General features: G+C 32.2%; 6 protein-coding genes, 1 long non-coding RNA gene and 1 other non-coding gene across 17 annotated transcripts; 5 read left to right on the top strand and 3 right to left on the bottom strand.

Moving 5' to 3' along the window:
* Positions 1-24344: 24344 nt before the first annotated feature.
* On the bottom strand, positions 24345-25816 carry LOC131648159 (uncharacterized). Its single transcript, XR_009298055.1, has 3 exons — positions 25574-25816; positions 25041-25098; positions 24345-24427 (listed from the first exon to the last, which is right to left on the bottom strand). It is a non-coding gene; the product is annotated as an uncharacterized LOC131648159 (long non-coding RNA).
* Positions 25817-26514: 698 nt separating this feature from the next.
* On the bottom strand, positions 26515-29894 carry LOC131648158 (basic leucine zipper 34-like). Its single transcript, XM_058917943.1, has 5 exons — positions 28733-29894; positions 28535-28625; positions 28257-28383; positions 27269-27429; positions 26515-26754 (listed from the first exon to the last, which is right to left on the bottom strand). The coding sequence occupies exons 1-5, from the start codon at positions 29389-29391 to the stop codon at positions 26686-26688; spliced, it is 1107 nt and encodes a 368-aa protein (XP_058773926.1). The 5' UTR covers positions 29392-29894; the 3' UTR covers positions 26515-26685.
* Positions 29895-30314: 420 nt separating this feature from the next.
* Positions 30315-35333, bottom strand: LOC131653785 (pentatricopeptide repeat-containing protein At1g06270-like). 6 transcript variants are annotated; one of them, XM_058924066.1, is made up of 3 exons: positions 33807-35333; positions 31891-33245; positions 30320-31765 (listed from the first exon to the last, which is right to left on the bottom strand). In XM_058924066.1, exon 1 carries the CDS (start codon positions 35041-35043, stop codon positions 33967-33969), a length of 1077 nt encoding a protein of 358 aa, XP_058780049.1. In that variant the 5' UTR covers positions 35044-35333; the 3' UTR covers positions 30320-31765; positions 31891-33245; positions 33807-33966. The 6 variants fall into 6 exon arrangements, with proteins under 6 accessions (XP_058780053.1, XP_058780047.1, XP_058780049.1 ...); XM_058924067.1 differs by having other exon boundaries at positions 30320-32070; positions 32198-33245; XM_058924065.1 differs by having other exon boundaries at positions 30327-32070; positions 32913-33245.
* Positions 31684-33223, top strand: LOC131653786 (zingipain-1-like). The gene is made up of 2 exons (XM_058924071.1): positions 31684-32125; positions 32631-33223. The coding sequence occupies exons 1-2, from the start codon at positions 31684-31686 to the stop codon at positions 33221-33223; spliced, it is 1035 nt and encodes a 344-aa protein (XP_058780054.1).
* Positions 35334-38796: 3463 nt separating the features above from the next.
* Positions 38797-40402, top strand: LOC131648157 (rac-like GTP-binding protein RAC2). Its single transcript, XM_058917942.1, has 7 exons — positions 38797-39110; positions 39195-39282; positions 39412-39521; positions 39623-39686; positions 39771-39835; positions 40033-40098; positions 40188-40402. Exons 1-7 carry the CDS (start codon positions 39012-39014, stop codon positions 40284-40286), a joined length of 591 nt encoding a protein of 196 aa, XP_058773925.1. The 5' UTR covers positions 38797-39011; the 3' UTR covers positions 40287-40402.
* A 226-nt stretch (positions 40403-40628) lies between these two features.
* On the top strand, positions 40629-40701 carry TRNAR-CCU (transfer RNA arginine (anticodon CCU)). The gene has a single exon. It is a non-coding gene; the product is annotated as a tRNA-Arg (tRNA).
* Positions 40702-46561: 5860 nt separating this feature from the next.
* LOC131653783 (ras-related protein Rab11B-like) lies at positions 46562-48860 on the top strand. Its single transcript, XM_058924063.1, has 2 exons — positions 46562-46958; positions 48246-48860. The coding sequence occupies exons 1-2, from the start codon at positions 46744-46746 to the stop codon at positions 48676-48678; spliced, it is 648 nt and encodes a 215-aa protein (XP_058780046.1). The 5' UTR covers positions 46562-46743; the 3' UTR covers positions 48679-48860.
* Positions 48861-52630: 3770 nt separating this feature from the next.
* Positions 52631-56831, top strand: LOC131653782 (cell division cycle protein 48 homolog). 5 transcript variants are annotated; one of them, XR_009299137.1, is made up of 7 exons: positions 52631-53057; positions 53156-53322; positions 53418-53443; positions 53687-53758; positions 53849-54130; positions 54277-55126; positions 55641-56403. XR_009299137.1 is itself a non-coding variant. In XM_058924061.1 (7 exons), the coding sequence occupies exons 5-7, from the start codon at positions 54014-54016 to the stop codon at positions 55728-55730; spliced, it is 567 nt and encodes a 188-aa protein (XP_058780044.1). In that variant the 5' UTR covers positions 52633-53057; positions 53156-53322; positions 53418-53443; positions 53687-53758; positions 53849-54013; the 3' UTR covers positions 55731-56831. The 5 variants fall into 5 exon arrangements, 2 of the variants coding, with proteins under 2 accessions (XP_058780044.1, XP_058780045.1); XM_058924061.1 differs by having other exon boundaries at positions 52633-53057; positions 54277-54636; positions 55641-56831; XM_058924062.1 differs by lacking the exon at positions 55641-56403 and having other exon boundaries at positions 52634-53057; positions 54277-54636; positions 54846-55632.
* Positions 56832-72089: the final 15258 nt, after the last annotated feature.

Raw genomic sequence — 72089 nt, 5'->3', positions numbered from 1 at the left:
TTGACAATCGTGGCTTTGTTAGGCCACAATTTAGGTAGCTTGATTAAGGCCGCAGTTTGTATTTGCCATGATTACAGAACTGTGGCCATATGATAAAGCCACAGTTTCAATTCAACATTTAACATACAGTTTTGGTTCAAGATATAGCCACGGTTTGGTTATGACCACAGATTTAAAACTGTGGCTATATTTTGTATGTTTTAAACCATTAATCTTGCCACGGTTTATTACTGTTCCATTATATAAAAACGCCATTATAGAACTAATTTTTTAGACATTAATGATTAAAATCTAATTACAAGCAAATTAACATTTACGTCAAAAACAAAATATTCATTAAGAAATGACGTTATGTACCCACTAATAAGTTCGATAAAATATAGATAATTAAGTTTTGATGTCTTCCCAAATTCAAAACCATGGGATTCAAAACAAGAGCTAAATTAAACACTTAAAAACAACAAAAATCCATTGACAAAACTAACTATATCTTTCCTCTTACAATTTGCACCACCAAACAAACTCTACCTAGAAACTGGACATTTGAAAATAAAAAAAAGTACACATGAGCTGAATCTTTCCTCTTTCCTCTCCAAGAATTTGATGTAGCTTTAAGTGGAGCTGGCTAATGACTGAAGTAAAGCTACTGCATCTCCAGCATCCTTTGTTGTTACCAATGTTGGACCTACAGGACACAGTCCAAGTAAGTCCCGTGAAGATATTGATTACTTAAGCATCTAGTTTAAAATAAATCATGAGGAAGAATACAAATGCTCGTATGAAATAAGACTAAGCTATAGTATTCAATAGATAAAACATAAAAATTAGCAATTAAGGATGGTACTCTAGAAACAAACTTCACTTGGTGAGTTCAAAGACATGAAAATTATTTAGAACGCTATACAAACCCAATTTGGGAAACCTCTCCCGCACCAAATCTTCAAAAACAAGTTGATCCGACCAACTGAAATAATGGAACACGCTAACACAGATAAAACCTCACACTCAATAAACACTGACTCACCAAATTACAACATCAGCAGACACGCAACAGAACAAGAAAATGCAGAAGAAGGAGATGAGCACGAAGAACAGTAACGAAGGGGAGGAATCGAGTTAAAGAGCAAAGTGTATACCTGGGTTTGGGTTTGATTTGGGGATTAGGGTTTTTCCTGTTTGCATCTTGTTTGATTTTGCTAGAGAACGACGCAATTGAGAGGATTTCGTTGTTATTGTTCACGGCGTGTGGGTGTGTGGGTTCGTCTAAGTTCTAAGAGCTCCTGTCATGGCGGAAAACAATCGAGAGTGGAGAGAACAAAGTATTATGTTGCTATGTTTCGTGTTCATCGCGAGCAGAAGAGTGAGGAGAGAACAATCACTGTTGTTGTTAACAGCGTGTGGGTGTATGGGTTTGAAACAAAGAGGCGGAGAGAATTGGTTTTAGGGTTTCCATAGATACAATATAATAAGCAAAGGATTTATTATATTTATGTTTTCAATTGTTTTTCCTTTTTTAATTTAATAAAATTAGAAAAGAAAATAATTGACAAGAGGGAAACTAAAAAAAAAAGGGAAGTTCTGGCGGGATTTTTTTTTTTGGTTTGGGCCACAGTTTGAAGTGAAAATTATGAGGCCGCAGTTTTTATTTGCGGCTTAAAATATCTACAGTTTGTTAACCGTGGAAAATGAAGAAAAGGCCACAGTTTCATACTCCGGATTCAATATTTTATGACATATTTCTACGCTTTGAAAACCCTGGCCAAATCATATATGTGGCCACAGTTTCTGAGCCGTGCAAAATTTTAGTGTGGCCTTAGGCCAAAAATGTAGTAGTGTCCTAACTTTGTTTTAAATTGGATTGAAATAATTTTAACGATTAACCATTTTTTGTTGTTGATGTGGTTATTGAAAACTGAATCAAATTATTATGTGGTTCGATTCATCATAGTTCATGAACCATGAACACTCCTAATTGAAATATAATGTTTTATCAAAGTTTATGTTTTAACAAGACATTTGTTTAAAGATTAAATGCACTTTTAATTCTATTATTTTGAGTTTTTTAACATTTTAATTCTCATTTAAAAAATAAGGTTTTTTTTCTCCTTTTTAATATTTTTTGGGTTTTTTCCTTGAGAATTATGTAGTTAGCATGTCCATTTATGACGCTAATGATTATGTGGAGACATTTAAAAAAAAAATGTCATTTAGAAAATATTTTATATTATTGTTAACTATATTTAATATATTTAAATTTAGTAGTGGAAATTAAAAAGTCAGAGGAATTGATTAAACCTATCGATTTAATTCAATTGAATCCATGCATTCATTATCGTGCTACAAACATCCTTCACCATCGGGGAATCCTTCATCGCTTTGACGCCTTATTCACCATTAAATTTTACCATTTAACTTACTCTCCATCATCACGTTTTGTGTTCTTGAGTTTTTCCTCTATCAACAACCTTCATGCCATCATTGAAGTTCTTCTATAATGGACAACCCACGAGCATCATGGAAAATCAACGAAGAAATTACATTTTGTCTCATGTATATATTTTGTTGTCTCCATGATAAATACCCACCTTTACGCATTTTTTAATGTAGTTAATGGTCCCATTATGGTCCCAAATGGTATCTGATTTGCATATTTTATATGTTATCTAGGTCATCTAAGAGTCAAACTATTAGGTTAAGAATTCATCATAGGGTAACCTTGTAGGCACCCCTGTTAAATGGTATATTGAGCTGGAAGTTTCAGAAATAAGTTAGAAGTGGGATGTTGACTACATGTCTTATTAGGTTAAGAATTCATCAGTGTGTGTGTGTGTGTGTGTGTGTGTGTGTGTGTGTGTGTGTGTGTGTGTTTAGAGGAATGCAAGGATGGTTATGCAAAAAGTTGTAGACCACTTATAGGGTTTGATGTATTTTTTTTAAAGGAGATTATGATGGATAGTTGATCGCATTTGTATGAAGGGGTGGAAATAATAAAAAAAAAATTACAATTGCTTATGTTGTTGTAAAGGTTGAGACAAAGGACTCTTGGGAAGGGTTCATAAACCTCCCACTTGATGACTCAAAAGGCAAAATTCAAAGGACATAATTCAAAGGTACATTTTTAATGTCTTATTTTTTAAGCATACACATTTGTTTCATATTTTTCTATAATTTGATTTTTGGTATTATATTATAAGGCCTAGTCCCAGCAGTTTAAAGTGTTTGTAATAATGTGGAGCAACACCTTTGTCTGAAGTATATGTATGAGAGTTGGAAAAATAAATACCCTAGGATAGAATTGAAATAAAGTTTGTGGAGTGCAACAAGGACTACTGTAGATGTTTGTGATTGGCTGCATTTTATGGTAAAATATAGGTCTGTGTTTAGATGTCTTGACTGATGTCATGACATGCTTGTGTAGTGTACTGCAGGATTTGTGTGCTTAGCTAATACAGAGTTTTACTGGATGTCATGCTGAATGTTGTGACATCTGTATCTAGACAGAATGGGCTGTTATGTTTTCTGTTATGTTTCCTTATTTATCTCAGGCTATATGTTAGGAAATTATCTATTCAGTGTTGATTGTATAACAATAAGAGACCACGCCTATGGCCTATATTGTAGCACCCTGAAACTGTGGAAATTAGGTTAACTTGGTTAAACCTAATTTATATACTTTAGGCCTAAGGCCCAGGATCTGCATATAAGAAGATTGCTAATCCTACTTGCAGAGGCAGAGATTTTGAAGTGAAGAATTTTGTATTTTGTGAACTGATTTTTTACGTGTGTTTGTGTCTTAGTGTTTTCTTGTAATCCAAGCAATAGTCACTCTGATAACTGTATTGGAATAAGGTGTTTAAGTTGTAATTGGTTGTGTCACTCTAAGCTTTTAAGCACGAGTGTTGTGTCTCTTGATTGAAGCTTTTAAGCAAGATCAAGATTTTTTGAAGTGTGTCTTCAAGTTGAATTTATTTGTGTTTGCTTGTTTGTTATCACTGTTGTGATTGAGGGGGAGTGAGTAGGAACTCAGGTATATCACTAGATTGAAATTACATTGGGTAGGTCTTAAGTGAGGAGGGTAAACTGGTAGTTTACCTCTGAATTAACACTGCTTAAAGTGGATTTCCTCCCTGGCTTAGTAGCCCCCAGAGTAGGTGTTGTTGTACACCGAACTGGGTAAACAATTCCCTGTGTTCTTTACTGTTTGTATATACTTACTGCTAAAAAGTAAGTATCTGTTCAGTAGTGGATGTCATAACATCCGATACGAAATCGATTATCTGTTACTAGAATTTTCAACTACAATTATTCCAGTAGGGGAAAGGATAATGTGAAGGATAATTTTTTTTAATAAAGCTACTTAAAAAGAAGTGAATGAGGTTCACACAATATTGGAGCAGATCACACTTTAAGACCTATTCAAAATGTGACCTACATATAACCAATATATGTGAATCATTTAATGGGGAAATATTAGAATATAGGGACAAACCAATAATCAGCTCGTTAGAACTATTAAACATTATCTGACTAAAAGTATTATTAATTATAAGGAAATCATGAATAAGTATGCTTGACATATTTTCCCTAGATTCAATTAATACTTGAAAAAAACAAGAAATTTGCAGAACATTGGACTCCTACTTTAAGGAAGAGTACATTGTCGCAGGTAGTTGTTGCTCTCAAATGATGTGGATGACATAGCAACTCAGTGATTACAGTGTTAATCTTGGAGTTATCCCGATAAGATGCAACAACACTAGCGTCATACAATATTACAAAATATACATTTCATACCATCCTCTTAATGAGGCCATTTATTCCGCCGAAGTAATAAATAATCTTTAGGAGCCTTTGTGTTTTTTTAATTATTATAACACTTTTCACCAAGGTCCATACCAACAACCGTGGTGATAGTTTAAGGAACGACACACTACGAATCCCAACACCAATAATTTTTCATTTTTTTCATTACAAAAAGGGTGTGTCCCCTTAATTTTTATATTTATATTAAAATGAAAATAATTTTTACTAAGATTTACAGTAGCAACTGCTGTGAAATGTGTCTCATTAACACCCTAAAAATGTGTTAGTTATAGACATTTCATCATGGTTGGTACTATCAACCTTGGTGAAAAGTATTACCTATATATCAACGAAACTTTTCTCATTTATATACCAAAAAGACATAGCTCATAATATAAAAAACTCAAACATCTCTCTCACCCCCTTGTTCTAATTTTCATTAACGTTTGCACACCATTTATTTACAAAACTCCAACATATCTTATCCTACTCATATGGATCAAGGAAATGTCTCACGAAACATGCAAGACGGAAACACGAAACCTATTTCTTTAACTTCCTCTTCACATTTGATGTACGTGAGATCTTTCCACCATTCATGTTATGAGATATGTTGTTGTTATTCAAAATATTTGTTCTTTATGGGTTTTTGTTTTTCTTATTGTTGAGACGGTAAACCCTTATAGGTTGTATGTTTTTTATTTTTCTTTAGTTATTTTGTTTTTGTTTAGGTTATATGTTGGTGTTCAGGGCCGGTGGAGGAGCTGTGCAAACAGTCCTATTGCACAGGGCCTCATTATGTATAGGGCCTCATAATTGTAGTATTTTTTATTAAAGTATGTTATAATATAACTACAGTATTTATAACAGATTTATTATGGTATTGATGACATTTAAAATATTTACTACCCTTATATAATTCTTTACCTGTTTGGAACCATATACTAAAAATAGAGAATAAATATATACTAATAACTGTCTAAAGCTATTTCTTTCCCTTTTTCAATTTAATAATATGAATTGGATTAATGGCATAAATAGGTGTTTTAATGGCATAAATTGATCTAATCTCTTTATGATAAGAATATATCGTATGGTTTATTTTAATATAAATAAAATGGTAAGACTATAGGTAACATAAATTCTTTTTATTTTATTGTTTTATTTATTAATTTTTAATTATTACTTCATCATATATGTGGGTTGTTTTTTGAAAAGTGTATGATTAAAATATTTTCAACCAATTATTCTTTTGTAGGGTTAAAATGCTTTACTTTTTTTTTTTTATGATTTAGTTTGATTTAGTAATTAGTTTAAATTATTATAAAATATGTTGAACAAATCAATTAAATAAGAATCAAAATGAAAAGCACTATTAAATCTAACATTCTATAATAAATTACAAGAAAATCTTGACAAGTTTTAAGGGTTAGAACTTTAATGTGTAAGATATGTTTAAGCATACGATAATATTGAGCTAGAAAATAAATATATTACAAAAAAATTTATTTTTATTAAGGGCTCAATTATAATATTAGAACAGGGCCTCCAAATTGATTGAGACGGCCCTGTTGGTGTTTGTGTTATTTTTATTTTTGTTGAGGTGTGTTTATGTTTTGGTTGAGGTATGTTGTTGTTTTGTTAAGGTAAGTTGCTGTTTTTTGTTGATAAATGTTGTTGTTTGTGTTATTGTAGATATTTTTGTTGAGGTATGTTGAAGTTTTTGTTAAGGTACGTTAATATTTTTTGTTAAGGTAAGTTCTTGTTTTTGTTTATACATGTTTGTGTTATTTTTGATGTATTTGTTGAGGTTTTCTATTGCTAATGTTATTCCTTGTACATTGCAAATTTCATTTTGTTCAGCCAGCATATTATAGCAGATGAGTTTATTATATCGTATATGGTTTGAGTGTTTTGCCAACCTCTCATTGAATATATAACATTTTGAATTGTATTAGAAAATAATAATATGCAAAATTAAGTTATATTAGGAAATAATTTACATTAATCAATGTTTTTAGAGCTTTATGCAACCCATTATCCGTATCTCACTCTTTAACGGTTAGAATTTTGTTCAATACTTCTAGTTCTTCGACAATACTTTCTTTTCTACTATTTATGTCTGCAAAGTTAATACTTTGTAAAATGAACTATTAGAGATGAAAGTGTTGGTTGAATAATTAGAAGCATTAAAACAAATTATAACAGTTAAAGAGCGAGATATGGATAATGAATTGCATAAATCTCAAAATATATTGATTAGTGTAAATTATCCTTCTAATATAATTTAATTTGTCATATTATTATTTTCTAAATCATATTGAAAGGTTATATGTTTAGTGAGCAGTTGGTGAAATAATTATTCCACATAAGTTATAATAAACTCAAGTGTATATATCACCACAGATGGAAGTTATAATAGTGGTGAAATGTAGTGATTTTCCATTTGAAAATGAGAAAATAATGTCCCTAGATATTGAACCAATGAACAATCCATTTTTCATCATGTTTGGATTTTACAACTGTGGTTTTATGTTGTGTGATATACAATTTTTACTATGGATACTTGCTCATGGTGGAACTTAGAACACTTACTATCACACCCTCGTTTACCTCAGGCCTCTAATAATGGTAAAGTTCTTCTCCCAACTGAAGTAAAGAGTATTTTCTTAGCAGTGATAAACCTCACCAAAAATCGATATTTCACTCTCGGGATAAACACATTGAGGTTAGGAACCACTTTATTAGGCATCATGTTGAAAAAAGGGAATACATATTTGAGTTTGTTACCTCATATAATCTACTCGCAAATATTTTTACAAAATAACTTCCTAAAGAAAGCTTCTTTTCCATAAGAACTGAACTAGGAATCTTAAATAAATCATGCATGGATTAGTATTCTTATAAGCCTCTTCTTATCTTTCTTCTTCTTCTTCCATTTCCTTAAACGATGTTTTATGATTTATATGTTATATTTGTTTCCCGCTTTTTTTATTATGACAAATGGGGAGAAATATACTCACAGGAGAATAAGTGTATACTCTCTACTCATGTGAGGGGATTTTAACCACTCCAAACTTTATTATAAATCTACCATTTCTTCTCCCACTTCCCTGAGAGATGTGCATACATCATCAAAAAAGGAGAGAATATGGATATATGTGCTTGTAGGTATGAAGTTGACGATCCTATTGACAACCTTCTTAGTATTTTGATGAGGGTAACACTAATGATTATTAAATTTGGTGGTGATATATTTCCAACTCTTTGATGATGGTGATTAACTTAAATACCTATCAAGCCTTTTAAATTTGGAGACTCAAGGTTATATTGAAGTTCTTATATGATCGGTGTATATGACAAAGAAACTTGAAAGTCTCACAGTTATGAAAGAGAGAAAGTGTGAAAGCTCGTATGGTTGTATCTGTCTGACTAACCAGAGTCTTGTGAAAATAGGAACGTAACTTCTAAAATACTAATTCAACTAACACACACATATTTAAAACATTTCTTAAGCCTCTTCTTACTTAACAAAACATCTAAAAATGTTTTTAAGCCTTAGCTAATTGATTAGGAGACTATCATCTTTATCAAAAGAATTTTTTGAACTACATAAATCACATGGCTAATCGATTACATAATCAGTTATGAAAGTCTTTTAATGATTGGTAACAGTCTCTTATCCAAAATTTCCATATTGGCCATAAATAATTGATTATTTGAAGTGCCTAATTAAATAGGCGGGTTAATTGGCTCATGGATTGTTTCCTTTTTGAATCATTTTTTTACTTATATAAAGGAGGCTCCTCCACACTTCATTTCACAATTGAAGTCGTGATTTGTCTAATTCTTCTATATTTTTATCTCTTCTCTCTCTCTCTCTCTCTAAAAAAATAACCAGAGTTGTCTTAGTGTCTTGTGAGTGGAAAATGCTTGTGAGGAAAGAATTGTACTAGTGTTGTGCCATTGTTTTATTTTCAAGAGTGTGATACTCTTGAAGAATTGATTTTTGTTATTAAGATAAAGCATTTGAAATCATTCTGTAAAATCTCTACTCAGTTTGCGAGTTCAGCCCGTGAAAAAGCTTAATTCTAGTTCGGGATAAACCAATGTAAAATGTATTTATTTTCTTGTATCAAAGGTTTGTGGGCATAATCTATAAAATCTCAATATTATAGTCAAATATCAAGAAGATCTCTTAGAGACAAGAGTATGCCAATATTCGGCCGAACCTGGATAACTTTCTAGTGCGATCTCTCTAATCATTATCTTTTAATTTTTGTTATTTACTTTACTGCTTTATTTTTCGCTACATATTATTATGATCTTAAAAATACTAAAATAATTTACTAAGTATTAAAACATATAAATTAATTGCGATTTTTTAATACCACATTTCACCATCCCACCCTCTCTTGTGCTTGAAGTCACTTGTATAAAAAATTTGTTGTGAGGAAAACACATAAATAGAGAGTAAGAGTCCTAAACCGAAAGAATTCTTTGATGTGTCACGACTTTTAGTTCTAAAATAACAATACACAATGGAGGAGCACACAATAACCGTAAACATTTCCCAAGGATCAAAATTGAATAAGGGGGTTTGATATTGATTAGTACTTTGTACCATATGCGTCCATCAGTGTTGTTTTTTACTCTTCTAGTGAAGCAAAAAAATTCTCGTCGCAAAATGTTTTCGATGATAAATAAGGTAGTTTTTTCTCCTGTTTCTTCTAAAGTTGTATTAGAAATGGTGCGGAAATGTCTCCCAACATTGAATGGTTCGTTATATTTTTTTGATGGGTCGTTTGGTTGTCTATCATTGATATTTTTTAATATTGTTTTGTGAACATTTTTGTGAATCAGAAATTGTTTAGATGATGTTTTGAGAGATAGACAAAACTTTAAAAAAATTCTTTCGAATCATTTTGTAGATTTTTACAAAGTTTTGAAAAGTTCATTCATAGGATTTTGAATAGTTTGCTGGATTGTGGACGGATTTGATTTGTTATTATCATGAAAATGGTGAATATGAATCTCATGGGTTTGATGTTAGTTGTTGGTAATGACATTATGGATAGACATAAGCTTGTTGCATGGTTATGTTATTGTTGTAACGGTGAAGTGATGAGTAGAATGGGGTGAAGGAGGTAGGTGTTAGAGTGTGTTGGGTATTTGTTGTTGGTTGAATATTATGGTATGTGTTGTATTTTGTTGTGGTTGGATCTAGGAAGTGGTGAATTGAGAAAGTCATCATAATGATCCATCATAACGATCCAAGAGATGTGATATTTTGTGTGTTTGTTGTTGATAATTGTTATAACTTTGATATTCATAAACATATGAATTATAAGAAATTGAATATGAAATATATGGATTTGGTGCATGTGGTGTGTATTCATGGTTAAAAGATAAACTTGGTAACGGAGTTGTAATTGGGGTGTAGGTGAAGTGAAATGGACGAGTGTAGGAGGGATAACATAAAAATGAAGGTGTAACAATAGTATTTGAATAATAAAGATAATTCATGAAATATTTTGAGTACAAGGATGAAAGAACCAATTAATAAACTCTAAAATCACTAAACTATGAAAAACTGATAAATTATAACATTATGAAGAAGATAAAAACTACCTGAGAAAATTAAGTATTCTTTCATTAATTTCTTTGATGAAATACAAAAGAGGACAATGCACTTGTTATATACTATTATAAATAAATACTAGCCATACATGTGGCATAATCTCAAATGTCCTATGAAGATTCTAATCACATTGTAATTTAGAAAATAAAATCTAAAGTATAATTGTCAAGATGGCCGAGTTGGTCTAAGGCGCCAGTTTCAGGTACTGCTCCGAAAGGGCATGGGTGGGTTCAAATCCCATTCTTGACATGGTAGTCCTTACATTACAGTCTATGGAGTTGTGTTCATTTATCTTACTCTTAACATGGCAGAATTTTTTATGCTCCTCATGGTAGTCCTTACATTACAGTCTATGGAGTTGTGTTCAGAGACTATCAAGATAAATGTTTAGGTTCTTATACTTCCAATATTGGTATTTTCTTTGTTTTTCATGTTGGGTTGACGAGAACTATTTTAGCCATTAAAATTTCTTTTGATAATAGTTGACATCATCTATGGTTAGAAACTGATTCATATATACCTTTGCATTCACATATATATTCTATAGTCATTTTTCTTTTTCTATAAATTCAAAAAACTTTGAAAAAAAATTCAGACATCTTGACCCTACACATAAAAGAATCAAACACTACAACATTCCCTTTGTCATACAATAGGCTAATACATCTCAAATGGTAGGATTGTGAGTTATACCAATAGTACCATAACATATAAGTCTACCTTTATTATCATCATAAGAGACATAACCTTTTTTTTAATACTTGTCATTTTTAGGAATCCATTTCATATTAGTCTCGTGATTTTTCTTTATGAAGGAAGAAGAAGTGTGAGTCCACTTTATATTAGTTTCATTATTTTATTTTTTTATGAAGCATGAAGAGTAAATATGACCATATTTACCAAAATAAGTGAATTTAGGCATGTTATGATTATAGGTCCTATTCAAGTGACAAAAAAGTTTAAATGACTTCGCATTATTTTCAAGTTGATAGTTTAATTCAGCTTTATTATAAATACCTCTTTGATTTTCCAAAATAATATTTAATATATCTCTCCCTTTGGTAAATTTATCAAGTGTGTCATTAAAATCTTCAATTTTATTTTATAAAACTTTTCAAGGTGCACACCTAATAGATCTATTTGTATCAGAAGAAATAGAAAGAGAGTCTTGAATTAAAATAGATTGTTTGTCTCTAAAACAAGTTATTTCCTTAGTTTTTCATTTTCATTTTCAAGAGAGACATTTGTTCTTCTATAAGTGGAAAGAGTTCTTTTTAACTTACCTAAATCATTATTGAATTATTTAGGCAAAATATCCTTTTTGATCCCTTATGTTAACTTCGGGGTTTATTTTGGTCCCTTAACTTCAAAAAGTGTCATATTGGTCCCTTAACTCTTCAAAATATGTCATTTTAGTCCTTTTTGTCACATTAGCGATGGAAAAACTCAAAAATCGATCACTAAATCAGTCGCTAATATGACAAAAAAGACTAAAATGACACCTTTTGAAGAGTTAAGGGACCAATATGACATTTTTTGAAGTTAAGAGACCAAAGTGAACCCCGAGGTAAACAAAAGGGACCAAAAAGGGTATTTTGCCAATTATTTATAAATGATGAAGAGCTCATTATAAGTAAATTCATAAGTTTCCTCATTTCTTTCATTGTTAGTCATTGGAAACATGTTAACTTCTTATATTTCATATTCATCTGACGTGTCTGTGTTGTTATCATCTCATACAATGTAAGATATTTTTTGTTCTTTATGGTATTTTGTATCTTTTAGATTTTCTTTGATTCTACATATACTTTCCTTTATGTGACCCTTTTCATCTTCTAAATCCATGTCTTTGATATCTCTAGCTTTTAGTACAATTCCTTTCTTTATATTATTGCTTTATTTGCTTTCATCAACATGATTTAGTTCAATTTTGTGTTTATGTAATTTATCAAACATATTAGCAGACATCCTTAGATTTAGAAATTACAATGACTTTAGGTTTTCAACTGAGGTTCAAGTATCTAAGGAATTTATGGGTCAAATCCTAATTTAGAAAAAAAAAACAAAGTTCTTAAGTGATTTATTGTATGAATGAAATGTTTTTGCATATCTTGCATTTTTTTTATCTTCAGGTTTCATTCTAAACAATTCTTACTCATGGGTCAATGTGTTTATACCAACCCTTTTTACCTTGGTAATACCCTCATGGGTAACTTGAAGGGTGCTGCACAAACATTTAGAATATCTTGCATTTTTTTATCTTCAGGTTTCATTCTAAACAATTCTTACTCATGGGTCAATGTGTTTATACCAACCCTTTTTACCTTGGTAATACCCTCATGGGTAACTTGAAGGGTGCTGCACAAACATTTAGAAATATTATAATGTGAAACACATAAGAACATATCTATGCCAACATGGTATAAATGATAGTTTTAGCTCTTAAATTATACTACACTTTTACTTTGTCTTCTTTGGTTCATAGATTTCTAGGTTTGTCCACCACTACATTATTAACTTGATGATAGAGGACAAATGGACCATTTTTAACAATGTCCCAAATATTACAATTCATTCATTCAATAAGAAAAATATATTCTCTTTCTAGTAAGCGTATCATTCATCATTGAATGATGGGGTGTTTGTTTAATGAATCATTTGAATTTGCCCTACCTCTTGAGACTATTAGTCTTTAAAGAAGAGTTAGGTTTTGATTCCACTTGTTATCCAAGTCATTCTATACACAAGCTTTTATCCTAGGTCCAACTTGCAAAATTTATACTCCTTCCGTTTCTTTTTAAGTGTCGTTTTAGAGAAATTTTTTTGTTTCTATTTAAGTGTCGTTTTAGAGAAATTTTTTTGTAGTTTAAAATGGTCCATTAAACTATATATATATATATATATATATATATATATATATATATATATATATATATATATATATATATATATATATATATATATATATATATATATATATATATATATATATATATATATATATATATAACGACACTTAAATAGAAACACATATATAGGGACCATTTTAAAATATACATATATACATATATATATATATATATATACATACACGTTTTGTTTAAACTAAGTATGTGTTTGAAGGTGTTTGAGAGATAGAGGGATAATTTCCATCCTCTCTGTGTAACTTTCAGTATACTTTTTGTACATTCAGCAATTAAATATAGACACCATACATCGTGATGGAGATTGGGATTAAGCTCAAATCCTAAGAGGAAATTTTTTATGAGGTCTACAAAGTATAATGTGTGGTCTCAACATAGGAGGGAGGAAAAGGAGAAGGAAACTCGAACGTCTATTTTATTCACTTTATTTTTAGAAGAATGTCGTGCAAGAGATATGTATGAGGAATTCAAAGTCTTGAGAGACATAGACGAAGTGGTGAGCCTATTTAAAAGAGGTGTAAGGGGAATGAGGTACGATTTTCCAAGGATTTTTGACGTCGAGAATGAGAGGTTACTAGCAACTAAGCTTGACAACCTCTTCATTGGAAAGAGAAAGATCTTTGTTAACGTCTCAAGGTTCCATAGAAAACAGAGGTATCTCACCCCAGAACGTTTCGAGAATGAATAGTTTAGTGAACGATGGGCTAGGACAAGTATAGAAGGGTTCAAAGGTCATTGGAACAAATAATTGGTTCATAAGGTTAAAACCAAGGGATCGGAAGATTGGGGTGGGGCTGTAGGATCAATATCTTATGCAAACTTGCTCAAGATAAATAACGATTGGTTTCCCAAACGAGTTTTAAATCTGTTGTTTGCTCGTAGTGAGTTTAATGTCTAAGAGGAAGAAATGTAAAATTTGTATAAGCAATTTATTAGCATTGTAGAAAGTTTGGGGTGTCTTACAATATTCAAGATTTTTCAAAATTGAAGGTTATTTTCGATTTAAGTTACTCCATTGGGTGCAAACCTTTGTTAGCTTGGGGAAAGAGAAGAAGGTGAGCTAGAGGTGTTTGTGGAGGATGGTAGGAACTCGTTAATCTTGTGGTTCAAAGAGATCTGATCATGGGAAGCTTATATCATAAATTTAGAGAGGTTTATTTTGGTTTGGGGATATGTTGTTCCATGTCATGCATGAAATCCTGATTTTTTTCAATTATTAATGGAATCTTTAGGCGTTTACATTTTTTTAGATGACAATACCAGCTTGCAATCTAAGATGGACATTTTTTGCATTATGGTTAGAATAATCAATAATTCGGTCCTTAATAAAGCTTTCAACATTCTGATTAATGGAGAAGTATTTAGAATCAAAGTGGTTGAAGATTCTCAATGTCCACTTAGGGTTTGCATGCCCACTTCTTCTGAGGATTCTTCGTCAAGATTAGAAGCAGATTCTGATGAAAAATATGGTGATTGGTTCAAAGAAGACATAGGTCAATATGGAGATTTTGATGGAGTTGTTGGTCTCTTTAAGATGAACATATCGAATGATGGTGAATGTGATGGATTTAGTGAATGATGTTGGTCTCACTATTAATTACTCCCTCTGTCTCATAAAAATTGTCTTATTTGAGCAATAAGTTATTCTTAAGAAAATGGTTAGAAGTGTTGGTTTTAATGATAAACTTAATATCTTTTACTGGAATATCCCTATTAAATGTAATTAATAGAGTAGTTGAATAAAGTGAAAATCTAATAAATAGGGGTATAATAGTGGGAAAAAATAATAAATGATGTATTGATATTGTAAATGGACAATTATTTTGAAACAGAGAAAAGTTACAAATGAGACACTTTTTATGAGACGGATGGAGTAGAGATTTAGTAGTCTATGATGAGGAGGCTAGAAACGTAAGTAGCAGCAAATATCAATTGGTGAAGGATGCTAGGGTAACTCAGTCTTTTGAGAAGAAGTCAAATCATAGTGTGTTGCGTGTGGAAAACTAAGTCTCGAAGAAAATTGGGGCGCTGAAAAAGACGACTTTCTTAAAGTAATTATTAATAAACCAAAACGTATGGAAAAATTATTTTTGGACTTGGACATGCTTTTCTAATTCAGAAGATTTTCACAGCGTGGCTACTATTAACGAAAATTCAGATGTGGGCCTATCTTGTGAGGTTGGTCCCTAGTTTGATTTTAATGGGCTTGCTTTTGCCCATAGAAAAATTATAGCCCAACCCATTTGTGTGAATGAAGTTAGAGGTCAAGCCAAAGGACATTCAAATATCCCCAAATCAAATTTTTCAACCAAACCTTCACTCTTTTATGAGTTGCAGATGGCCAGAAGTTAGTAGATTTGTTGAACATCCTACATAATAGTCAACCTAGTCAAGATTTTGTAGATGAGTTTGTGAGGTGGCAAAGTGCATGGAGCTTCTCTGTTAAATCCAATTTCAACAGGATGAGGAGCTTAGTAATTATTTGGTTGAAAACTTCTTCAAAATAAATTATCAATTATAGGCGAGTTAGCTAGAAGGGGGATTATAAATGGTATTCATAATGAGGTTTATCCAATGTGCTTTGGATTAGATGAATCCATTATCCATATGTTCTTGAGGTGTCCTTTAGTAGCTAGTGTTTCGAAGGAGGTCTTTGCCTAACTTGATATTCAAAGAATTATGGAGGAGAATTCAACTATGCATATCCCCAAGTGCTTTCGGATTTCTTTGAAAGGTAATGTTAAGTATAAATTGCAATTGTTAATTTTGATGTATGCTGCTGATTTATTTGAATTAATAGAAATGTGGTTTTTTAAAGTGGCCGAAAAGGATTGTCATGTTAGCCAAAATATTAGCTTGGAATTATTCCTTTCTAAACTCAAGGGGACTACGGTCCTTAGTTGGTCACATTTGGAAGCTAGGCCTTTTGTGGACTCTTTACTCTACTTGACTTGTCTCTCTTGTTTGCGAGGGTTGAGTACCTTTTGCACTATTTTTAATTTCTTGAAATAAATGAAGTAGGAGAAAGAAAAAAAAGATTCACTCATAATCTCCACCATTTATTTTAAAATCCAATGGTTCGGATTCATTCTCACATTCTCATATAAATATGTCATTCTCATATGATATGCCCTATATATATAAATCAGGATCAAATGACATTAAGATTTCAAACTTAATAACATGACATCTCTGATAACTCTTTACCATATATCCGTATAACAAAATCCACCGTTGGATCAAAAGTTATTATCAAATTGAGCATCATGTCTCTAAAATTTACAATTTTTATAGTTTTTATGTATTGAATATTTCATTTGATTATCTTATATTTCAATATAATAATTTTAAAGATTCTTTCTCATTTTCAAATTACAAACCTTCTAAAACTACTTCCAATCATTTAATTAATCAACAATATACACACTCCACTAAAAACAAACACTACAACGAGGAAGGGCTTTTAAAGCGCTTTTTTGGCCTTTAACAGCGCTTTAAAGCGCTGCCAAAGCCAGCGCTGGCATAGGCTACGAAAGCGCTTTTAAAAGCGCTCTGGTAGGCCCCCCTATAAGAGCGCTTTTCTGGAAAAAGCGCTCTTGTAGGCCCCCCTTTAAGAGCGCTTTTCAGTAAAAAGCGCTCTGGTAGGCCCCCCTTTAAGTGCGCTTTTTTCAGAAAAGCGCTGTGATAGCCCCCCCTGTGAGAGTAAAAAATAAAAAAAAAACGCAACATACTAAAGCGCTTTTGTAAAAGCGCTCTTATAGGGTGGGCTTTAAGAGCGCTTTTTCCAGAAAAAGCGCTCTGATAGCCCCCCCTATAAGAGCGCTTTTACAAAAGCGCTTTAGTATGTTGCTTTTCTTTTTTTTTTTTTTGCTTTTTTATTAATCTTTGGCAGCGCTTTTAAAAAGAAGCGCTTTAGTATGTGGGCCTTTAAGAGCGCTTTTTAGAAAGCGCTTTAGTAGCTAAATGAGGTATTTTAATGTGCAGCCTGTAATTTAATCCTCCCAGTCGACCTGTAATATTTTCGACCTGTAATATGTTTTCAGCCTGTAATATTTTCGACCTGTAATTTATTTTCGACGATATTATTTCAGCCATCAGTAAGACAATATATATATATACTAATATAATACCATTATAATATCCAAAATTATATATATACATCATTACAACATCAATAATATTATAGTACTTCAATTCGACACAAATCCTACATGAAAAAGCGCTTAATATAAAAATGACACAAATCCTCTTTTATTTCTTCCAACTTAAGTTTCGGGTATCCAGCGGCACGGAATTCGTCAAGGTACTACAAAACAAAAACAAAATATGAATGATACATTTAGTTAAATGTAATAAATTATATGAAATTATCTTAAGTTATAAATTCATACCGTGAGCGGAATCTCTAATTGATTTGCCTGAAGGATTTCTTTCATAAACCTCAATACAAAGTATCCGCAATCGTAACTGTTTTTCTGTTGCGGACACTACATAGAAAAACAAATAAGATTCTAAAGTTGTGCATTGTTTTATCAAGTAGCATAAATATATTATAAGCAACATTGTGAAAAATAATGTACCTGCACTTGGATCCAAGTAATGTTGCTAGATTTAGTTCGGGATACCTGTGCGTCCCGTTGACTTCGGAACACTTGTATTGATCTAATTAACAAATATATAAAAGCATATGTTTAGATCAATCCCACAAATAAGTAAATATATATATAAATATACACTAATATATATTTAGAACGATCCCACTTACAAATCAACGATGTCCTTCATGGCCGGATAATTGGTCCATTCACCATTTACCGAATTCAGATAATACACGACTTCCCTTATAGGGTTGATAGCAAGCAGCAACCAGTGTGCTCTATAAATAAAAACAATAGGTTATATGAAAATTTTGCTATACACAAAAGAAACAGAGATTAGATGAACAAAGAATGAGAATCTAACCCTACTGGTCGGGTATTATACGCCCAAAGATGCAGACATTCTGTATTGCCGGTGGACATGAATCTATCGACTAATCGCTGTCTAACTGATTCCCGTTCCGAAGCAATTGCCATTCCGCTGCAGTGGGCGGAAGACACGAAACGGAATCTGTTAGACAACGGAGTCCCGCGCAACACTCTGTCATACAACAACCTTAAATAAAAACATAATAAACATTAGATTATTTTCATTGAAATGTGTAAATAAATTATATTGTGGGACTAATTAAATAATATATCGGATGAGGGAATATTACCGGATGTATGAGTGCATGTTATTGACGCCTAGTTGATCATGCTTAAAAATCTCCTCCAAGTCATCAAGTGTAATAAGTGACTTGAATTCAATACCGAAGACACCCTCATCCATAACGATTTCACGTAAAGCACCATCCTTCAAATCGGACATATCAACCATTGTTGCGAGCGTCGACCGGTACCGAGGCACAAAAGCACCGCCTTTTTTTCCCGCTGGCTTCGGAGGACCAGTGGGTGGTACGGTACGAACTTGCTGCGTCACTTGTTGTGACTCTCGAGCGGATGCCTAAAAATCATATAAGTTAGGTAAAATATAAAATCATGCAGATTTAGATTCGGATTAATTATTAACACTTTAAATGTACCTCTTTTAGTGATGCAACGGACTCCTCCTCCTGTAAAATCCCTTTACCCTTAACTGTGGGTTTTATAGGAGCAGTCTAAAATTAAAATGTAAAAAATAATTAATAAACGGTTTAGAATTGACATTCGAAAACTAAATGATTCATAATCGTTTTCAATATACCTCATCACTAATGGTAATGAGCTCCGAGGGCCATGCAACAAATGATCCTATTGCATCTCCTAGGACTCTTGTAAAAAGAGGTTGGAGTCACACCATGACCCTTACCCCTCACCCGACCGGGATACTCAGGAGCATCTAGTGCTCTACTAAGTACGCTCCCCTCACCGGTGGATGCCGATTGCGACAAGGTCTCCTGTAATTCATTTACATTAAAAAATCATTTATATATTAAAAAACATTTGATTTAATTAAAGACACAGTATTATACTTACACATTCAGTAAAAACTCTCTGAACTTCGGGATCGACAGCATGATCCTTGCCCACACGAGCTTCCCTCCACAACACATGTTCAGGAAGTGAGGTTTCCTCACTTTTAGTCTCCTCTAACTATGCATTGACACAAATGATAAAATCGTCAAATAAAACACATTTAGACAATTAATTAAAACGCATTTCTATTTACTTACAATTTTATCCTCCAAGCGTGCATATCCCAAACGCCCTTTTTTGTATGGATATGCGGGTTTGGATGCTCTCGCACTATTCTTGGCACTCCTTTTCCGAAAATCTTCATCTCTTTGCTCTACAAACTTAGCCCAATCTTCTTCACCAATGAAGATCTCATACTTTTTTGGCCGTCCCGGTGCCTCTTCAAGAAAGTTTCCATCTTTATCCTTAAGATAAGTGTTTGTCAAAAAAGCTTTCCACCCTCTATATCTTTTGCCGGCCAAACCAAGTATGTAGCGTCTACGATCATCTGGTATCTCAAAAGTCCTCTGCAAAAAAACATACTCATAGTGTGTTAGTATAAGTAATTTAAACAATTTATCGTCAAGATAATAACAACAATTAACCATATATGATATATACCTGAAGCTCGTCCCAAATCGCTTTTTTTTTTCGCATCCAAGTCTTCGCTTTTCAGATTCCATTTAGCTACGGAGACCGGAATATGCATACGAACAAGTGTACCAATATAACTTGTCAACTTTGCAGAATTAGGACCAATTGCTTGTTTATCAGAATTCCATTCCAATCGGTATACTAATCCTTGGTCTCTATGTCGAACGATTCCCTTCATGATAGTGATGCCTCGTGCAACTTCTTTTGCTTCAGTATCAGGTGGAGCATTTGTATCCGTGGCATCTCTTTCTTGAGCATCTCTTTCTTGTGAGTTTTCAGGTGGAGCATCTCTATCCGGAGCCATTTAACCTGTATCAAACAAACTAAAGCACATTAGTACACTATTAATAAGCTAACAATCTATACAAGTAAAATGGAAGTCAAACCATGCATGTACAAGTAAATCGGAAACGAAATCGGTACAAATCAAAATAAGCGTCAAAAAATAAAGTTGTCGGAATTGAACGAAATTTACATGGCTATGGTAAAACGTCCCCACGGACTCAAAAATAAAGTCGGTTTTCCGAAATTCAGACCCTAAGCCCGACTTTTGATTACGGGCAGAAGCAAAACCGATAAAAAAACAGTCCCGAAATGAACATATAAGTGCATGAGCAGCTCCGGAATCGTCAAAATAGTATAGTTACATGTAAAGAAGTCGACAAACGGATACATGGTTCAAAAGTTATGTACAAAACGAGAATATGCACCAAAATTGAATAAGTACTATACTATTGATTAAAAAAATCGGTACAAATTGAATAAAACAAATTAGTCGGAATATGTATACTATTACCTTTATCACTAACGTCTCTTTCTTTTCTTGGTAGGATTGTGTTCTACGCGTCTCTTAACAACGCGGACGGTTGGATTGATCCAAATACCCTCATTATGATCATTTCTAGTACAAGATTCATTCTCATTTTGATCGTTTCTTGTACAAGATTCAATGCCAACACCAATATCACCTTGATCTTCAATGTTTTCATCTACTATTTTGTTAGATAAAAGCACTATAGACCATTTCGTACTTGTCGGATCATTGACATAGAACACTTGTTTAGCTTGAGAGGCTAAAATGAAAGGCTCATCTTTGTACCCTACCCTATTGAGATCCACTTGCAAAAATCCTGACTTATCCATTCGTATGCCACTATTATTTTCAACCCACTTGCAACCAAATACAGGAATCTGAAACTTCGCGTAATCAAACACCAAAATGCGCTCGATAACCCCAAAATATGACAAATTTGCAAATTTCGGATTTAAGTCATTCGCACTTGATATGTGCATTGCTTCAGCTACCAAGGTAACACCACTATTTTGCATAGTACTTTTATCATCCTGTTCTTTGGTATAAAATGTGTATCCATTAATAGCGTATGCGCTATAAGAAAGCACAATTACAGTTGGACCATAGGCTAAACATCTCAACCTTTCTGTTACTGAAGCAGGATCTGAACGATACTTTGAATAAATATGATCCCTAAACCACGGTATGAAACTTCGATTGTGCTCTCGTACTATCCAGTTCTCATTTCTATTTGGATTTAAATCTCGGAGAACAACCTTGTGCATTTCAACATACGGCTCAACCTCAATCTTATTGTGCAGAACATACAAGTGCGCTTGATCCCGTTCGACCATTGATACTGTCACAACTTTATTTCCAATTAGCCTTTTTCCTTCTTTTTTTTCGACAATATGAGATTTGGGGAGTCCAATTGATTGAACATTTGACAAATATTCAGTACAAAACTCAACCGCTTCTTCAACAACGTATCGTTCGGCAATACAACCCTCCGGTCGACTTCTGTTTTTCACGTACCCTTTTAATATTTTCATATAACGTTCAGCAGGGTACATCCATCTCATATAAGCTGGTCCGCACAATTGTGTCTCTTTCACAAGATGAACGACTAGATGAACCATTATGTCAAAAAACGAGGGAGGAAAATACATTTCAAGATCACATAAAGTAACAACTATCTCTTTTTGCAACGTTGGTAAGATCGCGGGATCGACCACCTTACTGCAAATTGACCTGAAGAAGAAACACAGCTTAGTTATTGCGCTTCTTACTTTTTCTGGCAGAATAGAACGTATACCTATTGGTAAAAAATGTTCCATTATAACATGACAATCATGCGTCTTCAAACTCTTTAACTTGAGGTCTTTCATGGACACAAGTCTTCTAATATATGAAGAGTAGCCTTCTGGAACTTTAACTTCACTGAGGAACTTACACAATGTTTTCTTCTCCTTTCTAGATAGAGTGTAAACAGCAGGTGGCAGATATGTTCGTCTTCCTTTCGTCACGGGTCTCAATTCAGTTCTCATCCCCATGTTTGCCATGTCATTCTTTATGTTAACGCCATCCTTAGACTTTCCTGGTATATTGAGTAACGTACCTATAACGCTGTCAAATACATTTTTTTCAATATGCATAACATCCAGGAAATGTCTTACGTACAACGACTTCCAATATGGAAGTTCAAAAAAAATGGACTTCTTCTTCCACCCACCCTTGACAAGTGAATGTGCAAAAGGCTTGCCAAACTGAGTGCTCACATCTTTCACCTTTTCAAAAATTTGATCACCTGACAAAAAAGGCGGGGCTGTACCATGTTCGGCCTTTCCGTTGAATGCTTTTCTCCACCCACGGTAGTGATGATTAGAATTTAAGAATCTACGATGACCGAGAAAGACATTCTTCTGACAAAGATCCAATCGTGTCGTATCGGTTTCATCTTCACAAACGGGACACGCCTTTTGACCTTTATTGCTGTACCCGGATAGATTTCCGTATGCTGGAAAATCATTAATTGTTCCAAACAACATCGCCCTCAAGTTGAAACTTTCCTTCCTATACCCATCGTAAACCTCCACACCGTTGTCCCACAAAAACTTTAAATCTTCGATTAACGGTGCCAAGTATACGTCTATGTCATTCCCTGGTTGTTTAGGCCCAGAAATTAGCATTGATAACATCATGTACTTACGCTTCATACATAGCCACGGAGGTAGGTTATAGATCATAAGAATCACAGGCCATGTGCTATGCGAGATACTTTGAATACCATGCGGGTTCATTCCATCAGTAGACAATGACAACCGAAGGTTTCTTGCTTCTTTTGCAAATTCAGGATAATCAGTATCAACTTTCATCCATTGTGGTGAGTCTGCCGGATGTCGCAACTTTCCATCAATAATTCTTTCATCTGCATGCCAAGTCAAGTGTCTTGAATCGGTCTCACTACGATACATGCGTCTAAATCTCGGAATTATAGGAAAATACCATAAGACTTTAGCAGGAGACAACTTTTTCTTATATCGAGGGGCACCACATTTAGGACACTCATTCAACGCTGCATACTCGTTTCGAAACAAAACGCAATCGTTTGGACATGCATGTATCTTATCATAGCTCATGCCAATAGAGGACAACATCTTTTTGGCTTCATACGTTCGATTGGGAAGAACATTATCCTCTGGTAGCATATCTTTCATAAGGGCTAATAACTCTGTGAAACTTTTATCCGACCATCCATTGTCCGCCTTTAAGTTGTACAACTTTAACACCGCAGACAATCTTGTGAATTTTGAACAACCATCATACAACGGTTTCTCTGCATCGCTTACCAACCTCTCAAACATTTTGGGACAATCCGCAAGATCTTCTTCAAGCGCTTCTGCAATCTCCTCGACTCGATTGCAATCGTATGTGTCTGTGCAATCGTCGTTTGAAGCATACTTCCTATTACAACTCGACCCAGCATTCCCGTTACTTTTCTCACCATGCATTGTCCAACATGTATAACTTCTATCAATTCCAAACCGTAGTAAATGGGATCCCAACTGTTTCCCGTCAACCTTATCCCCATAACAGCAACCCAAGCAAGGACACGGCATTCGAAGCGGGTCTTCGGAGTGCTTAACCGCAAACTCAACGAATTCCCATACCCCTTTCTCGTACTCTTTCGACAATCGGTTTGATCTCATCCATGTCTTATCCATGACTTAATTAAGCTAAACAAATGCTTCTTCGTTTCTATAAGGAATTCTGTCAAGATAATAAATAGCTATCATCATAATAGAATACCTAATTAGAATACCTAATCAGAATACCCGATTTCTTAAAGAAGACATTACCTTATTTCAAGGTAATATAAGTCCACAAACCAAAAAACTGGTTGAGAGACACTAAATTGATATTAAATAGAACCATAAACAATAAACTATAAGCAGAATATAACAAACTATAAGCAAGAAGAAAGGGATAGTAACCTGAGTTATAGACTTGATGTGGGAGATGGGTAGGTTTGAATCGGCGTTGTACAAGTAGAAACCAGAGACTTCAAAGTACGTAACTGTGAAATTAAACACACACACACACGATGCAGTTAAATACAAATATCATAAAAGTGAAGGAAGTAGATTCTTGTAACTAACTATTCATTGAATCAAAGAAATAGAAAATGAAGAGTTCAAACTTAGCATAGCTTTCTAACAGTTACTAACCTAAATTATCTTTATAGGCCTATTCTAATCTTTTGCCATTTTCTATTAAGAGCTCGCAGACTAATACATACTGAAGATTTGAAAATATTTTTCAAGTTAAAATGAAACAAATATATAAACCTTGGTACGAGCCCCACAAAATGACACAATTAATGGTTGAAATGAAACATCAGGATCTGTTTACTTAGAGGAAAAAGTGATTTGTTTTTATTTCACGTTTTCATTTTTAATTATAAAACGGATGCTAATTTCCAACGATTTGTACAAGAAACACTTGATAAACTTCTTTTTTGTTTTCAAAATTTCCTGTACAAATCTTGGAAAACAGAAACAGAATGAAAACAATGTGGCAGTCTTATATTAAAAAGAGAAAATAGGAAAAGAAAACAAAAGATACTTTTTCAAAGAAAAGGGCCCCAATATTTCAGAGAACAAATCGATGACTTTGCAAAAAGGCAGTACCTTCAAGAACAGATTCTTTCAATGCAATTTTTTGTCTGAGTTCTGCTACTTCTTTGGCCTGAAACGCATAATAATTTAATACGCTTTCCCAGATATGAAGATGGCACAAAGATTTGGTTAACTCAATTCTAATATAAAAGTCTCATTCTAATACATTAATAAGCTACACTTGTGATACTATTGTTTGATGAAATGCCAAAATTTTGTGATACTCATGGTGCAAGTTTAGCCGTACTATGTTACTATTGTTTGATGAAATGCCAAAATTTTGTGATAAACAGTGGCAAGTCTATTTTGTATTCAGTAACTTCAGAATTTTATCAACACTACAGCCAAAAAACCATGGATTTTTGAATCATGAAAAGCGGAAGTAAATCAACTTAGAATTTAAAAATACCTACTAAGGATTGTGGCATTTCATCAATTATCAACTCAAATCATTTCTTTCAGGCATTTCATCAAACAAGTTGCAGGCAGAAGTTCAATCTTTGATACCAAATAAAATTTCACTGAAAATTAAACCTAAAACTCACCGGCGGTGGATAAAACGAGTGACGGAGGAGAAGCCGACGGAGGGACGCCGACGGTGGTTGCCGATGGTGGTGGACGGAAGGGTTTCGCGTGCAGTGAGGGTTTGTGGATGAAGAACAGTGGTGGACGGAAGGGTTCTGCAGAAAACGAAAGAGAGAAATGAGAAACAGTAACGCGTGTTTTGGTTTTTAATTTTTAGTAATAAAGGCTACTAAAGCGCTTCTGAAAAGCGCTCTCATAGCCTGGTCTATACCAGCGCTTTTGACTAAAAAGCGCTCTCATTAAACCCCCCTACAGCAGCGCTTTGAAAAGCGCTCTCATACCCCCCCCCCCCCCCTTACCAAAGCGCTTTTGAAAAGCGCTGTCATACCCCCCCCCCCCCCTTACCAAAGCGCTTTTTAAAAGCGCTCTCATACACCCCCCCTACCAGAGCGCTTTTCAGAAGCGCTCTCATACCCCCCCCTACCAGAGCGCTTTTTTCATCATTTTCCCTTTGTTTATTAATTTTTTTTTATGCGAAACCTACGAGAGCGCTTTTATGTAAAAGCGCTTTAGTAGCTGCGCTTTAGTATCTTAATTTTGGCGTAATGAAATTGAAAAATAGGAGAAAAAGTGATCATTTGCCAACATCTAAGAAAGCTAATTAAAACTGTATTTATGTAACTTCAAATATCGTACATTCCAGTCATGAAATCATCTATCTATCTACTGTCAACAATAAATCTTATCTAACTTTTTCAGAATTTTGTCATGACATACCATAGTTTTACAGTAACACATTACCTTATCCATTACCAAGATTTCCATATGCCCCACAAAAACTAATGAAACAGTTAAAACTCCATTATATATACATCACAAATTGAGTCAAACTGATGATAACTATTTACATTTTATAATTATTTTTTTCTAATTAATATGTCAAATAAAAATGATTATATAATAATTATAATAGATTACAACCAAACCAAACCCATGAAATCCAATGGTGACACAATATCCATCACTCCACAAGAATCAAAAGACAAAACTAAAGAAGTGAAAGAATCATCAACAAACATTATCATTACTATTATACCTCTATTCTATATAGATAGATAGATAGTATAATAAATTAAGTTAAAGCAGACACAACTGTTTCTTCCACCCTTTCTTTTGATGCCACTGCTGCACATGTGTTTCCCTGCATTCCAATCATGCAAACTTTGAGTGTGGTCCCTTTCTTTTTAACTTAAACACTTCACGTGCTTCCTCTCTTTCTTTAACAGAAACTAAACCCTACTTGTACTACCCAATAACGTGACTCTTCTCAATAAATTCACTTTCCTTTTTCATAATCGATATTCTGCATCCGATTTTACATTGCAGTTGAACATAGACAAATATCTCAATGATCTATAATCGACTACATTGTACAATCAACTGCAGAATATCGACTGTGCTTTCTATCATTAACTCAGAGAAGAAAAAAAATTCACAATATATAATAACTTAACGAAAGATGACATTGTGATAAGGTATAATATACAATTCATCCAATTACATTTTTAAAAAAAATCTTAATTATTTTTTGTTCTATTATAAAAAAATTGTGCAAATTCTTTTGATAAAAGTAAAAGAATCACGGTATGATAATATAAGGTAGCTAGTTAGATATATAGTGTGAGTACTCTTCTCTTTGAAGGGTTGAGTCATACATTGAGAAGTTGTTCATTTTCTGGCTGAGGATCACATAATGGCTTTTGTTGTGATGGAGATGGTAAAGGTGAACCTGTTGCATTTTCCATCTTTGAGAGATTTTGATGGTGATATACTTGTCTTAATCTCTCTATCTCCCTTTTCAGTGCCTCTTGATGAGCTGCATGCATTCAGAATATTACTATAGCAAATAAATTTTGATTATTATATGTAAAAACAAAAAAATAAATCGTCTGATCTTGATCCAGCGGACAAATAAAATAAATCGTCTAATCGAGTTTGTAAATAGTTGAAATTTATGAGTGTAGCAAATCAAAATACAAGTATCAACTACTTTGAGCAGGACACTAGAGGAGTATTAACTAGTTTGAGACAAGGCACATGATCATATACAGACACATAAATATGTGTGCATGCAAGGAGAAAAACTTTCACTAAATTCATTCAACAAAACTTTGTATGCACTCTCATATTTAATGGCATGTTTCTTCCTTATAAAATCTAATCAAATAAATATTTTGTATCAAACTTTCACTAGAAAAGCTAATAGAAGGGCAACTTTATTAAGTAGTAAATTTTGCCTACTCTAGTTAATTAGGGTTTATATAGTTCGATTTGGGCTGGTTTTAGCCTTATCCGCGACCCAAACCTATAATATCTAAATGTTGGGTTAGAATGGATACAGATTATCCACTTGTTAAAAAGCCATCTTTTAACTATATTCGAATAAAAAACCATAGCCACTCATTCAATCAACGCAGATTGATTTTCATGGTTCTATTCTAGTTGAGCTGGTTAGATTAACTGAATGATCCAACTCGAATTCTAGTTGAGCCGACCAGATTAACTTGAATGACTAACACGAATCTAGTCCATCGCATTTGGCTAATTATAGGATAGGAGTATCTAGTTTTATTAATCCTCTATGATTAACCATTACCAACTTCAAAAAACTAATATGCTAGAAAGTTAATAAAATCACCATACCATCTTTGAAAATCTTGTCTTGAGCAAGGGCTGCAATTCTTTGCTTGAGAGCACTATTGTCAACATTTAGAAGCAAACGTTGATGATCCAAAAATGCAACTCGTGGAGAAAGCACTGAAACTTCGGCCTTCAATAATATCGGTCAACACAATAACAAAAAGTCAATAACATTATTATCATTTAACTATTTCTACTACTAGTACACATCAAATTTCTATATTCTATAATACTACATAAATATTTCCACAAAAAATTCAACAATTATCATACTCACAAACCTGCAATGAAGTTACACTTCGTTCAAGCTCTGATATGTATTGCAGCTTCCTCACTCGCGATCTTTGCGCTGATTGCCTATTCGCCAAGATTCTAATACAAAAAGCAAAATCAGTTTCAGTTCCAAAACATAAAATTAATGCAGAAAATATCGTAAAGTTTTGAAGAACATTACATGCATTTGCTTAATCATATGTTACCTTTTAACTCTCTTAGGATCGGTGATTCTGTCATTAGAAGAAGATGAATTGTTGTTGTTATTATTTTGAGGCTGTGAATTTTCCTGTTTGCATTGGCTTTCAACCTCATCAGGTTCATTTTTCAACTGCTTCTCATCATCTTCCTCTTTCTTCATCTCTCTCAAATCATTCTCCTTCTTCTCTTCTTGCTTATTTATCATCTCATTCTCATTCTCATTATTGACAAAGTTCTGATCAGAAGGACTCGAAGCATTCGACGAGGACAATATCGGCGGCATGTTATGCACACCAGCTATTTCATCGTTGAACATGGACATAAACTGCTCATCATCAAACTTGTCGAACTCATGGTCATCATCATTAATGTTGTTTTCATTTTCACCATTTTTCCCGCTGCAATCATCGAGCATTGGCGATTCTAGGAACGCAACGGAGTCGCTGACAGACCGACGGTGAGCTCCCCGCCTGGCGGACGAGAAGTCGAGAAACTCGTCCACCCATGAAGGGTTTTGATTCTGATGATAATTGTTTGTGTTAACGTTGCTGTTGAAGACAATGTTGTTGGATGAAATGGATGTTGGCATAATGTTTTTTTGATGAGTTGAAAAATCTGGCCAACTTGGTGACATGTTTGGAATCTTGGGAGGTAATTGTGCCATTTTAACAGGAATTTTCGCAAACCTTAAATATGTTATTGTTTTTGTTAATGATGTTTTTGCATGAAAATAATATGCAATGTATGAATGAGAGATATAGAGAGATAGAGAGAGAGGGAGAAGAAAAATGGAAAATGAAGGTGAAGAGCCTCTAACACAACCCTATATGTACAACCCCAGAAACCTTTGGGGAATGTTAGAGGGAAGAAAGTTATAAAGTTAATTAAACAACATAATCATGAACTTTTTTTTTTCTCTTTTTTTCTTTTTGTGATGTGAAATATTTTTAAATATTTTGTTATAGGGTATAAAATCCTAATAAAAAAAATGAAAAAAAAATGGAAGGGTATCTTGTGTGAGTAGGGTCACATGGGGATGGAGAAGGAATGGACAGCTATGAACAGCTGGGAAGAGGGACTCAACGGTGTAACTGGAAAGTCGCCAGTGGGTTTAATAGATAGTGGGAATCAGCCACCACGTGCCATTGTGACCTTCTATTTAGTGACATACCCTTATCTTAATCTTATAAGTAAGGTCCCATTTTGGAACATTATTCTCTTCTCTATCTATATATTGTTCAATCAGAATATACTAATTTTAACTCTTTGATCATGGAAAATCTAAGGTTAATTAATTAGAGAAAAAATTGTGTTTTTTCATAATTGCTAGGTTAAGAAAAAGAGTCAAATTCTAGTTGATTAACTAATTTAGGTTTGTTTGTGGTGGTTAGAGAAAAATATCTTAAATTAGAGTGTGTGTTTTTTAAGTTTGTTTTTAGGTAAAAAAAGAAAACAGAATTAGGTATTGGATTTGATTCGAATGAATCGTGTCCACGTTCTAGATGAAATTTTAAAGGTTAATTGATTGTCTCTAAGACAAAAGGAAAGAGAACCAACCCCACTTAAGGAAGTTAGTGATTGGTGAAATCATATGGGTTTGTGATCTTTAATGATCTTTAACTTAGAGGAGAACAACGACCATGTGCATCTATAAGATATTTTTTATAATGAGTGTAGTGGTTAATACATGATTTTTTTTCTATTAGTGTAATTTGAAATTTTAGTGATTGTTTGATTGATATTATATCGCATAGGTTTTGGGTTTTAAAGTTGATTTTAAGTTTTTGGAACAAGATTGTTCGGTTTAGGTTTTAAAGTTTTTTTTTAATTTACACCGTCCGATCTCAATCAAACATTGATGTAACTTACTGCATGGATGCGAGAATCAGAATGTGTAATGCATGGGGTGTGACGTGTAGAATTGTGAGGACTTGTGGGATTTGGGGTATGAGCTGTGAAAGAGAAGGAAAAGTTAGGGGTTATAGTGAAGATCATGTTATACTCCCATGTGAATTGTTTCCATGCACTATATGCTTTCTTTGCTTTGTCCCCAAACCATTCCCACATGTAGGGTATATGCTCTCTTTCTCTCTGTGTGAATGTGCATATATGTCTTTCTAAGTACCTTCTTCCACCATCTTATCTAAACTTGAATTAATTTAGTTTTATAAGGAGATAAAAGTTTGACATAGCACATGATTAAGAGCACCTTCGTGGAGTTTAATATTATAATTAATGGCATCTTTAAGTTCTTAGGCATGTATAGTGGGATATCTTACCATTGTGACTAAGAAAAATAAGTTCAATATTTTTTTGAGAAATTGAGATGACATTAACTTTAGACAAACATGGGTTTGTAGATTCAATGTACTCGCCATCAAATAGAATTAGAAAATAGAAATAGAAAATAGAAAGAAAAATGAACATCTTTTAAAACTATTAGAAGAATTATGCATCTTGCGCCTGAGAGAACTAAAATAGGTCACAAAACTCTAACTCAGATAGAATTTAACACTGCTGCATACTCAGAATTGAATTCAAACTCAATACCTCCATTTAAGAGGAAAGAGATCCTTTCTCATCTCGTCCAAGCGCTCTTGGGTGACAGCATACACTAATTGAATCATTTGTTCAATTTAAATCCATTCAATAAGCCAACACAAGAATTAACTATTCACACCAACTGAAACTGCCTAAATTATGGAAGATTCTTAACAAGACATGTACGCCTTCATTATGGTCATGCAAAAAACATGAGATACACAATTCTTGTCTTGCTTAAAACTCTCAAGCACCAAACACATGGAAATAAATACATAAATATGCAAATAAAACGTCTCTTAAACTGAAATTAATATGCATTGTAATGCATACATAAATAAATAAAATAAACAAGACATTAAGAACTAATGCTATCATTCACTATATGCATTAAGAATTGGAGATGAAGATGAAGATGAAGACGATCATAATATTAACCATTGTTATCCTCAATCTTGTTGTCGTGTGCAATCTATGGATAACTGCATGTGCAAGCCCTGCAATGCATAAAATGAATTCAACTAATCCAGAAGTTATGAAGAAGAGGTATGAAACTTGGCTGAAACGACACAGACGACATTACAGGGACAGAGAAGAATGGGAAAATCGTTTTGACATTTACCAATCAAATGTTCAGTTTATAGAGTTCTTCAACTTGAGAAACTATTCTTACAAGCTCACGGACAACAGGTTTGCAGATCTTACAAATGAAGAATTCAGAAGCATGTATCTAGGTTTTCTACCTCAGTCGCGTGCAAGGGAAAAAACCAAGTATCATAAACATGGAGATCTTCCAAGAAACCTAGATTGGAGGAAGAAAGGTGCTGTTACACATGTCAAAGATCAAGGCCGTTGTGGTAAAATTTAATTCAAATCAAGTTTATTCATTTTCTCAGATATAACACTACGATATGCGTACATACACTAACCACGATCCTCAACAGTTAAAATTCAACTTTAGAAGATTGCAGCCATTAAAAAAAATCTTCATAGTAAAAGAAAACTGAAAAATAAAACGCGAGAAAATAATTAGTTGCAGAGTCAGAATTGAGCCTCGTGTAGTTAGTTGTCCAACGGTAGAGAATTCAGTTCCAAACACGACCAAACGTTAAGTCTAAAAGAACTTTATATGAAGTGTTTCAGTGTTGGCAATTTGAATTTGACAGGATAAATTAGTCTCATAGTTATATCTATAAAGAAAGTTACTCATTATCTTAAGGGATTGCCTAAGAACTAAACATATTTGAAGTCCTCTAATATTTATCTACTAATGAGTTCGCGAACTAAAGATCATGCTTAAACATTTTTTAAATTTGTGTTTAGAGCTGACTAGCTGAGATGATGGTATAAAACTTGATGCAGGAAGTTGTTGGGCATTCTCAGCAGTGGCAGCTGTGGAAGGCATCAACAAGATAAAAACAGGAAATTTAGTTTCTTTATCAGAACAACAGTTGATAGATTGTGATACTAAAAGTGGGAATGAAGGCTGCGAAGGTGGCGACATGTACATAGCATTCAACTACATCAAAAAGCATGGAGGGCTAGTCACTGCCAAAGAATATCCTTATACAGGAACAAATGGTAAATGTAACAAAACTAAAGCTAAAAACCATGTGGTAACTATAAGCGGCTATGAAAATGTACCTGCTTGCAACGAGAAAATGCTAAAAGCTGCAGTCACCCATCAGCCTGTCTCCGTTGCATCTGATGCCGGAGGCTATGCATTTCAATTTTATTCAAAAGGTGTCTTCTCTGGAAGTTGTGGAAAGGATCTCAATCATGGCATGACTATAGTTGGGTATGGAGAAAAAAATAGTGAAAAGTATTGGATTGTGAAGAATTCATGGGGAAACAACTGGGGTGAATCGGGTTATGTTAGGATGAAGCGTGATATTATGGATAAAGATGGAACTTGTGGCATTGCCATGGATGCTACCTACCCTGTCAAGCATTAAGCAGCACACTAGGAAAATTGACCTGTTGTAGTTATACAAATGAATGGTGTTAGCTCAAGAAATATTGCTTACACTTAGTATTAAAAATTTTAGAAAGACAACATATATTGATTGAATTTCATATGTAGGTAGCTAAACAGGGAAATTTTTTATGGAGCACAAATTGGGTACAACAAGGTGAAGAAAACTCCACAATATTGTCAAAAATAGCAAGAAAAATATAAGTTAACAATACACATATGACATAACTCAATTTCTCATCATCTTCACCAATCAAGAAATTGTTCGCCAAAATTTGTTTATTTTGTGTGAATGCACAAGTTAAACATGTATAAGGTTTGCAAACTGTAGATAAATCGTGAAATAATCACAGAAAAATGACTGGAACTGGAACGTAAAGAATGAATAATCTAATATTGTTTCCTTTACCGATGAAGTTACTCTATTTTCTTGTGTTAAAAGTACGTATACAGCCTAATTTTTTCTGCCATGCTAAGAACAAACATCAATTTTACAATTCAAATAAAACTCAGTTCCTGTATATGCTCACTCATTTTCCATGCAATAACATAAGAGATTATACCTCCAAATGATTTGCAAGTCAAAGATCCTAGAGCAGCAATCCTCTATCTCAGCATTCGCCATCAAGAAAAGAACAATGACGCCAAAACGCAGAAGATACGCGTCTTTGCAATAGTTACTTGTTTAGCTTAAAAACCGAACCCTGCTAAATAATTTAACAACTAAGATTTGAGTTTCGCGAATCTTTGTCTCACAGCACAAGCCATCTTCCACTCATCAACACTCGCCAACCCATCAATTATCTTCTGCCTCACCTTAATATACGGTATAAAACCTCTTTCAGTCATCCCCATCACAACCTTCCCCGCCAAAACATACTCACGTCTCTCCAAACAACCTTCAATCACCATCTCATAACTCTCAAACCCAACATCATTCCCTTCCTTCTCCAGAAACTCAATCACCTCAACCGCTCTCCATATCTCTTTCTCCCTCCGTAAAGCAGCCACCAATTTCACCACCGTTCCATGATCCGGCGTCAACCCATACTTCACCACCATTTCCTTCATTAAATCATAACCATCAACAGTCCTTTTAACTCTACACATTGCACTAATCACAACCCCAAAACAATTCAAATCAGGAATACACCCTGCTCCACTCATACCCTTCACGATATTAACCGCCTCCTCTAATTCATCAACAGCACAAAGACACGAAACTATATAACCACAAGTACCACAGTCAGGATAATACCCAATTGCTTGCATCTCAAGTAAAATACCAGCTACAGAAGATTCCGACCCACATTGCCGCCGGTTGAGCCAAGCAGACGAGAGAAGTACATGAGTCTGAGGAACTGGTAAGCAACCAGAACGTAAAGTCCGTTGTAAAACAGCAAGTGCAAGAGGGAATGGCTGAGGAGTTTGGAGAATGTAAGACAGAAGATAAGAGTAAGCTAGCTTGGGCTTATAGCGTGGTCTGATAGGTATAAAAGACTGCAACATTTCATCAACCATTTGAATTTGTAAATTATGCGGAAAAGAAGATAAAAATTTGAAAGGGTTTGAAATTTGGGATTGGGATTGTGAGAATTCATTGGTAATGAAATCGGGAATTTTAACATAGTTTTTGGATTCTACTAATGCTGTAAGAGCATGTTCAAGTTCTTGCGGTGAAGAAGAGAATGAACGGAATTGGTTTAGGGTAGGGAAGAAACGGAGAACGAATCTACGGGAAGGGTGCATTGTTGGTGCGCTTGCATGGAGTGGATATATGTGACTATATAAAGTGATCATTCAGGTGGTTATGCACATACCTAGGTGGTTGATTGGGGATAGAGACGATATCGTCGCGGCGGTGCGGAGGATGAAGCGGCGGGGTCGTTGAGTTACAGTGGCGGCTGCATGTTTTGCTAGGGTTAACGAAAAAGAGATTTTTTTTTTTTTTGAGTAAAGAAATGGGGCACTTTTTTTTTTTACTTTTTTATTGTTAAATCAAAAAGAGAGTGAAAAGTGTAAACCAATAAAAAGCCCTTAAACTTTGAAATTTCAAAGAGGGGGAATAGTCTTGCCAAAGGGATTTTCAATGGAAATGAATTGAACTAGTAAAATGGAACGAAGAAGAATGGAATGAGATTCCATTTTATGAATCGTTTTATTATTTGTGTACTTTTTTATATAATTTAACGTAACAACAAATTAATTCATTACATTGTATATATTTTTATTTTATAACATTACATCAATTCAAATATACCTTTAGTAAATGGGACATATGCTTCATTAAAATCAATGTTAGGATTTTGAAGAAAGTCTTAACCGTGTCTTATGCATGGCAATTTCACCATTTGATTTTAACTTTAACTTGAAAACTCACCTGAAATATATTGCCTTTTAACCTGAATAATTGACCACTTCTCAAGTTTTGTTATTTTCAATGGTCTTGATCTATTCATTTGTTACACCTTGCCAATTTTTGTCTTTTATGGCTGGAACATGATTTATTGACTCTGATTCAACCATCATGAATTCTTCAATTAGTCCACCATTTTCTCTTATGTTTTGATCTTGAAACCTCTCATAATAATTCAGTTTGATTGATTGAGTTTTGCCTCTTGTTGGTCTTCTCTCTTCTTGAGGTTGTGCAGGTTCCATCTAAAGCATATACTTCTTGCTCGTCATCTTAAAGTGGTTTTAATGTGACTTTAACCTTCACCCACCTACATTGAATTGAGCCAGACCCATACTTTTCTTTCGTCAAACTCGTCATCCCTACTAATCACCACATTGTTCTCATTTGGTGAGAAAACTTGTAGGCACCTACGGAATGGTAGCCAACCAAGATCTTGGCTTGGCCTATATCATCAAGCTTATTTTTGAGTTGCTCAGATACATGTGTATAACATAATAAACAAAAAAATCTTGAAGTATCCAATACTTGACTTCTTGCCTAAATAAGATTAATAAGGAGTCTTTTTGTGCAACTTTTTTATTGGACATCTATTGATGATGTAGACAACAATTGAAGTAGCCTCACCCTAGAAATAATTTGGCATTTATTTTTCCTTGAGAAGGCTTCTAGAGATGTACCTGGTACTTCTATTCTTTCGCTCAAGGATGCCATTATGTAAGGTTCTATAACTTCGTGCTTAATCCCTTTCTTTTCACAAAATCAGACAAATTCAATTGAGGTGTACTCACCACCACCATCAATTCTCAACTTTTTTGTTGCACATTAAACCTGTTTTCAACTAACATCTTGAATTTCTTGAAATTGATGTTGACCATAACACAACACATATGATACCTTCAATTGTTCATCCTTCTTCTTCACAAGAAAGATTCTCATTCCTTATGATGTGACTATAATATTTTCTACAAATCTAATGGACCTCCTCGCTGATTCATCAAGGTTGATGAACCAGTATTTTTATTGTCAGTCATATGATTGATGCATCATGTGTCAAGGTGGTAAACAATGGTTTTGTCTTGAGCCAATTTTGTATCAGCCATCAAAATGATCACTTTTGAGTCACTATTTCCACCATGAGAAAATTATACTACACCCATGTCATTCTTATTCGATTATTTGTTCAAGTAACAGTCCTTAGCATAATGTACATACTTTTGGCAACAATAGCATTAAACTTCCTTCATCTCCATATTCTTTTTTAATTTCTAATTATGAGGAGCATCATTCTTACTTGTCTCACCCCGACTTCTTAAGTACTTGCCTACACCATCACTCTCGCTCCACTTTTCTTTGCCTTTGTTATTCTTTGAGGAATCTTCTTTCATTTTATTGAAGAATTTGGCCTGCAAAGCTTCTTCAAACACCTTCTATGGATTTCTCTATTTCAACCTCAACTCATAAACTTCAAGAGATGCTTGCAATTCTTCAAGCTTCATTTTAGATACTTATTTGAACTCTTCAATGACCACAACAATATGATCTAATTTGACAGAAAGAACTCTTAGAACATTTTCCACTTTTTATAGTTCAGAAATCTTCTCTCCATGTCTTCTCCCAAAAAAAAAAAATTCCTCTCTCCATGTGACTTCATTTGATTTGTCAAAACCACTCATTTTGATGAAAACTCAACAATTGTTTCACCATCATTTATCTACAAATTCTCATATTATTTCTTCAACAACTTAACTTTCTTTAATTTCTAATCCCCAACACTATTTTACCTTTATTTACATGTGGATTTTAAATTTCATTTGATTGGTCAAAACCACTAATTTTGTAAACTATATTCTAAATGAATAAAATAAGATGTAGTTTCTAATAATAATAATTCAATATTGGTGTGCACCAAAAAGAAAATAATTGGATATTGCTTTCCAGGTAACTTAGTTTTCAGTTGGGGCATGATTTGCTCTTTATTAAAGAAGATATGAGCTTAGTGTCGTGAGATATATTCAAAAGAATTATAGTTATCTTGTAAAACAGAGTTGAACTTGACCTTTTGGTACTAAATCATGATTATACAACTATGCTTATTGGAGCTGTTGTCTAGCTTAAGGAAACTATATTAACCTAACAAGAAAAATCTGTGGGAGAGAAGTAATATACTCTTTTGCATTTTGGTGTATAATCTTTAGGTTGGTTATATAGATACAACTTTATTTGGTGGTGATTGGTATTTAGAATAGTTATTTTTCCATGTGAACCGTAACCCATAATTCAAGTCTTTTTCTTTGATAAAAACTAAAAAGAAAACAATAATTTTTTGAGCAAAAAGAAAATAATTCATTTTGACCTTTTGAAAAAATCATAGTTGCTTATTTTGCGAAGGGAACTTGAAATATGTACTGACGTGGGAGATTGTTCAAGTTATGATTAGAACAAATCTCAGATATCACGTGAAATCTCTTTTATATGAAGAGCGGTTAGATATTCTCTCGCTTTCCAGCGTGATATGTGGCAGATCGTTGAATGATAACCAACGGCGAATAACTGTCCATGGTGTGGATTGAATACAGATCATGAGGTATAGTGTGCACTAAGTCCCCATTACCATATAACTTTGGAACGATGATCGAGCTTTTTCATTATTAGACCTCCGACTGGGCCGGAATACTTCCAAATTAGTGAAATTCCAGTTGGTACTCAATAATATTGTATTATGTTACATATTTTCTAATCATCCACCCACATTTCAATTGATCCTAAATTTAGTGTCTTGGTAGCTGTATAACACTTGTACCAACTTGGTACTATCCAAACTCAAACATTAAATTTTCACAATCAACTTTTATTTTTCTCTATTTATAAACAATTACTCTTATATTTTCTTAACCATTAATTAACCAAAAATATTCACATTCTAAGTCCTAATAATTATTCACAATCTCCCTTGTACAATACTTAACCAACTAACACCACTACAACACCAAACAACAACTCATTTTTTGCTCATCCAAAACTCTGTCCTTCCCCTTAAAGAAACAGAAAGCCAAATTGCAATAATGAAAATCTTAAAATATGTCACACTAAAGTTGGTGACATAGGACTTTCCTTATTAAATGCTTCACTTCCCCTCCTTTTCTATTCAAATTTCAAATTCACACCCCTCACCCTTTTCTTTCTAAGCACTGCACTTTCTTCTTTTAGTCTTTTTTTCACTTTTAGTTCAAATTTTTTTTCAAAGTGAAGGAAATATAATAGAACAAACCATGCAGTGATGGAAACAACATAGTAGAGAAAAAGTTTGAATCTTCTTGATTTGAAAAAAAAAAGGGTGTGTGTGTGTGTGAAAATGAGTACAGCAAGATTCATCAAATGTGTTACTGTTGGAGATGGAGCTGTTGGAAAGACTTGTATGCTTATCTCTTACACAAGCAACACATTTCCTACGGTATTATAATGTTTTTTTCTTTGACATGTAAATTTAGTTTTTGTTTGGTTGATAAAAAATTCACTTGTTTTTTGTTTTTTTAAGGATTATGTTCCGACAGTTTTTGATAACTTCAGTGCAAATGTTGTGGTTGATGGTAGCACAGTTAATCTGGGATTATGGGACACTGCTGGTAAGTATTATGCTACGCATCAATTGTATGAAGTATTGGCACAGACACAGACACGTCTTTCATCAGAAGTATCAATGCTATAGACATTATAACTAGTATTACTAATTTATTGTTAATTTATAAATTTAGGACAAGAGGATTACAACAGGCTTAGGCCTTTGAGCTATAGAGGAGCAGATGTGTTTTTGTTGGCCTTTTCGCTACTCAGTCGAGCAAGCTATGAGAATATCTCGAAAAAGGTTCTTGTGAAATGAAATTTATACATTTTTTTTCACCTGTGTATTTGTGACATGGTTTAGTTCTATTCAATAGAATCTTATATTAGGCTAATTTTATGCAGTGGATTCCTGAACTGAGACATTATGCTCCAACTGTACCAATTGTGCTTGTCGGAACCAAACTTGGTAGGAGCAAAAATTTGATTTTATTTATATTAATGCTAAATTTTGAGCCTTAGTGATTAATTAACAATATTTTTTTTTTTTTAGATTTGAGGGAAGATAGGCAATATTTGATTGATCATCCTGGAGCAACACCTATAACTACTGCCCAAGTAAGTTGTAGAAATTGAATTCTCTATTGTCACACAATTGCAGATCTCGACCATAGATAATAGTCAGACAACTCGTATTCTAAGTTTTATTTTAGTTATGTTAGAATAAGAGTTGTCTTAATTTTATCTAAAGATCGTGATCTCTTGATATTATGATTGCTGTAAGTCGTTGCCTAAATTTTTATGGTTTTGGGCAGGGAGAAGAGCTGAAGAGGGCAATTGGTGCAGCTGTGTACTTAGAATGCAGCTCAAAAACTCAACAGGTTGTGATATTTTTTTAATGCATAATATATATATAGTTATTATATACACATTATAACCATAGTCTAATTTTAGTATTTGAATATTTCAGAATGTGAAAGCTGTGTTTGATGCTGCAATCAAGGTAGTTTTGCAGCCTCCAAAGCAAAAGAAAAAAAGAAAGAAGAACAGATCATGTGTTTTCCTTTAAAATTGATATCGTTTCATGTTTGATTCTCATTCTGTAACATTTGATTGCATGGTTCAGTCTTTTGAACATATGTTTCCAAACTCTACAATCTTTCAGTTTTCTTGTTTATTTTCTAATGGATCCAAATGATGTTCCTATGTTATATGATGTAATTGAGTATTGAAGGATAAATTTTGTGATAAGAAATAATAGTATCCCATCTTTTTCTTTTATGAATTAAAATATAAGGCTGAAAGGTTAAACACATATAAGCAAAACTAAGCATTGTTGTTTGGTAACTTAATTGTACTTTCGTTAATGAAGATTTGATTTAAAAGGAAGAATCGAATCAACACCAACGAAGCGCCTGTAGCTCAGTGGATAGAGCGTCTGTTTCCTAAGCAGAAAGTCGAAGGTTCGACTCCTTCCTGGCGCGGGTTATCTATTTTTTTTATGATAATAAAATTATGACTTCTAATTTGGGATGTTCAAATGCTTTAATAATAATAATAATAATAATAAAATGTGCAATACATGGTAGAGTTGTTCAAATTTAAATCCTGTTTTTTTTATGACTTCTAATTTGGGATGTTCAAATGCTTTAATAATAATAATAATAATAATAATAATAATAATAATAAAATGAGCAATACATGGTAGAGTTGTTCAAATTTAAATCGATCTAAATAAAAATTATAAATTTATAAAAAACATTAAAAAATATAAACAATTAAAAATTATTGAATGACATTGGATGTCATTTAGTAAAAATAGTTCGGTTCAGATTAGATTTAGATTTTTTTTATAAAAATTATAGGTACCATTATTTTTTAATATTATTTATTAGTTTAATTTAATCTATTTATTTTTATTATTTCATTTGTTTCAACTATATTCGGTCATTCTTATTCTGTATTATTAATTTTTAATATACTATATGTTATATATTATATCAAATCTATTATTTATTTGTATTTTATAATTTTAATAAAAATACAATTTGTAATTTGAATATCCAAAAATCGATACAAATCAAACCGCATAAAATTGGATTGGATCAAATCAATTTTTTTTTAAATCAATCATCAAAAAATGAACTAAACAATGAGTAAAAATCCAAAAATGTCATTCATGCGTCCGGAGTTGCATCTCCTGACACACTCAATTTTTTTCGTAAAATAAGGGTGGCTCAACAATTTGTGTTAGAATTTGTGTACCTAAAATAAGGGTGGCCAGTTCTGTAATACGGTGGGAGAACTGACTTTTTTAAATGTTGCGGATAGCAAGAGTCGCCACCGACTTTTATTTTATCCAATTAGAAAAGGCTAAAAGAACAGGAAAGACTTTTTTTAAAAAGACTTGAGTTCGGGGGGTAGGTTATACAAAGGGAAGGTGTAAGCACCCTTTGTATCTATGGTTATCCATGGGCTCTTAATTGCTTAGCTCACTTTTTGTTTGAATTGTTGAATGAAAGTGTAGTGTGTGTTTAGAAAAGATTTTTGAATAAGGACTTTAACTTGTAAATAAGTGTAGCCTTTTGGAAATTGTTTTGAATAGAGGTGTGAAAAGTAATTTGAAAGTTTGAATTTGTTGTGAGTCGAGCAAACAATTAAGAACTACCTACCCTGAGTTAATGTCTTTCTTGCTCTTTAAGTCTTTGAGGGAAAGAGACTCACACCATTAGTTGGTGGGAAGTCCTTTCATTAGATGTGAGGGACATCGAGGGTCAACGTTTGCCATAAGTTTATCCATACCATAAGAAGGGTAGGAAGTCTTTAGGAAAGGATGAGAATAGTCATTTTAGGCAACCAGTAAGGATACCTTAGCATTCGAAGGGATGATCATCATTTATCGAGGCAACATCGAGGGACAAAATCATTTTTAATCGTAGGCAACTCGTAGGGACTTTGATCTTTTTATGATGATTTTATTCATAAGCAACAAGCTAAGGTATCCCTACGCTCGAGGGACTTGACTATTATAACCGATAAGGCAGCATAAGAGTGGATTACCCTAGAGGTGTGTGGGTGCCACAATCACGTGAATTGAATTCAGATATTTATCTTGCATTTAGGTGAACTATGTTCAACTGATTGTTTTCACTCCCTATTTTACTAACCACGCAGTTAATATAAGCAAAATTAAAGGCAGAAATTAAAAGTTCATACGCTATTACAAGGCTTCGGAGAGGGGGATACATAGCCAAAAAAGTGAGTTGTCGGTGATTTCAGATAATTCTTCCTGGTTGCTAGGTAACGGCAGCTCTATTCGGTTCTGGTTTGATGAGTGGTGCGGCGAACTATTTATAGTTGAGGGTGGCAACACTTGAGTTTCCTCTGAGATGAAGGTTAACTCTGTTATAGTTGACGGAAAGTGGTCCTTTTCGATAGACAATGGTATGATTCCGGCTGTTGTGAAGGACATAATTCTGCTTTATCATATTCCTTTTGATCTTCGCCCAGATAAAAGATTATGGAAAGGTTCGGTTTCGGGGGAGTTGTCGCTCAAGGAGGCCTACGAGTTTAAGAGGGATTGAAGCATTCAAGCAGAGTGGTGACGTTGGATTTGGTCGAAGTCTATCCCTCTATCTAAATCGTTCTTGGTCTGGAGAATTCTTTTTAACAAAATTGCTACTGACGAGCAGCTTAAGAAGAGAAATTGTGCTCTTCCTTCTATGTGTAGTCTATGTTCCATTGAAGAAGAGACAATCAATCATCTTTTATTTTGCTGTGGCTATGCGAGGCGGTTGTGGAGCTGGTTGGGCAAAGCTTTTAAGATTCCTCTCGGTATTTCGTCGTGGGACGAGGGTTTGTAAGCGAAATTGGTCTAACCAATGTAAGTTGATTTTTATCTTGCCGTCATTTTCTTAATTGATTCTATTTGGCGCGCTCGAAACAGTTTCAGATTCAAGGATGTGGGGATTCCTATTTCGGTTTCTTTTGGCTGGTATTGTCTCAGCCTGCGGGTTAGCCGATAATCTTAGTAATACTTTGTCTTATTGTTGATTTTGAGATTTTGAAGTCTTTTAAGGTTGTGATTCAACCTCCTTGTGCTCCAAAAATCGTGGAAGTCATTTGGAAGCCTCCCCATTGGGATTGGATTAAGATTAATTGTGATGGCGCTTCCTCGGGGAATCGGGGCCCTTTGCTTGTAGGGGTCTTGCTAGAGATTTTGATAGTAGATTTTGGGAGCTTTTGCTAGTTTTTAGGTGTGTCTAACTCTCTCATAGCCGAACTCACAGGTGCTACGTTAGCCATTGAGTTCACTCATGAGAAGGGTTAGCAGAAGATTTGGTTAGAATCTGACTCTTTGGCGGTGGTTCGTGCTTTTACTCCTCCTTTCAAGGTACCTTGGCAAGTGCGGAACCGATGGATTAACTGTGTTAGTATCACTGACAGTATAAATTTTATGACTTCTCATATTTTCAGATAAGGGAATAGTTGTGCAAATTCTTTGACAAATATTGGGTTAACGGTATCCGAATACACTAACTATAATTGTATTCCTATTTTTTGCGAGCAGATTTTATAAAGAATAGGCTATTCTTTAGGTTCTCTTCTTCTTGAGAGGGTTTTGATATAATCCTATGCTCTTTTTATTCTGATTTCTTTGTTTCAATGAACCTCATTTGAAAAAAAAACTAACAAACCAAAGTGTATTATGTTGCTTTTGTTCTTGTAATAAACCCTAAAATCGTTTGGTTCCCTTTCTTTTTACATCAATTTTTCATATGAATATTTATTGATTCTTAAATGGATGGATTGAATCAAATATAATAAATAATTTTTTATACAGTGAATAGATTTTATGAATGAATTATTAGTCGAATTTGGTTATAGTAGCGCCAATAAATTTTTATTTTTGGAATGATTCTAACATATGCGGATGTAATTCTGCTAATTAACTATTATTTTTGGAATAAATTTTTATAGTAAATGCGGATATAATTCTAACATATATAATAAAATTGTTTATTTTTTCAAAATATCTTTTTTGAAATTAGAAATTTGGTTATAGTAGTGCCAATAAATTCTTATAAAACTTATTTAATATCTTTTAGTTATTTATTCAATTTTAAATTTGTTTAAATTATATTTCAAAAAATGAGGATATTCTTACACGAGTAAGTTTAAAATAGTTATTCCAAATTTTAATGCCTTTAAATTTTTATTTTATGAATGAATTATAGTAGCGCCAATAAATTTTATGAATGAATTATTAGTCGAATTTGGTTATAGTAGCGCCAATAAATTTTTATTTTTGGAATAATTCTAACATATGCGGATGTAATTATGCTAATTAACTCTTATTTTTGGAATAAATTCTTATAGTAAATGCGGATATAATTCTAACATATATAATAAAATTGTTTATTTTTTCAAAATATCTTTTTTGAAATTAGAAATTTGGTTATAGTAGTGCCAATAAATTCTTATAAAACTTATTTAATATCTTTTAGTTATTTATTCAATTTTAAATTTGTTTAAATTATATTTTAAAAAATGAGGATATTCTTACACGAGTAAGTTTAAAATAGTTATTCCAAAATTTAATGGCTTTAATTTATTATTTAATTTCATTTTAAACTTCCTTTTAGAACAAGAATATCCTTCCTCATTTCAAAAATATATATTTATACATTTTTAAATAATAAATTTTAATATTGATTAAAATATTTATATCATTATGTCGTTATTATTGAGTATGTATCATGTAGAAGATGAAACGATATAATAATGACATCATATTTCTAATATTTAACTCCTCTTTTTGATATATAATATGGTGAAGTCTAAGGTGAACCACTATCAAGTGTTTCACAGTGAACCATCATTAAACATCCTTGGATGAACTAATTCCAATTGATCTTATGATGTAGTATCTGTAGATTGATCTTATGATGTAGCTAACTATTAATTTACTCTTTGTTGTACTTGTTAATCGTTATCTTCTTTCATGACACTATTTTCTCCAATGGCCGATATTTGTCTTGGCTTGTTTTCTTTAGTCTTCACATGAGATAAACGCAACACTGTTTTAGTGGATTTCTAATTCATTGTTTTGGTTCATTTTCTATTATTTTTCTAAATCAAATATTTTAATTTTGTAAGAAACATGGTTATAATCATAGTTTTTCTCAACCCAATCAAAATTAGGAGTAAAAAAACACCAAAAATAAAATGAAAAGGGGAAAATTATAACATTGAAACCCATGATTTTCTCAGTTCAACACTCAACATATACTATCAAGCAAGCAATTTGCAGTGCATAGGACAGAATGAGAAAGATGTAGGTTTGATCGCAAAGATCGAATAAATACGAGGATGATGGATTCCCAAATAAATTGTGTATATAATTTTTTTTTGGAACATGTCAATTGTAACTTGTAAGAGATTAGAGGTGTGATTTAGTGTATACATTCCTTAGTAAAATACTTGAGTTTGATTAATCTAATGGTTCTCAATTGTTATTCATCATGGTCCACCTCTGAGGATATGTTACAACCGTCGTCCTAGAACTCACCATATAATATTTGCCTTTTATAAATAAAAAACGAGTTATCACACTCACACATTTTTATAATAATTTAAATTTTTATATTTATTAATAAAATATAAATATAAATTAAATTACTAAGAATTTTTAGTGATTTATTTTATTTTTTAATTATTTTTTAAAAATATATAAAATCAATTAATTGTAATTTTATAAAAGTAAAAATTTTGTAGTAAGGGGATCAAACCGCTTACAATATATTATGTTTCTCCATAAGTTTATGATAATATGTTGCCATTCTATATTTTAGAAAGGTCGGAACACAATTTTATTTGTATAAATTATGATTAATTAATTATAAATATTTTTTTTAATAAGCAACTTAAATCTAGCGGGTTTCGAACCTGAAACGTTTCACCGCTAGATTACACACACGCACATGATTACAAATTCTAATTATTTTATTTTATTTTTAAAATAATATAATAATTAAATTATTATAAAAATAAAAATTAATTATAAGTTATCAAATAAAATATAATAAAAAATGAGTTTAATGGTAGAGTACTTTTATATCTGAATTTTAAAATGGGAGTGCAAAACTTAAAAAAAAAAAAAAAAAAGGAATAAAATTACAATTTAAGCCTTCTAAATTTATATTAGACGAGATATCGATGTAAAACCTATTTAAATTTAAAATTGACCGTAAATACCTTTACAGCATCTTGAAAAATAGCCGTTATTAAAATTATTATAAAATCATAAAAATAAAATAAAATCAAAGATTCATTTGATTGAGGCGTGAATTGTTTTCATCAACAGTCGCCTACGTTTCCTTCCTTCCTTCCTTCCTCGTACACGCACTCCACACGTTTCTCTTTCTCTTTTCACAAATTACCATTTTTGAAGCATTCAACTTTTTCACTCTCTCTACTTAATTTCAACCCTTTTTCATTTGATTCAATTTTCTTCGATCTATTCAATGGGCGCCGCCGATGAAGAATACGATTACTTGTTCAAGTTGGTTTTGATCGGTGATTCTGGTGTTGGGAAGTCTAATCTGTTGTCGAGATTTACGAGGAATGAGTTTAATTTGGAGTCTAAATCTACTATTGGTGTTGAGTTTGCGACCAGAAGTGTTAGGATTCTTGATAAGCTTGTTAAGGCTCAGATTTGGGATACTGCTGGACAAGAAAGGTCATTTTTTTCTCTCTGTTTTTTGTTTTTTTTAATGCTTAGTTATGATCTAGGTTTTAGTGGGTTCGATTGTTTTTTTATTGATGAATTGAATTGAATGGGGCCAAAATGTAAGTTTTTTTCTGTTGTTGTGGTTTTGGGGTTTTTGCTTTTGATCTCGATCTTCATGTTTAGGACACGGATCATAAATTGGGTATTATGCTATGAAGCACCTACACAGAACAGGATACTGACATGTCACTGATCAATAATAATTTGAAAATATGAATTAGTTTGATATAATCACATTTGTTGGAATCATATTATATGTTGAACACAACATTTCTCAGAGATGTCGGTGCTAGAGAGATATTTTGTAGAGTTTTGTTGTTGAGGAAGAGACTGGTGAATGAATTGGGTATTTTTCTATGAATCACAGAACTAGACATTAGACATGACACTGGCACTCCTATACCGGTAATAATTAGAGAAAGTAAATTAATTGAATGTAATCACTTGTGTATGCCTCAGTGTCGGGCACTTATATGTCAGTCACTAGATACTCATGTGAATGTGTGGGGGGAAATCCTCACGTTACAAGCCTAACCATTGTTTATTTCTTCCATGTTGAGTTTTTTTTCTTCAAAATTTACAATTTGTTAGATATCTCAAGGTGTTTGATCAATATGATTGTTCCAGTTGCCCCCCTATATTCTCTTCTAAAAGCCTGTACTTCTACACTTGCAATTTGTCTTATAGGAATCCAGAACTAAGAGGGTGTTCTGTACCCCTAGGTTCTCTTCTAAAAGTCTAGCCTTCTATAGTTTTTGGATCTAACTCATTTTAACTGAATATAATCTCGACCGATTAAATCAACTATTAAAGATGTCTTACTTTTCCTTCTAAAATGATAGTTCAATTAAGAGAATTTGTTCATCTATAATGTGATACTTACAATGTCGTCAAGAATCAAGGATGCCCCAAAGTGCTAAGATAAGAAAAATATCGTTTTTGGTTGCCGGTGTGGTTAAGATCGTAAAAAAAATATCGAATTATAATTTTCATGTATTTTGTGTATGTTTAAGTATAAATATATATAAAATTACCATTTTTTTCCTTCGGTAGGATCTTACATGCCGTGCTAACGATCCGAGTTTTATGATCTTTCACAAGCCGACTGATCCTTCTTAAGATCTCGTGCTTGACTACATTGGATACTTACATACTAATAAATCCTAGACTCCTAGATGAATCATTGTAACTCATCCCTGAATCTTGTAGTCTTACTGTTTTTTTTATGTATCACAGATATCGTGCAATCACAAGTGCTTACTACCGTGGAGCCGTTGGTGCACTGCTTGTGTACGACTCAACCAGGCACGTGACATTTGAAAACGTGGAGAGATGGTTGAAGGAGCTTCGAGATCACACAGATGCCTACGTTGTAATCATGCTCGTAGGAAACAAAACCGATCTTCGACACTTGTGTGCCGTGTCCACAGAAGAAGCCACCGCATTCGCTGAGAAAGAAAACATATATTTCATGGAAACTTCTGCACTCGAGTCCGTCAATGTAGACAGTGCTTTTGTGGAAGTGCTCACTCAGATATACAATGTCGTGAGTAAGAGGGCTCTTGAGAAAGAGAATGGCTCTGCATCAGTGCCTAAGGGAGAGACTATCAATATTGGTAAAGATGATGTATCAGAGGTTAAGAAGAGTACATGCTGCAGTTCAGCATAGTTTGAATTGAAAGAAGATCTTAGTTACATAGTAAAATTTTCATTATTTTGGATCTATATGAAATGTTTTGGTATTTGATTGATACTTTTTTTTTTGTCATTGAACATTTTTGTTATTTGTTGTGAGAAAGTCATTGCTTTATGATGCGTTTTTGTTTATTGAGATACATTGATTTGCTACAAGAGCCAATTGTTGTTTTGTTACAGCTTACAATTCAGGTGTTATCTTCAAATTTCTCTACCTTCATCTATCTTTTTGTAATGGTATTAATTTTTTAATTATCAATGTTTCTGCTATGGATTTGGTGATTCCATAAACTAATAAAATCTAGAGATAAACAAATGTTTCTGCATTTTAGATAAAGAATAGAGAAATGCAAATAGATTATTCTTTAATAGCTTTCATTCCAATTATTTGCCTAAATGTTTCTATTGTGTAACTGAATCAAGGAGGCGCTTTGTTTGAATGTTGAGGTCTCCCTTGATTTTGGAGAGCGTTTTGAATGTTTAGGTCTGCGATTTTGGTGAGTCAGTTCAATTTAAGTAAAAAAAATTATTATTGGCTTAATTGCAATTTTAATCCTCCTATTTTGTCTTTTTCTTGATTTTGATCCCTCTATTTTAAAAATCACTATTTTAGTCCCTTTTTTAAGTTTTCTGTGCAATTTTCGTCCCTCTATTTTGTTTTTTTCTGCAAAATTAGTCCCTATTCCTGTCTCTTTTTCATTAGAAAACTCAAAAAGGGGACCAAAATCGTGGTTTTAAAAATGGGGGGACTAAAATCGAGAAAAAGACAAAATAGGGGGACCAAAGTTGCAATTAAGCCAAAATTATTTAAAACATAATGTTAACGTGGCACACCAACTAAGAAATAAATCCCAACACTCAAATAAAAAGTATGTTAACATATCATAAGTTGAATACTATTTTTACCTCTATACATATTGTGGAGATTATTAGAGATATTGTTGAGAATAACTCACATTGTGAAGATTATTATAGGTAGAAATAATTGTTTATTATGGGTAATTAGAGATTAAAGTTTAGGTAAACGAAGTCTTGTATTGTATAAATGACTTTTAACATTGGAATCCTAATTCATAAGACAAAGACAAAAATTAGAGAAAATCCTTTTTAGTCGTAGAGGTAGGCACCAATGGTAGATCATGTTCATTACATTTTTATTTCGTTTATTTTTTATTTTTTATGTTGGTTGCTATTCTAACAATTGGTATCATAGGGTAATTAACCTTGGTGTAAAATTTGAAGTAACAAGGTTCGACAACACAAATAATTTCAAATTACAGCAAATGAGGGTCAAGGTTTGTTGGCTCAACAAAGTTTATAAAAGGCATTACATAAGACGAAACTAAATGACATGGAGGATACCGATTGGACAGAGATGAAGTAGAAAGCGAAATTATTGATTCTCTTATGTGTTTCAGACGACGTCATGTATCATATCCTTAACTCGACGACTCTGAAGGAGGTTTGAGATAAATTGGAGAGTCAGTGTATGTCAAATACGTTGATGAACAAATTGCTCGCGAAGTAGCGATTATACAAGAGGAAAATGTATGAAAGATCTAATTTGGATCAAAATGTCAATGTCTTCAACAACATAATCGTTGATCTGGTGATACTTGGAATGAAGATTGATGATGAAGATAACATAACTATCTTGCTCTACTTGATACCAAGTTCTTATGACCACTTGGTAACTACTCTTATGTCAGTATTAGTATTATTGGTTGTTTACTGTATATTATGATCTGCACTATACCAGATTTGATACAAATTATAAGTCAAGTTTATACGTATGTCTAAACCAAGAAAACATCATTAATAAGCAGTCAAGTGGATTTTTAAGTACGTGAACGGTATTATGCATTATGGTATCATGTTTAGCAGTGAACAAAGTGATTCGTCAATTGTGGGATATGTTGATTCACACTATGTTGGTGATACTGATAATAAGAAGTCTATAACAGAGTATGTCTTTACTTTAACTAGAGGACCTATTTGTTTGAAATCATCGGTTCAATCCATAGTGACGATGTGGGCAATTGGAACAGAGTACAAGGCTTACATGATTGGTGACAGAATTAGGTGTTGAGCAAAGTGGAGTTTAGTTGCTTTGTGATAGTCAAAGTGTCATTTATTTGACAAGCAATCAAATGTATCGTGCCAGAACAAATCATACTAATATGAGATTTCACAAAATCAGAGAGTTAATTGCATCTAGATAGATATTACTTGAAAAGTTTCATACTTTAGAGAATGCAACGGATATGTTAATCAAGTCAGTCATTTATGATAAGTTCATGCATTGCTTGGATTTGTTACATGTTTCTCAGTGTTAAGCAAGATATGTACCTCTCCAATTTCTAGGAAGAATCGTCATGCAAAAAGTCTTCATAGGAGTTTGATATTTGCCAAGATGGAGATTGTTGAGTATGAATCATTATAGAGAATATTATGGATATTGTTGAATATAACTCATTGCGGAGATTATTATGGATACAAATAACTGTTTGTTGCGGAGAACTAGAGATTAAGATTTAAGTAACTAAACCTTAGTATCTTAAGACAAAAATAAAAGAAATTATAGTTACTCTATAGTCACCGAGATATGCATCATAGTCCGAACTGCGTTAACAAAGATCGATTGCATTATTTTTACTTTCATTTAATTGTATTCTTCTAGTTTCTGTTCTAACAAAACTAATCTTCCAAACCATACAAGCTTCTATGTAAATCTCAAGGAAATTTATCCTTAAGAAGTAGATACTAATGACTTGCTAATTTTCCAAACCATGCAAACCATACAAGCTTCTATGTAAATCTCAAGGAAATTTATCCTTAAGAAGTAGATACTAATGACTTGCTAATTTTCCAAACCATGCAAACCATACAAGCTTCTATGTAAATCTCAAGGAAATTTATCCTTAAGAAGTAGATACTAATGACTTACTAATTTTCCAAACCATGCAGGCATATGTAAATCTCAAAGAAATTTGTCAAGAAGAAAGTATGGGCTATTATCAAGAAACTAATGACTTGTTGAACTCTAACTCAAAAATATGTTTCAGCCATCAAAATAAGTTTCTCCACCTGAGTACTTCAAGTTTACCTTATTAACAAATATAAGCTCCTTAAACCTTACTAAAACTAGGATGACTTTACCTTATTAACAAATATAAGCTCCTTAAACCTTACTAAAACTAGGATGACAATCCAACATATTCGTTCCGTTTAAACCTGCTATATAAAAGTCCATAGAAAATAGATTGGGGGTAGAACAAAGCAGGCATGGTAAACTAACATCTTAAAAGTTGCAAAAATTTATTTGAAAATTAATTTAGATAAGATGGCAGAACCTCTTTCAACTTAACCATTAACTCTATATTTGAATTTGCTTCTATTGCTCTCCATTATGGTTCTTCCGAGTTCTGAGAAATCATTTTTGTAGTTGCTCTCACATGATATTTTTAATTAAAGAAAACTGTAAGATTTAGCATTGAAACATTTAGTAGATGCTGATGCGCTTGCCCTTTAGATGATAAGAACAAAAGAGTATTAAGGAATCAAAACACTTCCATTGTTGACAATGATAGGAATTAAAAATAGTTACCAAATGGCAAGCAATTAGAAGCCTTAGAAACATGAAAATGACATTTGACATTAGCTACTAACTACCATGGTTTTAAGTATAATTATTGCTCCATCTACCAAAAATACATCATCTTATGGCAACCAAAAAACATAACATCATCTTTAAACTTTATAAAAATTTAAATAAGTGTAATTAATCTTCCTAATTTCATTAAAAAAAGTGCAATCTATAAAAACTAATCAATGTTCAAGAGTATTATTTTAAGAATGATATTAGCATTAGATAGTATTGATCATCTATAATATAAGAAAATAAACTGTTCTGGATTTCACCAAAATACCCTTTGATTAACTTTAGTCTAAAATAATAATTTTAGGGCAAAATTTGTCTTTTGCTGATTTTTTACAATCATTTAATGTTTTCAGTGGGCCAACAACAATAACTTATGGAGAAAGCGTGCTCTTTTACAGACCAACCAAACACGCCACCCCCTCCCTTTTCATTTTCAATTTTCTACTATTCCCACACAATCTTTCTTCTTCTCTCTTCCATCTTTTCCTTTTCTTCTTTTTTTTATCTCTTCTGCTACCTTTGATTTCAAAACCCTATTTTTCTCTCTTCATTTCTTCCTTCTGCATTTCTTCTTCTCTAAAGAAATCAAAGAATGATAAACGGGGTACCAATCGGAATAGGGAATACGGCCGCAGATCTGTCGTATTCAGCGATTTTACGGCGGTGTCTGGTTTCACGATGATGGATCTATTGTAAAGCTCCAAAAAATTTGCATATATTTTATGTATATATTAATTGGTATTTTATACGTTCAGTTTTTAGGGTTTCTTATCCATTCGTATATTTGCAGATTTTAGGTGTGAAAGTTTGTGAAATACTTGGAAGTGGAAAATTAATGGAAGTTTCATCTTCTTCCCAACCTATGAAGAACAGTTGTAGAGGACCAAGGTCAAGAAATTCATAGTATAGAGGAGTTACTTTTTACAGAAGAACATGTCGATGGGAATCTCATATGTGGTATTAATTGTTATTTCTGGTTTCATTTTCATAATTCCATAAAGTGTAAACCTTCATAAAAAAAATTGATTTTTTTTGTCTTTTAATAATTGCAGGGATTGTGAAAAACAAGTGTATCAGGGTATGTGAAAGAGTTGATTATTATTTGTTTTCGGTTTGGAACAATTTTTTGTTGTTGGATATGATATGATTCAGGTAGTTCACAAACAGTCTATAAGTTTCAAAAGTAATGATATGAAAGAATATGGTATTAACTACGAAATGAATCCTTCTACTGTTACAAAATGAATCCTTCATTAATATACTTGTCCTCCTATTCCCACTTTATTGGGTATGTATAATCTAAACTTCTCTATTAAAACAGGTTGTTGAAGTGCCTAATTGCAGCTGGGAAGATATCGGTGGTCTCGAAAATGTTAAGAGGGAACTCTAAGAGGTGAGTGAAGCTCTTACATAATGACATTGATATGTTTACTTTTATCTGCATCTGAATATTTTTGTTTTTCTTTTTTGTTCGTTTTTGCAGACTGTTCAATATCCAGTGGAACACCCTGAAAAGTTTGAGAAATTTGGCACGTCGCCTTCAAAGGGAGTTCTTTTCAATGGTCCTCCTGGTTGTGGTAAAACACTTTTGGCAAAAGCTATTGCCAATGAATGCCAGGCAAACTTCATCAGTATCAAAGGTCCTGAGATGCTCACAATGTGGTTTGGAGAAAGTGAGGCAAACGTGAGGGAAATTTTTGACAAGGCTCGTGGTTCTGCTCCATGTGTCCTATTCTTTGACGAGCTTGACTTCATTGCAACTCAGGTTGGTACCAGTCCGGGTCACTAAGCTTTGATTTTGAATTCGGGCAAATTTATTGTCAAACTTTAAAAATCTTCATTCATTTCAACTATTTCAAATAGAGAACATTAACCATGGTTACTTAACCTCTGCTTTTCTTTATCCTGCAGAGAGGTAGTAGTGTAGGAGATGCTAGGGGTGCAGCTGACAGGGTTTTGAACCAGCTGCTAACAGAAATGGATGGGATGTCAGCAAAGAAAACTGTGTTCATCATTGGCGCTACTAACCGACCTGACATTATAGATCTAGCTCTTCTGCGTCCAGGGCGTTTAGACCAGTTGATTTATATCCCTCTCCCAGATGAAAATTCCCGTAGTCACATAATTAAAGCTTGCTTGAGAAAATCCCCCATCTCAAAAGATGTCGATATTAGAGCTCTTGCAAATTACACCCAAGGCTTTAGTGGTGCTGATATTACTGAGATTTGCCAGCGTGCATGCAAGTATGCCATTAGAGAGAATATTGAAAAGGTACAGTTTTGAGCTTATCCCTTTTCTATTGAGGTATGTTAATACTCAGCATTATTTTTTGTGGCATTTTAATTTTTCACACTGTGATGTCTGGTTTTCTATTCAACGAAACCGTGAGTTATGAAAAAATTGTAATAGTAATAGTGAGTGTTTAGAATTTTTTATAAAGCATTGTTTACAAATTTGATACTTGAAACTTTCTAACGAAGGGAGCAACTAACCAGAAACTTTCTAATGGATAACTCGCCAACAAGATCGAGAAGAGTATTGAAAGTGATAGTGTGACAGGGAAGAAAATGTGACTGGATGTTGCCAGGGTGTTAATGGGGTTTGTTGTTGCATATTTTCAAGTCCTACACAAAACAACAAGACTAAAGAGAGAAAAATCAGCTAGAATTAGCCCTACATTGAAAGAGAGTGATGTTCTCACAGTCCTTGGTGTGCTTGAAGATGTGGCGGCTGTTGTTGTGGCTTACAAACATTACAGAAGGTCTGGCTGAATTAAGCTCTAATAATGTCTTCTAGGTTGTTTGGGGACCCTATTTTTTGTTGTTGAGTACCACTAAGTAAGAAATAATTATACAAAGACTTAAATAGACACCTTATTGGTGTATCAAAGAATAGTAAAAGTCTGGCAATAGATATAGTGATAAAAACTTTATTGTTCTTTTTGAATTCAACACCATTATGATTGTATATGATGCTAAGACGCTGCTAAAACTCGAAACACTGTTGATTGGATTTTTTAAAATAATTATAGTGCATTTTCGCCGTCGATTTTGTCTACTCATTATGCTCAGACGACGCTCACACTCAATGCTTCTATTTGTTTACGTCGGACATGTGCTTTTAGTTTAAATTTTGGTTGCCATTATTAACATCACTCATGCTAATATTATGATTTGAGTATTGATGTACCTCAATTAACTTGATAAGTTAACTTATAGTAATATTGATTTCTTTTCTCAAATATATATTTAATAATGCAAATATTATATTTACAGTCGCACTTCCAAGTAGAATCATATCTCAAGAAATTCAGCATATCTCTTGGAATGTGGAGAGTAGCAGCACTTCGTCGGCATGGAAATTAGTCCTAAGCGAGTGTTGGCAGTCAGCTTTAGTGAAGTAGTATCGCAGTCAAGGAGTTGTAGTTTTTCTGCAGCCGTATTCTGTCGCTTTTAATATGTTTCTGATATGATTTTCGGTAATTTTGGAGGCGGGCAAAGCTGTTTTGGTTGGCATTGTGTCTCAGTTGGGGTGCTGAAAAGAGAGGGATGGATGTACTTTTTAGACAACAGTTCCTTGTATTTTCATTAGTAGCTCTGGTGTTATCTTTGTAGTTTGTTTTGGTGTATTTCTTGACTGGTGTACTTTTGGCTTAGTTGCAACACTGCTTGTGCTTGCAATTATTCGGTAATAAGTTAGTTTTGCCTTTAAAAAATGTCAAACACATGTTATTTGTTACATATGTATGTTTTCTCTAATAAAATGATAATAAGTAGCCTCTAGATATTTCAGTTCATTTGCAAATGCTAAGCTAATTGGTTCTTACAAGCTGCAACTCAACTTCGTTAATTCCTGAACCATAAATCATTTTTTAGTTGCATTGGCTAAAACACAATGACCACTTCTATGTTTCACGTTCTCTCAAAATTGTACATGGTGGTAGCCTAAGGGCATCTTTCCACTTAGACTTTAAAGGGAGATGAAAAGAATGAACGTATTAGAAAAATATTAATTACAATGGCCTTCAAAAATTTTGTTTTCATAATATATTTAATTATTATTGATTTATTTTATGAGTTATAATTATTTAATATAATTGAATTTATATTTGTATTTAAATATATTTTCTATTGTATCAAATAATTTTATCTGTGTCAGCGTACGGGTAACACACCAGTACCATACAAATGTACGGATAACATATCAGTAGCACGGGTAAAGCACCGTGAACGCACAGGTAACCCACCATTCTCTTTTTGGACTTTTATGTATAATTATTTTCTACTATTTTCAACTAATTTTATATTTTTATTTGCCTCATTTATTAAACTTTATAAACCCTTTTATTATTACAACTCTATCAACCTTAAATTTTTTTTTTTTCTTTCTATTTTCACAATTGTTTTTCAATTAATTCTAATTTATTAAACTTTATAAGCCTTTTTATTATTACAACTCAATTAAACCTAAATAATTTTATTTTTTATTTTTCACAATTGTTTTTTTTATAAAGTATGTGTTTAAAAATTTATCTTAAGAAATGCGCGTACCAAACCCGAACCCGTGCGAATGCACGGGTTTGTTACTAGTTTATAGAAACTGAAAAGCCAAGCTTGTGCAACACACTACCAAAAGATGAAATACAACAAACAACTAAAACATTAGATTGCCTTTCAAACAACACATGCTCAAATCACAATGGCATGCCAACAAAAGTTCAACATGAAATCAAAAATATGTACTTAGATTCTAATTCTACACTATTGTCATCATCATGAGTGGTAAAGTAAACCAGAACCAAATCATCTTGTCAAAATCTACAATTTCCATTACAAATTGTGAGAGAGTTAGGTGTTGAGAATATGTCTCCTGGTCATCTTTCATCTTCAATGATTTCATATATCATCTTCAATGAAAATTGATGTCTCAACTATTCTGCAAAAACACATTTTCTCACATTAACAACTAAGCACAGACACCTCAAACACGACCCAGACACACAGACACATTTTTTCAGAGGTGTCGGCAGTACGAATTTAATAATCAGATTATAAATTTCTAAATAAGATAACAAAAAAGAAAGGCATACCATCATCATCAACATCATCATCCGCTAGTACTGGGACGATTCTCAAAACTCGAATTTGAACCACCGACACCAACCCTCCTCATCCTCTCGTTTCCACCACCAGACTTGGGACGCAAGTTTTCCCTAAACCGACCCAATTCCGGTCTAGCATGCTCCTCTCTCGGCACAAACCCGGGCCGAAGATGCGGCGGCACGAACTTATTCGGCTTCAGAGAACCCAAATCTTTCTCTTTCTCTAGATTTGGGGTTGGCAAAAGAGCCGACCCGACTCCGGTTCGACCCAGAGGACGAAGCGAGATCGAATCCGATCCCGGTTCGGACCGAGGTCGATCTGGAGGATTCTGTAAGATCGGGTTTGGGTTTGGTTTGGAAGGCGGTGCGGCAGGGGTGGGATGTTGCGCGATGGGTTTTGGTGTGGGACGGGTTAGAACGAGGATGCGGCCATGTTTGTTGGGAGCGGAAACAGCAGAATAGGAAGCGGAGGAGAAGGAGGATGAAGAGGAGGAAATGGAGGGGCTTTTGGAGGCGTTGGTGGTTTTGGTGGTGGTGGTTATGGATTTGTCGTAGATGTGGTTGAAGTTGATGGAAGCATATTTGTTGTTTTTTGCCATCCACTGGTTTGCAGAGAGATTTGAAGAAAACGAAAATGGCGACCAAGAAGAGAGATCAAGAAGAAGAAGAAGAGAGCGATTTGAGTTTTGTAAGAAATGGGATTTGTTGAGTTTGCTTCTTTTCTTGATGATGGGAATTTGGGCTTTTCTCGTTGTGTTGGGTTTTTGTTTGAAGGGCCGCTTTTGGGCCCAACTCTATCAGAATCACTCATGTTAGAGAATTATACATGGCACCCTTTCCTAAAGTCACTAATTTTAAAAAAATATGCGTTTTTATCAGAAATTTTTTGGTATTTTTTGCAACAAAAAAAATGTACTACCATAAATTTTAAATTTCCAGTAGTACAATTTCTTTTTTAAAATTATATCGTAATATTCATTCTTCACCCCCCACTAACTTGTTCAAGGATAATTTTGAAATAAAAAAATGCGGGGGTGGCATGTCTAATTTGATGGGTGACATGTTAATTCCTCCTCATATTATAAAAGGGGAATCTTATTGTCACCTGCAAGTTGAACCTGACACCTCACAAAGGGGTTGTGATTATGCATTTGTCCTTGCTATAAATTACCGGATTTTTAAAAGGTTTTGGCAAATTTCATATTTTTCATGTAATTATCGGATATTTCGTTTAATTTCTCGGTTGCATGTAGAAATATCGAATATTTTGGAATATTACGACAGTTTTTGCAAAAGAATGCAGAAATAACGGACGTTTGCAAATTATAATAAAAATTTAAGTCTTTTTAGAAAATTATGCAAAATTATCTCGTATGCACCAAAAAATTTGGATATTGAGAAAAGTCTAGTAGGCAATAATGAAAACATTTTTTTTACTTTTTTTAATAAAGTATAGCGAATAAAGCATATGCATATAATACAAAAGTGTTATAATCTCATTACAAAACAAATTTTGTCGACTTTCTAGCTATTTCTGCCCAGCGCCTAATACGACTCGCATATGTTAATTCTCATGCTCTTGCAACTTCACTAAAGTTCTGTCTCCATCGGTTTGTAACGGGAGGCAAAGGACAATTGGGTTTCAACTTCCCCTAAATCTAGTGATTGTTGTTAACAAAATAAACTGCAATCATTTTGTGTCTACTTGATGTTATGCATGGAGTTATCGCTAAGGCAAAGGATTCACGGATGTAACACCAACAATCTCAAGTAGTGGTAGCTGATACCTATTTGATTTGTACGTATGTTAAATCATCAACAACCCCCAATAACTCCTAAAACAAATAAGTTAAAATAGAAGCATTTAGCATAAGAAGTACCTGTTTTTTTTGTATGTGCAATAAAAAATCAACACAAGATTAAACATGTTCAACAACTTCACTAAACCAGGGTGCTCCTAAAATATATCAGCAACAACATTGGAATAATCCTTGTTTCTTGTACAATACATGTAATAATCTTCATGAATAAGACTCATAAGATATTGCATTTCAGTCAACAAACCTCTCTTGCTCGCATTGTATGTAGACCTAGCCTTATAGACCTGGGTAACGCTCATTAGGTTTTCTGAATCTCTATCTTTCAAATTAGCAACTGTGTATCTGAGAGTCATGTTGTATTTGGTCATGTCATTCACAAACTTTCTTTCACGATCTTTTAAAGACCTAATACGTCATTCCCATTTAAGTCCTTAGCTAGCATATGATTGTGAAACCCACACTTGATTGTGACCTTCTTCTAGCAACTTCCACTGGGCACAGATCTCAGCATAAATGGACATTTCACTTTCATAGTATAATTACATGCATTACCAACTGCCTTCTTCTTGTAATTTCCTCCTCCCTTACAACACATAATCAATTTATCTTTCATTTCTTTCATCCCATTTGTAGTATCGGGACGAATAGTAACAACAACAATACCATGTTGTTTACAAACAGACTGCGCCCATGCCAAAATGTTAGATCGAGAGGGGAATATCTGACATATACAATGTATACAAAATAAATCATCAATGTATGAGATATCATAACTAAGGAATGCACAACTATGTTAAAAGTATACATTTATCTAAAACATACCGCATCGGTGGTGAAAAATTGAGTAAAATCCACATCAGAACCATCAGAAACAGAACCGCACGGAGCATACCAAAATACCAGATTTTTATCTCCATCCAAATAATTCGGTATACCGAACTTTCCCAAAAAACCAGTATTCAATTTTTGGATTTTTCGAAATCTTCGGTAATGATTATGTTATAAAGTTTATAGATTTCAGACTTTTCTAAAAAAATCGATAATACTGCAGATTCAGGATTTTCCAAAAACAATATGGTAAATGTTCAAGGGATTTCTGGATTTTTCAAAAAAGTTGGTAAAACTGCATAGGATTTCTGGATTTTTCGAAAGAAAAAAAAAACAGTAAAGTTGCAAGATAGTTCCGTGCATATGCTTCAAATCTAGTAAAACATCAATGGGTTTTTGGATATTTGGGTAGAATCTGGTAAAACGTCATACTGACTTTTCTAAAAGTACGGTAAAAACACCAAAAACCAACTTCGCCGAATTTTTTAAATGAATTAGTGAATTTTTTTAATCTTTCAGATTATTACAAAGATAATTTTTTACTGAAATGTGAAAATTTGGATGGTAAAATAATGTGAAGAGTAACTTTGTCATTATGAAAAATTGGAAGAGTGCTGCTATGTACAATTTAGGGGATGGGAAGAAGATTCCTTTCATCGAAGAGAGAAATCTATTTGGCAACTCATTTTACATTTTGATTGAAATGATTATTATGTTTTTAAACTTTTAATTACATTTACTTTTTCTTTTTATTTACTTGCAATTTTTTCATATATTTAACAAAAATATGCAGTAAAAGTTTAAATGACATAATAATTTTTATATAAACTGAAAGGATGAGTGATACAACTAATGAAATTTCAAGGGTTAATATATTCTCCCCCTGTCATATGGGTCATTTTCGAAAATTTCTCGTCTAAAAAAAAGTTCGATGAAATCCCCCAACATTTAAAGATTCTCTCACTTTTGAGTTTTGACCTTCATCAGGCAAAGTCATCAAAAAAGCTAATGTGGCAGTGTTTTTTTTATATATTTTCCATTTAATCTTTATTCTACATGTGTATTTCAGTGTGTAAAATGACCCAAATTCCCCTAGCTAAAAATAAACGGTTCTTAACTTCAAGCATTATTTGCCTATATTCTTTCTTCCTTTTCTGTCTCTTTTCTCTTCTTTTCTCTCTCTTCCCATTCATCACTTTCCATTCTATCATCTCCATCTCATTCTCCTGCCTCGTCACCTCCTATTTATTTTGCCTCTGCAACTCTATTCCATCTTCCCTCAACTCCAACTCCTTCTTCGATTTCTTCTTCGGCTTAAACATATTTACAAACGAAACCAAAGACTTATGAAATGGAAGAGTCATCGAAATCCTAGACAACACAAGAAAAGGCATCTCCGGAGTCTTGAGAGGTGGAAAATATGCATTCACACATATATAATCAACCTTCAAGTCCTCCCATAAACCCCAAAACTTGCTATCATTTTCTATTGATGGCAACACCATTCTCAAAACTCTAGAATCTTCCAAAACTACCATAACATGTTCCCTCAATTTCGCAACATAAGGCTTCACTATATGCTTAAGGTTACATGAGTTCTTCAATTTAGGGATTTTTGTATTAGGAATGCGTTTTAAAACCACTTGAAGCCCTTCGATCTATAATTTGAGCTCCTCCATAGTTAAAGCTTTTAATTTTTTAGTAGAGCATTTATTTCCCTTTACCACAACGGTAGCAACGACAGCGGCGGATTAAGGGAGTGAAACAAAGATAACAATTAGAGTTATAGAGAAGTTGAGGAAATTTAGGATGTTGTTGTTGTTGGGGATTTTGTTCTTTTCATCTTTTTTACGGATTCAAGTGTTTCAATTCGCAAAGAGACTGAAGGTATTTGTAGGGTTTTGGAAATCTTTTGAATTTGGGGTTTATAAATTGTGATGATTGAAAAGATGAAGGAGGAAAATAAATGAAATTAGAGTTTCTTTTTTTTTTCTTTCAATAATTCACCCCCCCTCTCTCAAGTTTTGTTTTTTAATTGGGGGATTTGGGTCATTTTACACACTGAAATACACATGTGGAATAAAGATCAAATAGAAAATATAAAAAAATAGTGTCACATCAGGTTTTTTGATGAGTTTGTCTGATGAATGTCAAAAGTGATTCAATCTTCAAATGTTTGGGGATTTCCTCAAACTTTTTTTTACAAAGATTTTTTTTGAAAAATGGCATATATAATAGGAAGAGACTAAGTATTAAAATAAATGGTCATTATTTTTTTCTCTCCTCCATCATTTATATAAATTATGAAGGAGGGAGAGAAAAAAAATAATGACATATAATCTCCATTATTTATTTTAAAATCTAATGGTTCATGTGTGTGTGGTTAAAGTGAAATTCAACCGGCAATGGTTAAAATTGTTGCTCTTATATATTTTGAATATTTAAGATGAGCTTCTTCTATCTACATATTTGTATTTCTAAGCATCCTTTGCTTCACTTTCATTGACAGGCACCAGATCAGCCATTTTGTATCTACTTTGCAGCATTTCTTCATTACCTTCGGCATAAGGTTGAAGTCAATGGTTCTATTTGACAGTTATTTATTTAGTTTCATTTAGGTGTATTTTTTCTTCAAAGTATAAATTGATGCATTATGTAGGGATGTCAACTTGCTTCCGTTAGCGGGAATCCCCGTGGGTATTCCCCATTTGGGGCCCAAAAACGGAGAATTTTTCCCCCGCGGGAACGGGGATGGGGAACAAAGTCTCCCCGAAGGACTTCGGGGACGGGGGTGGCGTAAATATCCCCTGCCCCGTGGAGTCTCCGCCCCGCATAAAATAGTCAAATGTCCTTAATTTATTATATATATATATATATATATATATATATATATATATATATATATATATATATATATATATATATATATATATATATATATATATATATATATATATATATATATATATATATATGTATTGTTAGTAAAAGAGTGAGATCTAAATGATTATTTCAAGTTTATTTTAAGTTTGAAATTTTGGTGGTCATGACACACAATACTATAGATTAAATACTGTTAAAACAATATTATGTATTTTTTCAAAAAAAAACAATATTATTTATCGTAAACAAATCATTTATAAATTTCTCGTGGTTACTTTTTGAAGCTTTTACTGTTAATTTGGTTTAAAAAAATAATAATCATGTCTATGGATCTCCGCATGGGGATCCGTGGGGACCCGCGGGGATCCGCAGGGACGGGGATGGGGGATAAAATTCCCCCTTAGCGGGGATCCAAAGCGGGGATGTGGAATAGATTCAATTGCGGGAATTATGATGAGAATGTATCCCCCGACCCCGCCCCGCCCCATTGACATCCCTAGCATTATGTTCAAGAAGAATATTTTTGTTAGAGCTAAAATACTTATATGTTTGTGTTTCTAAATTTCCAATTAGAGATCTTTTAATCTATTTCTAAATCTTCAGTTGAAGTCTTTTAATCTATTTCTCTTCCTTTTGAACTGTTTCTATGATCTATGTATTTTTCTACGTCTGTGTTTACTCTTGGTCACTGTGATTTGTTTTAATCTAGATTATTGTTGTATTTTGGCATATTTAACTTTTAGCTTAAATTTAGTTTTACTACTTTATTATATTTTTTGAGTTTGCCAAAAAATTCAACCCGAGTTCATTATTAATTAAAATCCTTTTCAATTTTCATAATTATCATTATTAAAAAAGAATTAATTAACTGTATTCAGTTTTCATTATTATCATTATTAATCCATTACTTTCCAATAAACTGAGAATAACTACACTGTATTATTAATAGACCATTATGATTTATTCATATCATTACTTGACTATATTATAAAATCCATGAAAATGTAAAAATGACAAGTCACCGTTAAGGGTGGGAATAAGCTAGGCGGGTCTACAGGGGCCTATTGTCTACCATATATAAGGTCAGATCAGGCTAGGCTAGGTTTATTTAACAAAAAAAAGTCAGACTTAGGATTTTTTAAAAGCCTATTTAATAAAATAGATCAAACTTAGGCTATTAAAAAGGCCTATGAAATCTTATAGACCGGCCTATATTTTCATGTATATTAAAAGTATACTAAATAAAACGGCCTATATTTGCATGTATATTAGAAAAAAGACTAAATAGGCAAACCTATATCTGCATATATATTAGAACAGAGGCTAAATAATGCATATATAGAGCGACTTATAAGGTTTCTTCAATAATACGGATTAATTGAAAACCATAATAAAAAATAGGTTTTTAAATAGGCTTTTAGGCCAGACCAGACCAGGCTTTTAAAAAGGCCAGGCCATGCTAGGTCAAAAAAGAGAGTCTATTATAGGCTACAGACCAGACTCAGACCTTTCAAGTCACCAGACTTTCAAGTTTATCGTAGGCCAGACCTAGACCTTATAAAGCCTAGCCTAGCCTATTTCCACCCCTAGTCACCGTATTGTTGTTTACTCCATCTATTAAATTATTTTTACTATTATACTATTAAATTAATAATTAATAATTAATATAAACTCCTAAAGATTCAATCTTTTATTTATAACTATTTTTGTATTATACTATTATATTTTCAAATATGAATGCTAAAAATTAAAAAAATTGTTTTTAATAAATTAAATGAATAAAGATAAATAAATTAACTTTTCAAGTAAATATACTATTTGAATTTGAAACCTATTTCTTATAAATATAAAAGATATTTTATTGTTTATGTAAATAAATAATAATATTAAATTTCTCAATTGATTTTAATAAATTATATTAAATGTAAATTATATAATCCATAAAAATGTAAAAATGACAAGTCACCGTATTATTGTTTACTCCATCTATTAAATTATTTTTAATATTATACTATTATATTAATAATTAATTAATAATTTATATAAACTCCTATCATGAAGATTCAATCTTTTATTAATAATTATTTTTGTATTAAACTATTATGTTTTCAAATATAAATACTAAAAAATAAAAAATAAAATGTTTTATAATAAATTAAACAAATAAAGATAAATAAATTAACTTTTCAAGTAAATATACTATTTGAATTTGAAACCTATTCCTTAGAAATATAAAAGATATTTTAGTGTTTATGTAAATAAAAAATAATAGTGAATTTCTCAATTGATTTTAATAAATTATATTAATTTTTTATTAATTAAATTTATTATTTAATTTAAATTTATTATTTAATAATATTTAATTATATAATTAAATATGTTTTTAAATTTTAAAATGTATATAATGACTTTTGTCTTTCATCTCTCTAAATTGATTTATTTTATTGTCATACAATTTTTTATCATAAAATATCATAAGAGTCATTTATTGATTGTGGTATTGAATAATTTTAAAGGATAATGTAGTTTCACAACAATATGTGATATCTTTTGATTTTGTGAATGATATAATATAATTTTAATATTTGTTTGTTACAATTTATTTATAAATGAAAATAAGTGTATTTTTTATACAAATATTTTTATAAATGGGAAAAATTTACTGTTAATATAATATTTTTATAAAAGAGAATTAGTTACAAATATTTTTATAAACGGAAAAAAGTTTATTATTGATACAATTACTATTTTTATAAATGAGAATAAGTTATAAATATTTTATAATCGTTAAAAAATTTACTATTGATACAAATATTTATATAAACGAGAATAAGTTACATATATTTTTTTAAAAATAGTAAAAAAGTTAATGTTGATACAATTATTTTTATAAATGAGAATAAGTTACAAATGTTTTATAATCGTTGAAAAATTTACTGTTGATACAATTATTCTTACAAATATTTTTATAAATGGGAATAAGTTACATTTTTTTTAAATCGTAAAAAAGTTTATTGTTACTACAATTTTTTTTGAGAAGTTGATACAATTACTTTTATAAATGACAACAAGTTACAAATATTTTATAATCGTTAAAAATTTACAAATATTTGTAGAATCTTTAATTTTTAACAAAATTCGTTTAACATTAAAGACTTAATACTTAATATTCTATTGGTCAAGTATATTAATCTAAGAGTTCTTTTTATTTCTCAACTTAACAACTCTAGATTGTTCATTGCAATGAAGATCCTTGTAGGCATTGATCTACGGGTAGATGTGAACATATCTATGAAATATCAGCGATAGACTTCTAATTTTAATCTTCATCTTTTAAAACTTTCTTTTGCTACTGTTTAATATAATTGAAGTTAGAGAATCGATTGTAGGATTTATTATAAGTACGAAGCAATGCTTAAAGTTGGTGCATATTATTATACTATATTTGTAACTATGTGAATATCATCCAATTGAAGAATAAATTCATATTTTATAAATGATGTTCTGGTAGACGTGTAATGTGAATCCAGACGAGACACGTGCGATAGCACGGATTTCTTACTAGTTATTAATTATTTTAAAAAAAAAATCAAAAGTTAGTTTAAAATTATTTGATTAAATGTGTAAGATATCTACTTAATATAAATCCAAGGTTGTCATGATGACAACCTTGAACACAACCCTAACCCTAAATCCAATGTGACAACATATTAGAATTCCAATGCTTACGTGGCATCATATTATAATTTAGAATTTCTATCACTCTTTTTTTTAATTCTTCACACAAACTCCAATTAAATACCATAATTACTAATAATATTAAAATAAATAATAATAATAATTATAATAATATTAAACCACCACCACTAATAATTATAATAATATAATATCTAGCTAATAATAATACTAAAATAATATGATTTTAAAAAAAATCTAGAGAATATATGATTTAAAACTTTTTTTTTTGGACTCGACATTGAATAAAAAATTTCTTAATTTTTTTTTTTTGGAATAATGAAACTTTATTAATCCAAAATAGGCATGAAGTACAATGATCCGAGGGATCCAAAATCCAGCAATACAAAGGACCAAACAGACAAACTAAGACCCGGAAAACTCTAGGTAGCCATCAAGGTTGCAATGTGTGGTTTAAGATCTCTGCAGTACCAGCCACGACTACTAATACAAGCAATAATGTTGCTGATAGTGTTGTTAGGATTCACAGTTTTGCCAAAGCACGTTTTGTTCCGGTGCTCCCAAACTCCATAAACTGTTTCAGCCAAGGCTAGCTTAAACAGTTTAGCTTTCCACCCCTTACCTTTTCCTTTGCAAATGATCCATGGTAGATCTTTGCTCCACTCTTGAGGAACATGATCTAATCCAATCCAATCCAACACTGCCTTCCACATACCTCCAGTGACACTACAGTTGAAAAACAGGTGATTAAATGTTTCCTCCTCACTGCAAAAGCTGCACCTGTTATTGCCATAAAAACCAAAGTGCATCAATCTACTCTTGGTGGCTAGCTTATGATGACACAGTAGCCATAAAATCAAGTTGGCTCGAGGCCTAGCAGGATTCTTGTAAACGAGCTTGTACCACGGGACAGGAGGAGAGTTGACAAGGTTGCTATAGAAGTCCCCACATTTGAATCTCTCTTTAAGACAAGCAGTATCCTAAATTTGTTGAAGATCCTGCTGCAACAGTGTCCTCATACTCAGAATATCTCTGAATATCCAAGTGCAGTTAGTTTTTGGTTGCACCTCAAATATGTTTTGATTCCTTAAATAATATGCATGCACCCATTTAACCCAAAGGCTATCTGATTTGTTACATATATTCCAAAGCAACTTCAGCATAGTGCAGTCATTCCATACATTCAGATCAATAATGCCAAGACCACCCTCTTTAACAGGTTTGCAGACATTGGACCATGCTACCAGACTTTTGCGACTAATGGTGTCCTTACCAGTCCAAAAAAAGGATCTACAAAGTGCATTTTTAATCTATAGATTAAACACTAAATGAATAAATGAAATTTAGATTAACCTACTCTTATATGTATTATGGATTTAATGTTAATAATAAATAATATTGAAAATATTTTGACTAAATTTTCATTTTATATAACTAATTAATTCTAAAAATTAATTAGAGTCAATATAATTGTCTATTTTCAAAAAATTCATATTTTTTTCTCAAAATAATTATGAACTTTTGATTTCTATATAAATAACATACTAATAACAATTACATAGTGATATTTTGTAACACCCGAGTCCGGAGAAGGCGAGGGGTGGTTACACCGCATGTAACAACCGAGGCCGAAGAAGGCAAGGTTGGTCGCCACATCGGAATGAGAGGAATCCTGAGGCTGTGCAGGTATGAGACTGCATGGTTGAAGGAAAGCTTATAAGGATTGATGGGTACTACCTATACCAACAAGATGCATATTCTTTTCGGGAGCCCGTTTCATAAGAACTCCACAGTTAAGCGTGCTTGACTTGGAGTAGTATTGGGATGGGTGAACTTCTGGGAAGTTTCTCGGAAAGCGTGTGAGTGAGGTCAAAGCGCGCTGAAAAGACCCGTGTTGGTTTGTGGGGTCAGTCGATCATCCCAAAAGCAATCTGGGGCGTTACAAATGGTTACGATGTGGTTCGAGGACGAACCATGCGGAAGCTGGTGGGCATGTAACACCCGAGTCCGGAGAAGGCGAGGGGTGGTTACACCGCATGTAACAACCGAGGCCGAAGAAGGCAAGGTTGGTCGCCACATCGGAATGAGAGGAATCCTGAGGCTGTGCAGGTATGGGACTGCATGGTTGAAGGAAAGCTTATAAGGATTGATGGGTACTACCTATACCAACAAGATGCATCTTCTTTTCGGGAGCCCGTTTCATAAGAACTCCACAGTTAAGCGTGCTTGACTTGGAGTAGTATTGGGATGGGTGACCTTCTGGAAAGTTTCTCGGAAAGCGTGTGAGTGAGGTCAAAGCGGTCTAAAAGACCCGTGTTGGTTTGTGGGGTTAGTCGATCATCCCAAAAGCAGTCTGGGGCGTTACATATTTTCTCAAATTTATAAAATAAAAATATTTTGCATTATTTTTTTTATTATTGTTAGTTATTTTGAAAATATTACTCCCTAATTGTATTAATTAAGAGGAAATTAATAAATACTAAACAAAATTAACAAAATAAATAATATATATAAATAAATTATCGATTTTTATTTATGATGCAATGTCAAAAAAAAAATAGAATTATAATCATGATAGGTCTAATAGATAAATAATTACAATTTTATAAATAAATTATCGATTGGAGATTATTTTATAATTATTATTAAAATAATTTGGTCAATATATTAGAGAGTGAGTTTAAAATGAGAAGCTTTGTGATGATGCAATATTAATAAATTTATTAAACTTTCTTTTAATTCATTATTATTGCAATAAAGTTTATAAAAGTGAAGTTTTTTTTTGTTGAATGTAAAAAAAATTAATGCAACGGTTACATGTTTTTTTTTAGAATAAATTTAGCATTTAACAAAAACGTTTAATAAGAATGAATTTAAATGTAACTGTTAAACATTTTTTATTGATTTTTTTTAATTCTATTAAGTGCAATAATAATGAATTAAAAATTTCTAAAGAGAGAGTAAAAACTTTTCATTTTTTACCTTTTAACTTATTCCAAAAAAATATTATTACTGTAATTTTTTTATTGAATATACGTTACAATTTTTTACTTTTCAATTATCCTCTCTTTGAATTCTATGTATTCATTATAAATACCTCAAAAAATAGCCTTCAATCTCAATTTTTTTTCCATTTCTCTTTTTAAATTTGTTCTATAGATTGTCTCTTTCAAGAAATATACATCTAATCATATATATATATATATATATATATATATATATATATATATATATATATATATATATATATATACACACACACACTAAATGTTGAATATAGATGATGATTTTAATTTTGATTTGTAATCACTTTATAAAAACTACAATTTTTAGCAGCTTTTTAATTTTGTATTGTTATTTATTTTTGTTTATATTTCTTAATCTTCATATTATCGTGACTCTTCATTAGTTAATGTTTGATTTTGATTTGTAATCACTTTTTAGCAGTAATTTTGTAGCAGAATTTTAATTTTGTTTTTTAATTTTTGTTTATCTTTCTTAATCTTTATTTTGACTATTCATTAGTTAATGTTGTATGATACTAACTCAAGCAACTTGATCTTATCTTCATATTGTTATTTCAATTGCATCTTTAGTGTTCAAGAAATCGATGACAAATGAACTTTTAGAGGTAAGTTTGTCTCTAACCATTTTAATTGCATCGAATTAAATATAGGAGATGATACTAACTTTGAAATTATAAAATTTGACTTAAGGATTTTAAATATAAGAGATGATACTATATAGAATTAAATAGATTTAATTTTAAAATTGTAAAGTTAAATTATACTAATATGTTGATAATAATTATATATTTTTAATATATTTATTTTTATCATTTTATTTTTAATATCTTTAATGTATTTATTCGTTTTATTAAAAAATCATATATAAGATTTCTTTAATCAAAGAAATATATTTGAAAAGTGCTAATATATTGTTTGAGTTAATTTCAGAAGAACAAGAAAGGAATGTAATTTTGAAGATTTTTCTCTTTCCTATCTTTTCCATTCTTCATTCTTATTATATCATATATGTGATTTGAACAATTACTATATTATTTTTGTTTACTTTCTCTTTACTATAATTAACCAGAAAAATAAAAAAAGGTATGCAATTTTAAGAATTTTTTTTATTGTCTTTCTTTTCATTCATCATTTTAATTATACCTTACAATTGATTTGAACAGTTAGAATATTTAAAAATGAATTGCTTATAGTTAAAAATGAAAAGTAATATTTAAATATTACAAAATAATATTATCTATTAACGAATAAAATAAGTTGAATACTTTTTTAATTTTTTTATTGAGCATAAATCAAATCATAGTAAATAAACTTAAATGAAATATTTATCTTATTAATAAATATTCAATTAATAAAAAAAAATCTTAACCTTGAAGTTTCTCTCAATTTTTTATTTATGATTGATTTTTTTGTACACTTGAGTGATTAATAAATTAATATATTGTAAATTTGTAACTTCTAAATTATTAATATTATGGTTGATTTAAATATCAAAACTAAAATTTAATTTCAACTAATAAACTTTTCATTCATAAAATTGAAGAGTTATTTTATTCAATTCCATGTCAGTTGATAGTGCATTTGAATAGAGACCATTAAAAATTCAAAATAATTTATTTAAAAAAATAAAAGATAAATGTAACTGTTGAAAATATATAGAAAAATAATGAAAAAAATATAACTGTTGAAAATGTATAGAAAAATGACGATGAAAAAAAATCATAAAAGGAATATTAGTGAAAATATAATCGAATAAGTATATTTTTAAACTTAAAAAACTATGTATTATGGGATGAGTGACTGAGTGAGTAATAAAAAAAAAATTATAATATAAATGAGTTGTTATTTACAAATCATATATAACAAAAAATAAATATAAATGATATAAAAATATTCAATCATATGTGAATAAAATATCATCTAATAGCACTATTAAAATAAAATATGATATGATATTTAAAATTGACTGAATATTAAAAAATCATCTTAAATTATTTTTACTTTTATTTATTTTAAAAAATTGAAAAAATGTCTCTTTTACTAAACTCAATATCTTTAACATTATAATTTTAATTTATCACTAAACCACTATATTTAGAAACTTTATATAATTTTAATATCTATAAATGATAAAAAAAAAATTCTATAATAAATTAATACTAAATATGAACACAAATTTATATTTAAAAAATTATTTATGTAAGTTCATATTTACTTAAATTGATGTTTTAAAATTTATAAAATATTTTAAAGACATATTTTAATTAAAGCCATCCAACGCGCGGGCCATAGATCTAATAAATATAATAGTATTGAAGAACTGTCCTGTTATTTAATGATCATGAAGAAAAAATATGATAAATTGTTATA

The sequence above is a fragment of the Vicia villosa genome, linkage group LG2 (genome assembly GCF_029867415.1).
Source record: "Vicia villosa cultivar HV-30 ecotype Madison, WI linkage group LG2, Vvil1.0, whole genome shotgun sequence".
Classification (NCBI taxonomy): domain Eukaryota; kingdom Viridiplantae; phylum Streptophyta; class Magnoliopsida; order Fabales; family Fabaceae; genus Vicia; species Vicia villosa.
Note: the sequence above shows the minus strand (reverse complement) of the source record. Positions and strands in the feature narration are given on the sequence as shown.

Excerpts from the sequence above, each read along its gene's own strand:
- LOC131648158 (XM_058917943.1), bottom strand. The coding sequence starts at position 29,391 with ATGGCACAATTACCTCCCAAGATTCCAAACATGTCACCAAGTTGGCCA. Across the intron at positions 27,430-28,256 it reads AGACAAGATTTTCAAAGATG|CTCATCAAGAGGCACTGAAA; the intron begins GTATGGTGATTT and ends GAATGCATGCAG. Across the intron at positions 26,755-27,268 it reads AAAATGAACAACTTCTCAAT|GGAAACACATGTGCAGCAGT; the intron begins GTATGACTCAAC and ends ATTGGAATGCAG.
- LOC131653786 (XM_058924071.1), top strand. The coding sequence starts at position 31,684 with ATGAAGACGATCATAATATTAACCATTGTTATCCTCAATCTTGTTGTC. Across the intron at positions 32,126-32,630 it reads CAAAGATCAAGGCCGTTGTG|GAAGTTGTTGGGCATTCTCA; the intron begins GTAAAATTTAAT and ends AACTTGATGCAG.
- LOC131653785 (XM_058924070.1), bottom strand. The coding sequence starts at position 35,043 with ATGATCACTTTATATAGTCACATATATCCACTCCATGCAAGCGCACCA.
- LOC131648157 (XM_058917942.1), top strand. The coding sequence starts at position 39,012 with ATGAGTACAGCAAGATTCATCAAATGTGTTACTGTTGGAGATGGAGCT. Across the intron at positions 39,283-39,411 it reads GGGATTATGGGACACTGCTG|GACAAGAGGATTACAACAGG; the intron begins GTAAGTATTATG and ends TTATAAATTTAG. Across the intron at positions 40,099-40,187 it reads GCAGCTCAAAAACTCAACAG|AATGTGAAAGCTGTGTTTGA; the intron begins GTTGTGATATTT and ends TGAATATTTCAG.
- LOC131653783 (XM_058924063.1), top strand. The coding sequence starts at position 46,744 with ATGGGCGCCGCCGATGAAGAATACGATTACTTGTTCAAGTTGGTTTTG. Across the intron at positions 46,959-48,245 it reads GATACTGCTGGACAAGAAAG|ATATCGTGCAATCACAAGTG; the intron begins GTCATTTTTTTC and ends TATGTATCACAG.
- LOC131653782 (XM_058924061.1), top strand. The coding sequence starts at position 54,014 with ATGCTCACAATGTGGTTTGGAGAAAGTGAGGCAAACGTGAGGGAAATT. Across the intron at positions 54,131-54,276 it reads TTGACTTCATTGCAACTCAG|AGAGGTAGTAGTGTAGGAGA; the intron begins GTTGGTACCAGT and ends TTTATCCTGCAG. Across the intron at positions 54,637-55,640 it reads TTAGAGAGAATATTGAAAAG|TCGCACTTCCAAGTAGAATC; the intron begins GTACAGTTTTGA and ends TTATATTTACAG.